Source organism: Lissotriton vulgaris, unplaced genomic scaffold, assembly GCF_964263255.1.
Source record: "Lissotriton vulgaris unplaced genomic scaffold, aLisVul1.2 SCAFFOLD_211, whole genome shotgun sequence".
Taxonomy (NCBI): Eukaryota; Metazoa; Chordata; class Amphibia; order Caudata; family Salamandridae; genus Lissotriton; species Lissotriton vulgaris.
Window position 1 is genome coordinate 2,301,421 of NW_028251874.1, and position 63,334 is coordinate 2,364,754.

A 63,334-nucleotide genomic window follows, 5' to 3' on the forward strand; every position below is an offset into this window, starting at 1 on the left:
TGCACCTGCTGCACCAATGGTAAAGTGCACAGAAGCATGAGGAGTCAGCAAGCACCAGCAGGAGTGTGTGATGAATGGATCAAGAACAGCAGGAGCTTCTGCCGTCCGCCGGGAAAACACGAACATGGACTTCAAATAAAATATTATCTCTAAACCTAAGGCTGAAAGAGACATCTTCAATCATGAGGAGCACAAATAAGTGATTAATTTGTTTTTTTTTAAACCCTAAGTGCCGGTGCTCATTCCACCGCTGTTGCTGCACACGTGCAAACCTGACACCGCACCATTAGTTTAGTGCCCTATTGGCTAGTTCTCCGCTTGGGGAGTAAATCATTAGGGGCCTCTTGTACAAAGTATTTTTGCAGAAGGAAACGTCCAACCGCAAAAATGCTTTTACAAATGTACCAAATACAAATTGTGATTTGGCAACACGCTACCTACTCGCAATTAGTGTGTGCGATTGGTATTTAAAAGGGGCGTGTTTACGGCATTTCTTCCAATTTCTGAATCTGAATGCGACTGTATCAAGGTCAAAATTTACTGACTCCTTGAAGGAGGTGGTAACCCATTTGCAAATAGGTACGAGTCCTTTGAAGAATGGATAACAAATATTTTTAAGAGCAGGCGGCTGTCCCACAGATCCTACTGTCTACTCTTAAAAAAAATAAACGAAAAAGCTTATTTTTTTTCTTTTTAAATGCATCCCATTATCCTTTAAAGGAAAATAGGATACATTAAAAAAAAAACAGACTGCTTTATTAAAAACCAATCATAGACATGGTGGTCTGCTGACCTCAGCAGGCTGCCATCTCTGTGATGGCTGTGATTCCTAATGGGCCTCAAATTGCAACCTACCTCACTAATATGAATGAGGTAGGTCTATTTGTCACTCGCTAGTAATCGCTAATGAAACTCAAAAGAGTTTCATACATTAGGAATTCCGACTTCCAAATTGCGACTCATAGAGAATGGCAAATAGGAAAATTGGTATTCCTGATGCTAGTACATCCTGCCCTAAGTCTTGTTGTATTTTGCATTCTTCGAATGAGGAAAGCAAAAAAGGGCTGGGATGAAAAAAAGAAATAAAAAAATCAGCCTGGACACAGTACTTACTCCTTATAAGAGGTGAATCAAGTTATACCTGGCGGCACTCATAGATACAGGGCTGCTCGGTGGGTTCACTGCTTTCCAGTTGGTTGCGGCAGAACTCTTCACTATCGAGCACTGTAGAGCTTACAAAGCGACACAAAAATAAATGTGCGCCCTATAGGAGGGGATCTGAAATGCACAGAATGCTGACTCAAACCCATTGCAATGCAAGATACAGCAGGATTTATTTAGGAAAAGATGTCTACATACATCTGCAATAACCACAGTTCAACTATTAACTCTTAAACATATGTGATGAAAGGTATGATGGGAAGGGAAAAGAGCCCACGTTTTTTTCTGCAGCTCCAACGTTAATCAGGCACAACAAAGAGCGAGCAGCACCTGGGCTAAAGACGGAAGCAAGTCCGTTCCGCGAGGCGAGTACCTCTGTGCGCTGCAGAGGGGCTACGGGCTTCGATTTGTTGGGACTTTGGCATCTGTGAATAGGGGTCTGTGCTGAGAACCCAGCTGTGAGCTAAAAGTTGTTGTGATGTGTAAGTAGTAGTTTAGTGTATGTTTTGTAAGACGGCGTGAGAGCGTTGCGGCTGTGCCCTCATGTAATGGCGTGAGAGAGGTGGTAAATGAATCCTATATTCGGATGGTACAATAGAATCAACTAGCAGTGGGGAACGTTCAGGACATTTATAAAGAAATAACACAAGGATGTGATTGGTTACTGATCATATCCCCTTACATTCCTGTATGGCTGCTCGCAATCATGCTTCACAGGTGACCAAAGCTGCAATTACCGAGCCCAGTTCTAGGCCGAGAAAATGACTCATCTGAATGATACTGCCTCACTGGGGGCATATATGCCTTAGCATGCTTGCGGCAGGGTCAGAAATGACTTCTCTAAATAAGTTTAGCACAGGCATACCATTATGCACCAAGTGCTTGCTTTTTGAACACTTTTAGCTGGGACTTAAACATCAGTATGCCACACATCATGCCCTTCAGTACCGAACAATGCTAATTAGTGCATGGCCTTTTAAAATAAATTAATCTGAAAGGGACGGACCACGCCCGGCATGCAAAGAAGAAAGATGCTGCACAACTTGTGAACCTGGGCACCCGATACCTGCAGTTTAAGAGGCACGCTGCAACGTTCTCCCCTCTTCCACCGAGGTATGTTGCTAGGCCCAAGATCTGCTCTCTGTGCTCCTTCACGCAAGAGATCTTTTTTCCACGCTGCTCACTTTTGAAAAGCAAGAGCTGTAAATGGTGCCTCAGTGATGTGTGAAGTGTATGCGCTTCGCAGCGGAGTTTGCGCACTCGTGGTTATTACACTAAATGCACATAGCCTACAGGGAACACTGGTCATTAGGCATTTTTACTATAAGCCCTCGCTAAGTTACAACATTCCAGTAAAACTTACTTTGGGGTAAGCAGGACATAAGGTTGTTACAGTGAAAATGGATCTATCTTGTTTGTATTAATGGTGTTGTAGAAACGTTCGTTTTGATTGAAGTTCCTGGCATAAACTGTGCAGTGCTAGGGTTCAGTTTAGTATGTATTATTTGGTGCTGTTGCATATGTGACTTTGGCGTGAAGCTCTTCTCACACCCAGTGCAGTGATAAGGCCTCTTTCCTGTGTGTGCACTTTGATGCCATACATGGCCTTTCTTTCTGAGAAAAGCGCTTGGAAGACACTTTGCAGTGATAAGGTTTCCCTCCTGTGTGTTTGTTGTTACGAGACTTGACTTTTGATTTAAGCTCTCATGTGTGTACGCTTTGATGCCGTACAAGCCCTCCGTTCTGGGAAAAGCGCTTTGAACACACAGTGCAATGATAAGGTCTCTCTCCGGTGTGTATTAGTTGGTGCGTTCGTAGATTTGCCTTTTGATTGAAGCTCTTCTCGCACGCAGTGCAGCGAAAAGGCTTTTCTCCTCTGTGTGTTCCTTGATGATGTACAAGGTCTCTCTTATTAGCAAAGTGCTTGGAACACACAGTGCATCGATGAGGTCTCTCTCCGGTGGGTGTTCTTTGATGCAGTACAAGGGTCGACTTACGAGAAAAGCACTTCTCACACACAGTGCAATGATGAAGTCTCTCTCCTGTGTGTACACTTTGATGCCGTACGAGGCCTCCCTTTTGAGAAAAGCGCTTTGAACACACAGTGCAGTGATAAGGTCTCTCTCCGGTGTGTATTAGTTTGTGCTTTAGTAGATTTCCCTTTTGACTGAAGCTCTTCTCACACATGGTGCAGCGAAAAGGCTTTTCTCCTGTGTGTATGCGTTGATGCTGAAGAAGAATTTTCTTTTGAGTGAAGCTCTTGGCACATACAGAGCAGTGATGAGGCCTCTCTCGTGTGTGTACGCTTTGATGAGGTCTCTCTTCTGTGTGTACGCTTTGATGAGGCCTCTCTCCTGTGTGTACGCTTTGATGAGGCCTCTCTCCTGTGTGTACGCTTTGATGGGGCCTCTCTCCTGTGTGTACGCTTTGATGAGGCCTCTCTCCTGTGTGTACATTTTGATGAGGCCTCTCTCCTGTGTGTACGCTTTGATGAGGTCTCTCTCCTGTGTGTATGCTTTGATGAGGCCTCACACAGCCTCTCTCCTGTGTGTACGCTTTGATGAGGTCTCTCTCCTGTGTGTACGCTTTGATGAGGCCTCTCTCCTGTGTGTACGCTTTGATGAGGCCTCTCTCCTGTGTGTACACCTTGATGAGGCCTCTCTCCTGTGTGTACGCTTTGATGAGGCCTCTCTCCTGTGTGTACGCTTTGATGGGGCCTCTCTCCGCTTTGATGAGGCCTCTCTCCTGTGTGTACACTTTGATGAGGCCTCTCTCCTGTGTGTACGCTTTGATGAGGCCTCTCTCCTGTGTGTACGCTTTGATGGGGCCTCTCTCCTGTGTGTACGCTTTGATGAGGCCTCTCTCCTGTGTGTACACTTTGATGAGGTCTCTCTCCTGTGTGTACGCTTTGATGAGGTCTCTCTCCTGTGTGTACGCTTTGATGAGGCCTCTTTCCTGTGTGTACGCTTTGATGAGGCCTCTCTCCTGTGTGTACCCTTTGATGAGGCCTCTCTCCTGTGTGTACGCTTTGATGAGGCCTCTTTCCTGTGTGTACGCTTTGATGAGGCCTCAGTGTACCCTTTGATGAGGCCTCTCTCCTGTGTGTACGCTTTGATGAGGCTTCTCTCCTGTGTGTACGCTTTGATGAGGCCTCTCTCTTGTGTGTACGCTTTGATGAGGCCTCTCTCCTGTGTGTATGCTTTGATGAGGCCTCTCTCCTGTGTGTACGCTGTGATGAGGCCTCTCTCCTGTGTGTACGCTTTGATGAGGCCTCACTCCTGTGTGTACGCTTTGATGAGGCCTCTCTCCTGTGTGTACGCTTTGATGGGGCCTCTCTCCTGTGTGTACGCTTTGATGGGGCCTCTCTCCTGTGTGTACACTTTAATGAGGTCTCTCTCCCGTGTGTACGCTTTGATGAGGCCTCTCTCCCGTGTGTACACTTTGATGAGGCCTCTCTCCTTTGTGTATGCTTTGATGAGGCCTCTCTCCTGTATGTACGCTTTGATGAGGCCTCTCTCCTGTGTGTACGCTTTGATGAGGCCTCTCTCCTGTGTGTACGCTTTAATGAGGCCTCTCCTGTGTGTACGCTTTGATGAGGCCTCTCTCCCGTGTGTACGCTTTGATGAGGCCTCTCTCGTGTGTGTACGCTTTAATGAGGCCTCTCTCCTGTGTGTACGCTTTGATGAGGCCTCTCTCCTGTGTGTACGCTTTGATGAGGCCTCTCTCCTGTGTGTACGCTTTGATGAGGCCTCTCTCCTGTGTGTACGCTTTGATGAGGCCTCTCTCGTGTGTGTACGCTTTAATGAGGCCTCTCTCGTCTGTGTACGCTTTAATGAGGCCTCTCTCCTGTGTGTACGCTTTGATGAGGCCTCTCTCCTGTGTGTACGCTTTGATGAGGCCTCTCTCCTGTGTGTACGCTTTGATGAGGCCTCTCTCCTGTGTGTACGCTTTGATGCTGTACAAGAGATCTCTTATCAACAAAGCGCTTGGAACACAGAGTGCAATGATAAGGCCGCTCTCCTGTGTGAGTTCTGCGATGCAGTACAAGGTTTGCCTTCCAAGAAAAGGTTTTGAAACACACAGTGCAATGATAAGGCCTCTCTCCTGTGTGTACGCTTTGATGCTGTACAAGAGATCTCTTATCAGCAAAGCGCTTGGAACACAGAGTGCAGTGATAAGGCGGCTCTCCTGTGTGAGTTCTTCGATGCAGTACAAGGTTTGCCTTCCAAGAAAAGGATTTGGAACACACAGTGCAATGATAAGGCCTCTCTCCTGTGTGTACGTTTTGATGCTGTACAAGACATCTCTTATCAGCAAAGCGCTTGGGACACACAGTGCAGTGATAAGGTTTCTCCCCTGTGTGTTTTCTTTGGTGCTGTAGTAGATTTCCCTTTTGACTGAAGCTCTTCTCACAGATGGTGCAGTGAAAAGGCTTTTCTCCTGTGTGTATGCGTTGATGCTCATGAAGAATTTTCTTTTGAGTGAAGCTCTTGGCACATACAGAGCAGTGATAAGGCCTCTCTCCACTGTGTGTTCTTTGATGATGTACAAGGCTTCCCTTATAAGCAAAGAACTTTGAACACTCATTGCAGTGATAAAGCTTCTCTCCTGTGTGTACACTTTGATGTCGTACAAGGCTATTCTTATGAGCAAAGGGCTTGGAACACACTGTGCAGTGATACGGCCTCTCTCCAGTGTGTGTTCTTTGATGCTGTAAAAAAGTTGCCTTTTGAGTGAAACACTTTTTACACGTTTCGCAGGGATATGGCCTGAGGCTGGTGTGTCCTTTTTTGTGCCTCACAAGAAGTGTCTCATTGATAAATTCTTTGTCACACACATTACAGGCAAAGCGTCTCTCCTTCATGCGCATTCTGCGCCGTTTCTTTAAGTAGATATTTTGAGTAAAATTCATCTTTCCTCCGGAACCTTTATGGCTTTCTTTCCCATTCATACTTTCTAGATGTGATTGTTGTTCTGCAAAATAGAAAACACATTGAAAATTACATGAAGAAAATATTTCTTGAAAAAGCTGCATTGATATAATATGGAGAAGTAAACAGTTACAATTCAGGGAAAAAAAATGTTTGTTCTAGGAAAAAGAGTCACACTTCCCTTTGAGACACAAATGGTGGCTAGTCCTCCTACATAAAGTGCGTTGACCGAGTCCTGCAGCAGGAGCATGCTGGGAAATCAAGTAATTCTCAAGAACCACTGTTTGACATGGGGTTTCTGCTTGGCTAGGGTAGGCGCCTAAGCCAGGCAGAATCCACCACTCTAGTCGGGGTAAGCCAGATACACACCTGAGATAATCTGCGCTCACCCTCTGGTAGCTTGGCGCAGTTCAGTCAGGCTAGTTTAAAGATGCAATGTGTAGAGCATTTGTGCAACGCACTAGCGCAGCAACTCAGTGAGTAAATCACAAAAATGGAATCCACGGAGGATTAAGTAAAAATAGATTCTATATTACACACTTACTTTTATCTTTGCGTTGAAAGTCGTCACAAAATGATTCGCTTTACCACAGTCTATGCATATCTGTCCAATGGCTGGACATTTACCTTTGTGTGAAAATGACAGTCCGTATCTGTAACACGTTTTGTTTTTCTGTGGAGACAGGACCTTGTGTCCCTCGGCCTTGTACCTTGGCTTACTTTTCGTGCTCATGACCGACGCACTTTGGGCACCTACGGCCTCCATGTCAGTCACTTGGCGATAAGTACGCTTGTCAGCGCAAGCAGCCATGAGGACTTGATACAAGCTCAGTTTCCATCAGCATTCGTCGTTGAAATGCTTACAACAGACATCCATTGATCACTCTGAGGAGGGTAGCCTCCTCATCATAAATTAATTGAATTTACGGTGCTTTACCAAACATCCAGTCTTTTAACAAACTCATCAATGGTCTAACCTGGTCTCTGGATTAATATATATCTTTTATAATTCACATTTAGCACTGGCTTAAACTTGACATTAAAGGCCTTTTCGATTTGATCATATGTCTTTTCACCTTCTTGTAAATTCTTTTTCATGGCTTCTTTCCTCCTTCACCGGCTATGTTTCTCAAGATACTTTATACTCTTTTTCATCTATTGCATCTATGAACTCTTCAAAAGTCTCTATCGATCCATCTATCACCAATATTCTGGTTTTTTGCAATATCAAACACAGTTGACGGTTTTAAGAATGCAGCAGCCGTATATACATTGGAGGACAGTAGTGGTCTCTCAGGCACTTCCTGTAGAACTTGATCAGACAGAGCTTCTCTAGCGCCTCGTTATGTGCTGGCTTCGGGGTCAGCTCTGTATGTTACGGCTGTCTAAGGAGTTGTTCTGGGCCCCTTATGCAGCAGCTTTGGTGGTGGGCCGCTTCGTCTGTGGAAACACGGCAAACCCAACCCGACCCTCTTTCCGGGACTGCTCTCCAGCATGTTGTAAGACGATGATTTGTTGGTGGTTTGGAGGAGGAGATACATCTTTGTACGCTACAAGTACATGAAAGCATGGGCGTCCGCAGGGGAGGGCAAGGGGGGGGCACTTGACCCACCTGGAACACTGGTCCGTCACTATTGACAGCCCCCACAGTGGTGTTTGTCTGCAGGGCCGTCAAAAGCGTGAGAAAGCGCTTGCAATGACGGTCCTGCCAGATGAGCGGGAAAACTGCTGCTGATGGGCAAGAGAGAAGGTCGGGGTCTGGCTGCTCCCACAGCTTGAAGCAGAGGCTCACCTAGAGTCACATTTCGGGGAGGGGGGCACATTTTTCTAGCTAAGGAAGAGTGGAATTGCAACTAGGGGCCCTAGGAAGGGGTTAAAACCATCAAAGCCTCATTAACGCCGGCACCAAATTACACATTTCGCCCAGAGATGCAATGGTTGTGTCTGCCTGTTTTTTGCGAGATCAATTGGAAAGTCCTTCTGTGCACTCGTGATTTATTCGTACTCAAGCTATATTCCTTTCTTTTGTTGGTGCTACTACATCCTGGTACCTACTCTTTAGGTGCCCTTTCGTATACCATATCGTGTGTGGTGCAGACACTTCTGTTCCGATGGATGTGGGCACTTTTCAGAACATTAAAGTTTCATCAATTTCTTTTCCATGGTAATAATCAGTTTTAACTCTTTTTCAGTTGTCAACAAAATATTTTAATTCATATTTTGGTTTCCATTGTTAACTGTTGTTATACGTTTTTTAATATATCCATTATTTCTAAAATAAAATGGATATATTAAAAAACAGTTAACAATGGAAACCAAAATATGAATTAAAATATTTTGTTGACAACTGAAAAAGAGTTAAAACTGAACAGAAGTGTCTGCACCACACACGATATGCCTGTTTTTTGCACCATAAGCACTAGTATTACAGAAGGGTCTGCAGATGAGATGGATTAAAGAGTTTACGCCTTGAGCTCCAAAGGGGCAGTCCCTCATGTTCATTGCAGCATGGAGTGTAGCCCCTGGACCACTGTCTGTACACACTGTCGCCTGACATGATTCCCGAAGGGAAAGCTGCCCCACTGAGACAACTTTTCTTTTCTGAATCATGTACCAACTGCAGCTCAGTGTTGGTATCAGATCAACGGTTTGCGACTGCCATTGCGTTTGAAAACCATTGATATATATCATTGTAAATTGCAATTTGAAGATAGCACCCTTTCCACTGCCCCTCCAAATTCCATTATGGAGTAAGATGCAGAACCCCTTTTGTCAATCATGAAGGTTATACACAACTCTAAAAAGGGGTTTTGCAGTAGCAACCACTGTCATGCTGCAAATTGTAAGCTTTATGACCACAACATCCTTTTGTATTTGAGGGCCCTACTTATTTAGATAAAGCAGGATGTGCAGTGAAAGGAATGACATTACAAATGAGTAGTGCCTTTAATGCTCTGGAAATGCTAGGATCTCCAATCTACCTCTCTACCTCTCTCTCTCTACCTCTCTCTCTCTCTACCTTTCTCTCTACCTCTCTCTCTCTCTACCTCTCTCTCTCTACGTCTCTCTCTCTATGTCTCTCTTTATCTCTACACCTCTCTCTTCACCTCTCTGTTTCCTCTCGCTATCTCTTTCTCTCTACCTCTGTCTCTCTCTACCTCTCTCTCTCTCTACCTCTCTCTCTCTACCTCTCTCTCTCTATCTCTCTCTCTCTCTACTTCTCTCTCTACCTCTCTCTCTACCTCTCTCTCTACCTCTCTCTCTCTACCTCTCTCTCTCTCTACCTCTCTACCACTACCTCTCTACCTCTCTCTCTCCCTCTCTCTACCTATCTCTCTACGTCTCTCTCTCTATGTCTCTCTCTACCTCTACCTCTACCTACCTCTCTACACCTCTCTCTACACCTCTCTACCTCTCGCTATCGCTCTCTCTCTACCTCTGTCTCTCTCTACCTCTCTCTCTCTACCTCTCTCTCTACCTCTCTCTTTACCTCTCTATCTCTCTCTCTCTCTACTTCTCTCTCTACCTCTCTCTCTACCTCTCTCTCTACCTCTCTCTCTACCTCTCTCTCTCTACCTCTCTCTCTCTCTACCTCTCTACCACTACCTCTCTACCTCTACCTCTCTCTCTACCTCTGTCTCTCTACCTCTCTCTCTACGTCTCTCTCTCTCTATGTCTCTCTCTACCTCTACCTCTACCTACCTCTCTACACCTCTCTCTACACCTCTCTACCTCTCGCTATCGCTCTCTCTCTACCTCTGTCTCTCTCTACCTCTCTCTCTCTACCTCTACCTCTCTACCTCTACCTCTCTATCTACCTCTCTCTCTCTACCTACCACTCTCTCTCTCTCTCGCTCTACCTGTATGTCTCTCTCTACACCTCTCTCTCTCTCTACTGCTCTCACTCTCTCTCTCTACCTCTCTCTCTCTCTACCCCTCTCTCTCTCTACCCCTCTTTCTCTCTCTACCTCTCTACCTCTACCTCCCTCTCTACCTCTCTCTCTTTCCCTACCTCTACCTCTCTCTCACTACCTCTCTCTCTCTACCTCTCTCTCTCTACCTCTCACTCTACCCCTCTCTACCCCTCTGTACCTCTCTCTCTACCTCTCTCTCTTCATCTATCTCTCTACCTCGCTCTCTCTACCTCTCTCTCAACCTCTTTATCTTTTTACCTCTCTCACCCTCTCTACCTCTCCCACTCTCTCTCTACCTCTACACCTCTCTCTCACCCTCTCTCCCTCTCTCTCTCCCTCTATCTCTATACCTCTCTCTCTCCACCTTTACACCTCTACCTCTCTCTCTACCTCTCTCTCTCTCCCTACCTCTACTTCTTTCTACCTCTCTACCTCTCTCAATCTACCTCTCTCTCTCTACCTCTCTACTTCTCTCTACCTCTGTCTCTCTACCTCTCTACACCTCTCTCTCTCTACCTTTCTCTACCTCTCTAACCCTGTCTACCTTTCAGCCAGTTGAATTCCGGGAAGCCCAAACCATCAGTATTTCAAATCTGCGCATGAAACGTGGGTAGGATGAGCCGTGCAGCTCAGAAAGGGATGTTCTTTTTACATCATTTGTGTTTAATAGAATTGGGAAACAGGAGAGCAGTCTCACAGTTGAGATAGGGATTAACATACACTGGTGACAGTTTTTGAATTGGCTTTAAAACCATTCAAAGATGGCTGCAGCATCTACGTGGGATGTGGTGGACTAAGTGGCAGCCGGAGCCATATAGCACTGCTTGTCATTTAAAAAAAAAACAGCATTGGCATAGCCAATAGGTCTCCCCTTTGGGACCTTATAAGTGTTTAGTTGTCTAGTACAATATCCTTGGTGCAACAACTTCAAGTGTTGCATGGCTAAACACTTATAAGGTCCCAAAGGCGAGACCTATTGGATATGCCAATGGTTGTTTATTTTTTCCTCTGTTTCATTGTGGTTGCCAGGTAATCTGCTGTGAAGCCTCATATGATTTTTCTCCCACCCCATGGGTTTATTTGTTTATTTAAGCTCTTTGTCTTATTAGATTGTTTTATTTGTTTATTTAATACTTGTGCTCAATCATGTCGGAGGATGGTGATGAAGTAAAAATGTTGCCACCCCCTGGAAAAATTTCTGCGGACGCCCATGCATGAAAGCAGATAACACTGATTGATTTTGAGCTTAAATGTTTCTTCACAAACACCTGGTTAATCTCTGCTTCATAGCATGTGAATTTCAGTGTAATGTGTACTGAACTATTTCTGTGTGCTTTCCTTGTCCACCTTTAGCTTTCTTACTCAACATAGCGTAATCGTATTAATTTGCGTAATGGCGCCATATATTCTATTAGAAGCTGTTTCGTTCAGTTCCTGCCCAGCGACATGTAGACTTTCAGTGTCGCTGTCTTTATCTTTAAGCATTTTATGCAGGCTGGCACTGTGCTGAGACTCCACCAGTGCCAGCATCGATTCTGCACTTCAACTGAGGCACACGTGGCACACACGAGCAGTGCGCTTGACCACGGCAAACTCTCCGGAAGAACGCTTTCAGTGTGCGGACTTCATATCCCCGATCTTGTCACCAGTTATAGCTTCCTTCCAGCCCAGGTACTCACCAATAACCAAGCCACACGTGGAGAGTTGTTGAACACATCTTCATTGCACTGCGTGTACGTCAGAACTCAATGTTCTACACCGGCCTTTAACTCATCTCTCCAGCACTTCCGTCCTTACCGATGATATACCTTGGAAGTCACTCATGAAGGATCGATGCTACTACTGCAAGAATAAGCTTGTCAGTTGCACTGAAGAAAACAGCTATTGAATTTGGTAGACATGGCCCTCTCTACAGGGTCACCACCAAACTGGTGCCTTCACCCTTCCTATTATTGCTGAATTTGTTTCTGTTGGCCTTAGGACACCCTCCTGTTCTACGCCACTGTGAACCCATGTGGTACCCTTTGTAAAAGCTCTCAGGACCAACTAGGCTACCCCACTGGTACTTACTAGCTGCCCGAGGCCAGGACCAGGCCCTAGGCCACACAGATGCCACTGGTCCTTGCCCATCCACAGAGTGGGTGTAGTTATCCCTGGTACATAGTAGCTATACTCCACTCTTCCCCTCATAAGGGCAGTTTTAGACAGCCACTGATCCTCCAGCCTAGGGTCCGCACCCTCAGGCTGACCAGAAGTCACGGGCGAGGCTTTCCTCCCCCTACCTCTCCTCCTAGGGTTCTGCACTCTCCTCCTTTGAGAGGCCCCCAGAACACAACTCTCCCACCAGTTCAGGACCTCTCTCCAGCAACTGGTCTCCAAACCTAGGGGCTAAACCCTCAGGTTGCACCGGGTCAGAGGCAAGGGCTCCCTCTCTCTGCACCCCCTTCCAGAGTTCTGCACCCTCCCAACTGGAGCAGTACCCCTGGAAGCCAAACTGGTCAGGACACTGGTTACAGATGTCCCTCTCTCCAGGTCAGGCAGATCCTGAACCTGTCCTCCCAACCCAGGGACCAACCCCAGCGGTTGAACACTTGCCTGGTACGCCAGGACTTCTAGGGGTGCACATAGCCTCAACCCCATGAGGGTAACACATGACTCATGTGTCGTGTGAAAGTCTGCCTGGCGCAGATCTCCGACCCCTGTTCATCTGACAGCATGCGAAGATCCCCCAGGACAGAAGTGGTGTCACCTTTGCCATTCAATGGTGACTCAGTCCTTCTGACTGGCCCCTGACCCACTGGTTCTTTCACTGGGAAACACATCCCCCTCTCACCCCTCAATCCGGACTTCTGCACCCTCCCAACTGGAGTGGGACTGCCAGACACCAGAACAAATGGCGCTTCGTTTACAGATGCTCCAGGGTCTCCTAACACTAGGCGATCCCCCTCAAATGGCTTCCTAGTAAGGCCTAGGCCCTCAACCTGGTGTTCCCTTAGGGAACCCTCCAGGCCCTGAGACTGGGTTTCGTGCACCTGGGAACACACAGCCCCACACTCATTCCTACTCCACTGAGACAGGACGTGAGCCCCTACACCCCTCCCACTACACTGGGACCTAGATGGGCTACACTGTACCTCTTCCCCCACACAGGACGGGAAGATACCCAAGCCGCTACTTTTGGAATCACTCTCCAATGCCTTGGCAGAACTTCGGGCACTTACCCAGAAGTCTGCCTCCTGTGCAAGTTCCCAAGGATTAAAGGACTGACACTCCAACAGGTTTTGGGACAACCCCGGCAAACAACGACTAAGCATGTGCTCTTTGATAACCATATTTATCAGTCCCTCAAAAACCTGTACTCCTCTTCTTGGGAACAAGGTACCATACTTTGGGAACTGGGAATGGGACTTCCTGCACTGGACTCCATATTTCTGCCACCACTGGACCCCACCCTCACTGGTGAATCCTGAAAACCACAACTGCACTCAGGGGATAATCTACCCACCAGAGTCAATTTCTCCCTGGCGAAGGCCCTCTCAGCCTCCGCCATCTTCTCCTGCGCTAAGACCCTTTCGGTCTCTAGCTTTTTCTCCTCCACCCTCAGCTGCGCTATCTCCTTGGCATGCTCTAACCTGAGCTTCTCCAATGCCAGCTGATGCTCCCATTCTTCCCTCTTATCTAGCCATTCCTCTGGGGAAAGGGAAAGGGAAAGGGAAAGGGATGGGGCACTGCCCCTGACACTGGACCCAGCTAGAGACTCCCTATCTATGGGGTCTTCACTATCTACTAGCGTCCCGGTCCTGTCATTTTCTTCCTCCCCTCAAACTCCACAGGCCCCCCCCCCTCAGACCCACCATCCTCTTGGCAGGCGGCCGGGGCCCTCATCTCCTCATTGTGCTCAGGTTCCCATTCATCCTTTTGCCATTGGATCAGGTTTTTCCGAAGTTTTGACGTGGTGTCTGACCCACTCACTACTATAGCTCTCTCCTCACAGAACCCCACCAACTCCCACATACTGTATCTAAACAGACCATAGAAATTAAAGGCAGACTCCATTTTGGCAGGACGCTCAGAGACACGAGCAACACAGGACACCTAGGTGCAAGAGCTGTAACAAGGGTACATAATTAAAAAATGACACTTTTAGGAGACAAAAATAAAATAAAATAAAACTCGGAAACAATAATCCCCAAACACGTGATTATCTAAATGCAGGGTTTGTAGTGCAACCAGTTGTTGCTGTGGTACAGTGCAAACGCAAGTCCTATCCTCACCGCTGACCACCAATGTTAGAAATGGGATCTCTGGTTGGCTAAGGCTTGCGCCAAAGCCAGGCAGAGCCCACCACTCTATTCAGGGCAAGGGAGTTACACGCCAAAGATAACCCCTGCTCACTCCCTTGGTAGCTTGGCACGAGCAGTCAGGCTTATCCCGGAGGCTAGCTGTAAAGCGTTTGCGCAACACACACATACACAGCAGCAACACCCTAGGCACACCACAAAAGGAACTTGAAACAAGGTTATATAAAAAATAGCCTTTGTATTGTCATAAATACATTAGAAACATAATCACATAATATACACTGTGCCAACTGGCACTAGGCAATATTCACAGGGGATTATATACAGGACCAGGCCAATCGCGCCCTGGTCATAACCATCAGAACAGGTAAGTAAAACAACCAGTAACTACTGGTACCATAATGACCTCAGCATTATCACCTGTAATAAACACATTATGTCTGCATCACTTTGGGCGAACACACATTACACTATATCCTTAGGTATAAACACATTAGGATAGACCTCGTCCTCATAAATCACCTTAGGGCCTGGCGCCCTACAAACCTATTAGTCCCCCTGGCCAACTGGCCTTCTCAGGGGCTCTAATGCCCTATGTTCCAAATGTCAGGGCTGCTGCCAATGAAGCAGAATTTGAAGTGCGCAATTGCGCTGGGCAGAGGAGTGCATCTCACTCCTGCTTCATTCAGAGATGCCCTCAAAGAAGTGCTGGCCTAAACGTGGCAGCTGCCCTCTACTTGCTGGGCAGCTGTGAATCCAAAAAGATGGGCACTGGCACCCTCTGTCTGTGGTATTGGGTTCTCCAGGCCTACATATTCCGCAAAACCCGCTACACCATAAAATAGACGTTGGCACAGAAACTGGAAAATGCAAAAGACAAGTTTATTAAGACCCCATGGGGTGGTGGTACATTCCTACAGCACCCTTCGGCAATGCAAGAAGTATCACACCGAACATCGGTGCGAGGCCTCTTTTATACAGTTTTACAGTAATAAAAAAGAGTAGGCGGAACACATTTGCTCAGTTTAGTACATATAAGGTCATTTTTGGAACACAGCCAACTCATGGGAGGGGTTACAACACCACTGGTCAGTTTGAAGAACATTCCTAAGCGATGACTGTCCACTAGTACAGAGGGTTTAACTGCGCATGTGCAAGCTTGACCGGTACCAAAAATAGCCTGTTGCTGGGCAAGTTTGAGTGGTCAGTGGTACAGAGGAAGGACAAAGGACATGCTGACCACGAGGCAGCGCGTTCATATAAAATGGAAGCCAGTGTTTTCAAAATGGCTTCTGAATACCATAGTCAAGTTAAGGGAAAATTCGTGTAGCAAAGCTTAACGCTAACCCGATCACCGTCAAATTACGACAGACGACCCTTTTAGCGTTTAGCTGAAGCTACCTCACAGTGGACATAATCAGGGTATTCATCCTCAATATCAATAGACATAATATTTGCTACTTCTTTATGAATCATTTGTTCATTCTTGACAATAGCTCGCTTGGACGGAATACAAGCAGAAAGGCACATGGAACATAACATAGGGCCACATTGAATGCAGAGACATAGGAAAAACAGTATCCCAATTATTACACATAGGATTGTCAGCAACTTCCAACCCCAAGTACTAAGTAACGTCCAAAACCACCCCGAAAGTGTCCACGTACCATTATCAGGATGTATCTCAGCAGCTATCTTATGTAACTTAGAAATTGCATCATATACAGAGGGCGAATTATCTGGCACGTATATACAGTAACTACTTCCGATAATGCAGCTAATACTACATCTAGAACCATTCTGTTCTGGAGCGTTACAATTCTAGTAATTTGAAATTCCTCAGTCAAATTCCCAAAAGCAAAAACTGTCTCATTAGCAACAGCTTCTACAACACGTGTCAGTCGTCTTATTTTTCTGCTATTTAAAGCAGCCCCAACAAATGAGAAGAGACCTAAATTAAAATCAACATACTGCTGCAGAGAAGTGTCAGTTTGGTCTATTTCATCGAGAGGTAATGCTTTCTTCACTCTATTCAGTATAAAATCGTGGTACAGGACAAAGTCATTATGGTACATAGGTGGGGCAATAAACACGGGGGGTAATACAAAGGATATATAGCATGTTCCTAACCACCCTATAGAGAGACGGTGATAACCTTTATTTCCACAGATAAAGTAAGTGTTTCGTGAAGCCACAAAGGTGATACCATTTGGAGTGCCAAAGGTGAGAGTAGTGTTACATTCACTTCTTCCTACTGGGATTGTACCTTTATTTCGGACACACAGATCGGCTTTCGTATCAATGACTGTGATTACATGCAGACTAGACATATTTACGTTTCGTTGGTTACTATAAATTCGTGGCGAGGATACATTATCGGGTCGATATTCTTCCCATTCAAATTTAGTTCCTTCAGCTTGTGGATAATCATCTCGGTCATTAAAGCAGACCTTGTTGAGTCGGAAAAGTAGTCCACCTTTTGTCGGCCATCGCAAAGTGAATAAAAGAGTATACCAAGCATTACAAGAACCATTGTGAGAGAATGGGAGTGGGATAAGCGGAGTGCCTCCTTTCTTTTGATGTCCAGGCAACATCCCACATACCCAACAGTTCGAAGTGTTCGTCATATTATGAGTGTGATGCAAAATCTGGATGAAACTATTATTCAGATAAGTCTGTCTGTGTCGTTCTTCATGATAAGGCAAAGTAAAATGAAAATGTTCGGATGGAATAGGGGCAGTTGGCAATAAATGTTCTCTTGCCGGCACCAGTAGTTCTACCACCCAAGCTATAACTGCTATCACCACAATTGTCATAACAAAGAGTACTGCACCAAGAATTCTCTTATTGCGCATTGTAGAAGATGCCATAGTTCAAAGTTCAAAATGTCTCAAAAAGAAAGCAATTAAAAAATTAAAATATGAGTGCTGAGCTCCAAGGTAGCCGTTGGTTTCTTCTCCGAGATTCAAGAAGGGTGTCGCTACACTTGGCAGAACTGATCCCCCCCCTTGATATTCCCGGCGTCAGTTTCACAAACCTGGAGCGGTAACTCAACCAGTCTCGCACAAAACAACTGCTTCTCTTGGTCGTAGATTGTATCTCTCTCTTCCAGAGACGGTGTGGTCCGGGAAGGCTCCCTCCGACTCAGTAGACGCAACAGCTGGGCTCTTCTCCTCGTCCAAGATGTCTCGATAGTCAGACAGCACAGTTGGGTTCACCAGATCCGGAGAGACTCAGAGTGGAATGCACCCACCGCTTCTTGTTCGTGACTCGCACAGCCGTACGAGTCGCCAATAGCACTTGCTCAGGTCCACGCCACCTCGGCTCCAAGCTGCTTGTTCTCTCAAAGGATCTGACCATCACATAATCGCCAGGACGAAGATTGTGAGCCTCTCCAATGGAATTGTCTGGGAGCGCTTCTCGAACCTGTTGATGAATGGAAAGTAAATCATTTGTTAATCGTGCCAAATAATCGTTCATCATTACACAAGGCACATCATGTAACAATCGAGGCTTAGGAACTCCCCATATATTCATAGGCCTTCCAAACACCACTTCATAAGGTGTGAGGCCAGTTCGGGAATGGGGCGATGATCTAATAGATAGCAATGCCAGAGGCAAAGCATCCGGCCATTTCAAAGACGTGGATGCCACAATCTTTGCTAGCTTCAATTTCAAAGTAGCGTTGTACCTTTCCACAAGACCTGCTGACTGCGTATGGAATACAGCATGGAATTTTTGCTGAATTCCCAATCCTTTCATGACGTATTCCACAATTTTCCCAACAAAATGAGGACCATTATCGCCCCACAAAAATTTACAAACACCATAGCGTGGGAAGTACTCCTTGAGCAAAACCTTAGCTGTTGTCAACGCTGTATTATCCTTCGTGGTGAAGGCATCAATCCATTTACTGAAAGCACACACCACCACTAAGACATACTTAAGGTTATTGCAACGCTCAAGCTGGATGTAATCCATTTGTAACACTTAGAATGGTGCAGTAGGTGGAACAAACCCTCCTTTCGGAGTATACGTCCCTTTAGCAGGATTGTGCTGCAAGCATATCAGACAGGTCTGCACTACTCTTTTGGCCGTATTGGCAATCTCAGGATGCTCCCAGACTCGCGTAAGCAATTTAGTAATTGCGAGAGCTCCAACATGTGCCAATCCATGTGTCATTTGGACCATTGCTTGCAAGTAAGCTGCAGGCAATTTCCATCTTTCCATATCTTTGCTTCTCCAACAACCCTCATCATCCAGCACTCCCTCCGCTGCCCAGGTTGCGAGTTCTGCTTCAGACGCTGATTTCTGAATGTCTAGTATCTCCTCTCTAGCATCATGCCATCACTCAGCCTGCGATTTCACTACATACATTGGCGAGGCATTTCGTCACATAGCAGTTTCCCTCGCTATGCAATCTGCAAAGGCGTTTCCTTGTCCTACTTTGTCTGTCACTTTCTTATGTGCACTGCATTTAATTATTGCCACTTTCTTTGGACAAAGTAACGCATTCAGGAGATCACGCACTAGTTCTCCGTGCATGATGTGCACTCCGTGTGAAGTCAAAAACCCTCCCTTTCTCCAGAGTAGGCCAAAATCAGGCGCTACTCCAAAGGCGTACCGGCTATCAGTGTAGATGTTCACACACAAGCCAGCACTCAATTCACATGCTCTTGTTAAGGCTATCAGTTCCGCTGCTTGGGCCGATTTCTGTGGTATTCGTGCTGCTTCTACCACTGTCTTAAGTGTCGTGATCGCATATGCTGGGGAAGTTGTACCATCTGGCAGCCTCAAACACGATCCATCAACCCACAGTTCCCCATCCACATCTGGAAGTGGCGTATCCTGTAAGTCGACACGACCCTTTGTTTGTTCTTCAGTCAGGAAAACACAATCATGGTGTTCTTCCTCCTGGCCCTCAGCAACTGGATACGGCAATAAAGTAGCAGGGTTCAGAGTAGCACATCTTTTTAATGTGATATGCGGCGCCAACAGTGAGAGCTCATATCCTGTTAAACGTGCACTCGTGAGGTACTGAGTTTTTGTTTGGTTTAACAGAGCGTCTACTGCATGGGGAACTAACACCAACAATTTGTGTGACAAAACTATTCCCTCACTCTGTCGTATGGCCACTGCTGTTGCTGCAACTGCTCGAAAACACCCAGGTAATCCTCGTGCTACGGGGTCAAGTATTGCCAAAAAATACGCGCAAGGTCTCTGTTTATCCCTGTGTGTCTGCACTAGATCTGACAATGCACACCCATCCTTCTCGTGTACATATAATGTGAAAATCTTCGTGTAATCTGGTGTACCTAACACTGGTGCAGAACAAAGGGCTTGTCTCAATTGTTCAAAAGCATTCTGGCATTCATCTGTCCATTCAAGGGGCATTGGTGTGGTCTTGGACAATAGTGCTAACAAAGGCTTTATAATATGTGAAAATCCCATTACGTTAAGCCTATAAAAGCGCGCACATCTCTCTGAGTACGGGGGACTGGTGTATCTAAAATCGCTTGGATTCGATCAGATGTTAATGCACGTCCCTCCTTAGACAAAAGATGACCGAGGTAGGTCACCTTTGGTTTACAATATTGAAGCTTTTTCCTAGAAACCTTGAGATTGTTCTGAGCAAGAAAGGAAAGCAAAGCAAGACTACTCTCCTGACATTGTTCTTGCGTGTCTGCTGCAAGTAGAATGTCGTCAACATACTGAATGAGAGCCACTCCAGACTGCAAATCGAAAGAATCAAGCTGTCTTTATAAAGCCTGGCTATAAATGCTAGGACTTTCTGTATAGCCTTGAGGAACTCGACAAAATCTATACGACTTATTATTTAATGTGAAGCCAAATAGATATCTGCTGTCAGGATGGATGGGAATGGAAAAGAAGGCATTTTTCAGATCAATCACGGTAAACGTGGTGGCAGTGGGCGGAATCAGAGTAAGTAAGGTGGTAATATCAGACACCACCGGGTACTGGGGCACTACTATCTTGTTAATTTCTCTCGAATCAATAATAAATAGATAGATTTTGTCATCAGTATCTTTCTTTAAGATCGGAAGAATAGGGCTGTTACAGACATTATAGGGAACTTCCTCCACAACGCCTGCAATAATCAAGTCGTGCACAATATGAGTTTAGGCAACTTCACCTTCCCTGGAGATTTTGTACTGTGGCACACGTGGCAGAGACACACCCTCCTTAACAGTTATTCGAGTAGGGGGAATAAGCATCTGTCCCACATCCGTGTCTGAAGTAGCCCATAACGTTTGCGGGAGAGAGGCCAACACTTCAATTTCTTGCATGGTGCACAATCTCTCTACATCTGGGTAATTGTCATTCAAAATAACCCGCACTCCTTCAGGAGCGCAGCGTATGGTTGCTCGAAAGTATTTGAGCAAATCTATTCCCATAATATTGTCTGGAGTATTTGGTGACAATAAAAACGGGCACGGACCAAAGAATCTGTCAATGTAAAATGTAAGGGGTTGTGACAATGGGCTAAGAGAAGGTGTTCCATCGAACCCTATGGATGTAATTGTTTCGCCAGACAGGGGAGCCCTTGGAACCAAGTTTTTAGACAGAGCACTACGAGTAGCTCCCGTATCAACCAGGAACTGATCAGTAGAACCCAAAACGCCCGCTGATACGTATGGACCTCTTTGATCTACTGGTACTTCAACCGATTCCACACCCCATCCTACGCAATCCTATGCATGTACATAGTCCTGAGACTCCACATTCTCACCCTCCGATATCTGATACTGATTCCGTCGATCAAAAGTATTATTATCAGCCTGACCATGACCCCTCGCTTCAAACCTGCCACGATCACTTGCTCCTCCCCTCGCTCCTGAATAACTATTCTGTGTCCTTCCACCTCCTCGACCACGCTGATTGCGTTGTTCACGAAGCACCGGACAATCTGAGGCCCAATGTCCAAACTCTTTACAGTATGCATACTGATCCTCAGCAATGTCGGTATGACCAGAAGACGTACCACACGAACCACGCCTACCTCTATCATTCCCTCTCGGCTGTGTAGCATAAACCTGAGCCAAGATCACTTTCGTCTTCAATTCCTTCGCTTTCTTATCAGTACTTTCTTTACCCTCTAATTCCAGTCGTTCATAATACTGAGCCATAGTCAATAAAGAAGCAGGGGTCGCCGTGGTCCAAACACTTTCACTAGTCTTTAAGCATTTCGAAATCTCCGGTAAGAGATTCACTACATACTTATCAACGAACAAATGTCTACCCGTGTCTTCTGTTAGTAACTGCCCGCTATAGTCATGAAATGCTTCTTCAAAACGTGAGAAGAAATCAGACACCGACTCATCCGCCTTCTGCTTACAAGAGGCTAACATGGTCCAATCAATCTTTTTAGGGGGAACGAGCGTTTTTAATTTATTCAAAATAGCCGTCGGGAGATCTAAAATTAATTGACATGGCTTACATGCAGGCTCCCTGTCTAAATCAGCTTGGGATAAAGTTTTCCAATCCGCCCCCAGGATCGCTCCAACGTCGAACTTACGAATTGCTCTCCACATATCAGGAGGCAATATTAACCCAAAGAAAAGGTCAATATCAACTAACGTCATAACACACGAAGAAATAGCCCCTTCCACCCCTTCATAGAAAGCTGCCGGATTCTTACGGGGGTCAGGCAAAGCATTTTTCAGTGCCATAACATTTGCTCTATTCCATGGTGTATAAACCCAATTATATATAAAGTAACCCTTTGCATCCCCAGACAATTTTTCATCGCTTGTACCTTGCCCTTTAGGAGGGACATAGGCATAAAATGAATCGTAGAACTCTTATCTGCTCCAAAGATAGGACACTCTTTGGATATCTCCGACGATCCCGGCGCCGTCGCATCTGATGCTTTTCTCGACTCCCGTAAGCTTGACGCCTCATCCCGTAGCTGGACCAACCGTTGGAAAAACCGATCCGCATCTGTAATAACAAAAAGACCTTTACGCATGTTCTCACGACCAACTGATATATCCTTAGGCTCTAAATCATTTGAATTTTTCCTAAATCGTTCTACAACTTCGTCTCCAAACTGACTCAAGAAATACAACCGTTCTCGCTTGGACCACTTACTCATTTCATCATTAATCTCTGACATAGTTATTTTGCTCAAATTGAGTTTACGGGCAAAGCTGCGCAATTCCGCAGCTTCACTAGCATTTAACCTAACACGGCTATTCCCTCGATCATCTCCGTCCGAATCCTCATCTGGGGCCGTAGGTAGAACATACGGAGGCGGGCAACGATCTAATAATGAAAAATCATCAATTTCATTAGTAAGGACAGGATAAAGAGGACATCGAAAAGGAAATTGACCATTCGTTTGCAAATTACGTTCCCGTGCCTCCCTCTCTTTCTTCTCCTGCAACTCTTTCTCCTCCAGCTGTAAAGCCTCATCCCGAGCAGCCTTCCGCTGCTCTTTGTCCGCCAAGGCTAATTCACGCTTCATTCGCTCATGTACCGCTTTCTCCCACATACGTACACAATGAAACATATCTTGTCTAGACCTGCGCTGAAACAAACATTGCTCCACATACTGAACCTTTCGTAAATCAAACGACCCATGTAGTGGCCATTGCAATTCGGGATCAGATTTTGTATATCTGTGCCACAATGTACTGTATAGAATAGGGGGAATGCCAAATTTTACGTACATTTCACGATTAGGTGTCCCCTCTGGGGGAGCCGGCTGAGATTCATTTAATCGATAATTGGTACCTTTTCCAAGACAACATATTCCTCGGAGTGTGCTTAAAACAGGCATGTCAAAATATCACGGAAACGCGATATCACAAAATGGCACTTAATATACTTCACACAAGGTGTGCCGTTCAAACAAAGACAAATTTAGAGAAATATCTCTACATGCCCGCCTATGTGAAGTGCACTGCACATATAATTCAAATCATAGAACCAAATGTTAGCTAACTCAAAACATATTCAAAGAGCCACAGTAAGCGTCCGTAGACTATCTTACCAATCACAAGCTTACCAAATTCTCAGATATCCAGGTTCCAACTGCCAAGTCCTTTAATCGAATCAGCCAAACCGGCACTGTACGACAACTCGAACGAGCAGGATCTCAGTCGAGGACCGGCGCCACCTGGAAGGTCAGATCAGAAGGAAAGGAAGAAAACACCGTGGGTGCCAAGACTCGGGTCACTCAGTGGCAGCGTACGCGTCCATGGTGAGTTTCCAATCCTTCGTCATGACCTCTCCTTCGGGCATCCGAGTCGCCGATGAGTCCCTTCGTGGTCGCCAATTTGTGGTATTGGGTTCTCCAGGCCTACATATTCCGCAAAACCCGCTACACCATAAAATAGACGTTGGCACGGAAACTGGAAATTGCAAAAGACAAGTTTATTAAGACCCATGGGGTGGTGGTACATTCCTACAGCACCCTTCAGCAATGCAAGAAGTATAACACCGAACATAGGTGCGAGGCCTCTTTTATACAGTTTTACAGTAATAAAAAAGAGTAGGCGGAACACAGTTTAGGTACATATAAGGTCATTTTTGGAACACAGCCAACCATGGGAGGGGTTACAACACCACTGGTCAGTTTGAAGAACATTCCTAAGCGATGACTGTCCACTAGTACAGAGGGTTTAACTGCGCATGTGCAAGCTTGACCGGTACTAAAAATAGCCTGTTGCTGGGCAAGTTTGAGTGGTCAGTGGTACAGAGGAAGGACAAAGGACATGCTGACCACGAGGCAGCGCGTTCATATAAAATGGACGCCAGTGTTTTCAAAATGGCCTCCGAATACCATAGTCAAGTTAAGGGAAAATTTGTGTAGCAAAGCTTAATGCTAACCCGATCACCGTCAAATTACAACATGTCCTTCACTGGGACTCTAACAAAATAAATGGGCCCAAACGATGCAGCTGCCTGCGCTTCGCAGGGCAGCTGTGGGAATGCATCTGTGTTCTCGGCGGCAGCCTCATGCGGGGGGGCCAAAACGGGCAGCGTGGGCTCCCGCTTCGTTTTTTGAAAAAGTACTAATCCGTGGAAACAGCGGCAGTGCGAGGTGGGCACCCCACCCACTCTTTCAATAAAAATGATTGCGGGGTGGGCACCTGCCGGCAGCACACACAAATGCAAGGTGAGCTCCTGCTTCAATAAGGAGCTCAGGGGGGAATCCCACACACCGGGATTCCCTCACAGCCTCGCACTGCAGCAGGACCTGCTCCTCTTCCCTTAGGCAACTCAAATACAGCACTCACGAGGCGCTAGGCCTCAAATGTCCTCAAAAAGGCAGAAATAAGAGAGTCCTTGGTGCTGGGGAGACCCCAGCAAATTGCAGCGAGGCAGGCCAGCACGCAGCGGCGGTTCCTCCTGGCAGAGCGTCCTCCCAGAACAAGCGTAACACTTCATGGGGTCACAGCCCCTACATTTATTGGACAATTTCCTTTGTGTTACAGCATTGGGCTTGGGAAACCAGATGCAACTGGTTTTGGAGCACTCTGTTTACCAGGCTCTTCTTCCCTATTGTTAGGTGGGGGCTCAGTGATCAGACACACCACAGGAGGCAGAGCCAGCATTGTGGAGGGAAGGCACAGCACTATTCAGGTCCTAGGTACAACTCCTCCCTCCCATCTGCATGCAGATCTCTCTATTCATCACTGGGCTGACTCACCCTGTCTCCTGGAGCCACCCACACCATCCAGCCCATGTCACTCACAAGCCAGACATGCAATTCACATCAAGCAGGCAGACACACAGCAAAGCCAACTTCTAAAAGTGGCATTTCTCCACTACTCACCATAAATCTGTGCACACCATTGCGCAGCATTTATTCTCACGAGTTCATACATACTAAACTCGACCCTGCACTCCTCTCATACCAGGAATTACCATGGACACACATATCTCCCATGCATTCCTGTGGGAGGGTAGGCCAATCTTACCACATGCACTCGGAGAGCGCACGCACTCTACACTGGACCACAGTGCTAAAGTGCATAAAGGTCTAAAATCACTACCAGCATGTCAGAGCTTAAGGCAAAAAGTTCAGGGGTGAACCTGCCAAAAGGGCCAAGTCCAACACAGATGAAAAGTGGGTGGAGTCTAGGGAAGAGCGAGCGCTGCACTCAGCTTTAAAGTTACAAAATAAACCTTAAACGGCACGGCTGAAGCGGCGAAAGGGAGGGGTTTGTTTGTAGTGTTGCTTCTGGTGTATGCGGAAGAAGGGGGGTGTAGGGTTGATGAAGCAATAAGAAAAAAATGTGAGTAGACTGACAGCAACATACTGGTTACCTTGGACTTCTGTGCATTATATATAGGGCTCCCAGTTTAATGGTATTTATTTTTTTGCCATTCGCGTCTGTATTTATTCATATTTATGTTTGGGGCATTTTTTCTGTATTTATCCACATTTATTTTTGCCACAAGCAAAAGACGACGCTACAGCTAGTATTTTTCCACATTTATTTAAATTGACAATGCACACATGCGCTCACTTAAACTAGCGATTTGTTGTGGCTTTAGTAGTGCTTTAAATGGTCCGGTACTGAGTAATATGAGAAGGAGAGTACCTGTGCTTCTCATTTCTGATATAAAAACACTTTAGCATTATGAATGGGTCAAAATATGTGTAGAATGACGTGTTGAGAACACAAAGCAACATTAATACCAACGTGTGTAGATTGACGTGGCAAGGGGAGGTTGGGATTAAGAAGGAGATCTGTGGTTTCTAAATATTCCATCCCTGAAGATCATCCTTTGGTAAACTAATACCTGCTGCTCGATATTCAGTGGATGAGTCAGTCTGGGATAGGATGGCTGTGGCCATGAGAGTGGCCGTAGCCACTTATGCAGGAGATATAACCCAGTTGGGTGGTCTGTGTCTGAAAGTGTAAAGGAACCCGATGAGGCTGGCCCTCTGATGGCTGTTAAGAATAAAGTCAGTCAGAGTATCCATTTTTTTAATATCCCCATTTTAGGATGTGAGCCGGATAGAGTGGAATAATTTGTATAAACAACGCGAAAAAGAAAGTGACAGGCTCGTAAATCCAGAACAGTGTCTGTCCCAGAGTAGCGCACCTGTGCAATAAAACAAAGAGCTCAGCATTTGTTCGAAATAAAATCAGCCAGAGTTGTCACATTCCCGTTTTATAATATGGCACAAATAGGAGTCTAATAATCTGCACTGACAGCTCGAGGAAGACGGCGGCAAATCCATAAATACTGAACTGCGCCTCGACCTCCCAGAATATGCACACCTGTGCTATAACCTCAGGACCTCAATTCTGCTTCCCAGTTTTACCGCCGTAAAACTCGTTTACAGTCTGTTAAGTTTACAAATTCTCACCTCGGCAAAAGCCATTAAACCCACATTGAAATTTTGTCGGAAGTAATGCGCCACCGGCAACAGAGGGGGCGCTCTACACAAAAGACCCCGTGGCAGCCCTACACAAGCTATTGGTGACCTGCGAGCAGCATGAGCCTGTGACTTATTGCTCTGTGTTTGAAAACGACCCTTCTGCCTTCCTTGCTCCAGCAGGAATCTCTCAGACTGCGTCACTGCTCCGTCACACCCCTGCAATCAGATTTGAATGCTCTCAAGTGGCTTTCGAAGGCAGAGCTTTGTGTGTGCCTCACGCAGCTGTCTTGTTAATTTCTATGTGAAAATTGGCTTTTGATGAAAGTCCTTACTGGAAATAACCTATCATTCAGTGGCGGCTGGTGATATTTCAAAGTGGCGAGGCACAGGACTTGGGGATTCATTTGTGTGTAGCGAGCGAGTCCGGGAAACATAAGGGAGTTCAACGCAAGCATCATTCACTGAATCATTCCCCCAGTAATTCATCCATGTTTCCATCATCTACTGACTGCATACATCTGTTCATGCATACATACATACATACATCCTTCTAGACTCCCATTCAGGCATCCACTCTTCTACCATTTATGTATCCATTCACTGGAAAATCATTGATATGGGGCATTCATCCATTCATGTATACATCCACTCATTCTTTCGGACTTACTCTCCTGTAACTCTTTGCCCACCCATCCATTTATGTCTCCTTTCACCACTGGTGAATCACCAGAACATCCAACCATCCATCCATCTTGATAAAAATGCATTTGCTTGACTGTATTTGAATCACGTTTTCTGTTCGCATAATGTTTTGGAGGTGAGTCATTAACAGTAATTCCGTCTCTGTCTACATCAAGGCTGGATGGACATGCTTTTCTTAACAAAGTAATTCAGGTTACAAGGGGCATATTAAATTGTTTTCTATTCTTACACACAGAATAGGTTCAACTTTGCAGGAGAAAGATTGACTGTGACTGAGAGCAGACTGCAAATGGTGAGCCTAATGCTGCCCTGTTATTAATTCCGATTTACAATTAACTGAAGACAGATATTTCCTGATCTGCTCCAAAAAAAGTTTGCCCATCCAATTTCTGAGACACAAGCTAACTCGAGCATTCTTAATATTTAACATATAAAGGGGCCTATTTCGAGTTTTATTTTTCAGGTGCTTAGCACCTGAATCAAACAGCTCATTACAACCCTGCTCCCTCTCGCCCCCTTCCCCTGTATTTCCGAACGATCACACTTGCCTCCTGAGATATTTGCTGCCAGCCATCCTTCTAATCACGTCTGCTTCGCCTTGGCATGGAGGAGAGGTCAGGTGGATTTTGAGACTGTGGCTTGGTCTGTGCTCTGTGGCCTCCGCACCCCTGCTCCACACCCTGGACTCCGCAGCCGCCATTTCACATTTAATAACAGTATGTCAGCACATATGGAGGCCACGCAAGGCATCTTATAGGAGGAGGTTTTTCAGCATAAAAAAGGGCATTTTTTCCTAACGGAGCTTCTCTTTCATTCCAACAAAGAAAGACAAATGTACGTTTATTTTACGTGACATTGACAAATCCACGAGTCCAAATGCATGAGTGCTAAGCACTTCATTTCCCTCTTTGCTCAGTAGAAATACAATGCAACGTTTCTATTTTTTTATACAGACTAAATATTATGAATGGAAACACAACGCTATCTGACATTAAAACACCCCTAAAGGCATCAGAGGGCAGAGCTGAGCAACTGTATGGGACCTGGGACAGGAGGTGTCAGGGGCGCTGGAGGAGGCTATGTCACGGGATGAAAGAACAATTAAGCCTCTTTAACAAGTAAATGGTCTTTTAAAAGACCTGTGAAGTACTCGGGTGCGGCTGTGTGTGTGCCCGGGAAGGAATTTCTAGCAGCAGGAAGGGGGCGTGGGGAGATAACTCTGTATTCGAGACGGCAGAGCTGCAACATTTGCTAGTATTTTGCAGTTTTTACATATAAATACAGACAAAGGAAAAATTGGTTTCCGTCTGAATTTATATGTAAAAATCTGTTTAAACGGAAAACCGGGAGCCCACAAAGGCTATGCTTGAGCACTCTCTCAAAGGAGTTATCACTGGTCTTTTGTGACTCCAGACAAGCTGGATCCAGGGCAAGGAGGAAGCGGATGCCTGACACGTCATGGTGGTGGAAGCCTCTGGAAACTCCTACTAGTGGGCGCCGGGTATAAATATTGGACTCCAGACCGCAAAAGAATAAACGAGGTCCCAGTGCCACCCACTGTCCCTCCTAATACTTCATGCCAGTAAAAACAACTCTCAACAAAGTCCCACAAAACTATAGTGTCAGAGACAATTTACATCAATGACACCTAGTGACCCCTCCTAATATATCTCACCATTAAAATGAACTCTCAACCAAGTTACACAATGCTAAAGTTCAAGATGTTCTCTTGCGAGTATACTGTGTTTTTATATCTACACTGTTATTCTAAGCCTACATGGGGATTGTTTTGCCCATCTTATTCCAATATTATCTCGTGCATATACTGTTATCTCAAGTTGATGCTGCTTCCTATCCTACCATGTGCCTATAGCAGTGACCCATCCTTTGTGATATCTACTAGTCTATGCTGATAGTGATATACTACCTCTGATGTGGGAGTCTAACTTGTATATATGCCCTCGAATATAAAGGAAGTTTCTGCAGACTGACCAATAAACTCCATCACAAACTCCAGCTCCAAGATACCATGACCACTAAGAACCCATGGACATCAACAGTACCACCGGCGCTTTTCGGCATTCAAGGCCCCCTTATCCTCAAAGGGATCCTACCAGATCGCCTTGGTGACCTTTTTCACACGCCTCTGACACTCGCATCCCACTCTTCCAAAGAAGTGCCCACCAACCATCCATTGCAAGGGCCCAATGTTACAATCAGGCGGCCATCTTAGCTGTTGGAGGCTGCCTCTTGACCACTAGGCACACCTCTGAATGCTTCTCCCGAAGTCTAACTTTGATTATCCTCAGAAATAACTTCTGAGTATCACTTCAACTTCGGGAGCGTGGAAAGATACGCCCCCAACTCGTTTCTGCAAAACCTCTCCAAACATGCTGCTAAAAAGTACAAACACAAAATCCTGAAAGAACACCCAGAGACACGAATAACAGACATCTTCTACAATCATACACACAGAAGTCTTAAAATGGACTTCATCTGCTACACTACGAAACCCGCCAAAAGGAGAGAACTAATGCTACCAATGTCCCTTATGGATCTAAACAAACTATATCCCTATCCCAGAAATTTAGCAGAGATCGGTCCATAACTATATACAGAAATGGGAACATCCTAATCCAAGCCACTGAACAAAATTATCTATTTTCCACTTTCCGGCTCTCTGCGCCGCCATGCCATTCGCTACCACTACCCCATCACCCTCTCCCATGCACGCCCTCATCTACTAGCTGAACCTTCTACTCCCAAACCCCCTCGCACTGCCCCCACCTCTACCCCCCCCTACAGCCTCTCTGCTCCCCAGACGCACTGAAGCTTCTGTTTCGATACCAAAACTACTTGCCCCCTCTGCATGGCTCACCTCCACTGCCCAGCTTGACTTATCTATTCCACAGGAATCCTCTCAGTCCTCCAACCACAGCAGGCTGGATACTACATTAGCCCAGGAGCGGCCTGTGCAGGTAAGAGCGGTGGGGGGCCGGGGGAATGCGACAGACGATGACAAGGGAAAATTAAATAAATCATTTCCCCCTCCTTGTCGTCTATTGAATCCCCCCACCCGGCCCACCGCTCTTATCTGCATGGGCCGCTCCTGCATTAGCCTCCGCACCAAACTCTGCTGAGCTCCATCGCACTCCACTTCCTACCACTGACCCAAACGCCACTCAACTGATCCCTACAACAGCCCAGCTTGAACTCACAATCAACACTATTCTGGATGAAATCTCATCACTACGTAAGAACGTAAAGATTACCTACTTCCTGCCCCAGCTTCACGCATCTATAGAGCACACTGATCCTGCCACAAATATACACTCTGATCCCCTGTCATTTACACCTAGACAAACAATCCCCTGTATCCATCACCAACTCAATCATAGATGCACCACGACTGAAATCACCCAACAGGAAGCTGAAATGCTGAGCAACACGTATGACAATGCCCCGAGCAAGCCTTGTCACCGCCAGATCCCAGTCATCCTTGGCACGAGTAGAACCCTGAACACCACTCATCTTCCCAGGCGGCCTACAAAAATAACAACCATCCAACCTTGTCAGCCTGGTCCAAGATCACTACCTACGCATTGCTGCATGCTACTGAATTGTCAGTCAGCAGTCCAGCATGCCACTCAAATAGCCGAAACCATCCTAGGACACAGAATCGACTTCTGCTTTCCAACTGTACCCCGGCTGAACGACCACTCATCCTCTTTTATCAATTTCCTCAACCAACAGGGCTTCTCAATCATCCGTACGACCGCTAGGATCGTATTGGCGGTGGATTAACCATTATACACAAAAACTATCTGTGCTTAACTCCATTCCTCAACACGAAATACCCTACCTTTGAATATATAGGAGTTCAACTCACGTTCAAAGGCCCCAACTCTAACAAAATTCATGTAATCTATAACCCTCCCGGTGAAAAATGACAAATCTTTGAGGACTAAACAAACCTCTTCAGGCAAAACTATCTTAAAGGCAGCGCAGACGTTCTACTAGGAGACCTGAACCTGCACTTGAACAATGCAAATGATCCAACAGTACAAGCCCTAGCCACCCTCCTCGAAGCGAACGATCTCACCCAACACTCAATAAACAAACTCATACCAAGGGCTCTACCCTTGATGCAATCATCTCTAAGCAGAACATCTTATCCCTCCGCTCTATCCTACCCACCGACTAGACTCACCTCCACCTAATTCTTTTCAATCTCAAAGCCATCCAACCAAAGGCCCACCCCCAAAATATCCGGCACAAGCACTGGGCGAGGAACATACATTGAATCGCCCAGGCAGAATTAGAAGCATTAGTCAGATCCCAAATTCCAAGGTGATGATCTCACCGCCCACTACAACAGAAAAATGAGAGAACTTTTTGACATAGACGCCCCTTTGAAACTCAAGAAATCATATGTATTCCTTTCGGATCTTGGTTTAACAACGACGTTAACAGAGAGGTATCAACTCCGATTGGCTGAAAGAAACTGGAGACAACAACCCTTGTTAACACATCTAGCGATACCAGGAGCTAAACGCATAAAATACAAAAAATATTTCTTCAGAGAAAAATCCCCCTTCTTCTGAGCCCAACTTGACCGTTCTAGGAACAGACCTAAAGACCTTCTCAACATCATCAAACAGCAAACCTCATCTTTCCCTCAACACTCAATAAATGACTCTACCATGAGCCGCGAAGAGTTTGCAACATTCTTCTTTGAAAAAATATCTAACATTGAAATCTCTCTTGACCCACCCATCTCTCCGTCCTATACCAAAGATGTCCCCCTAGCAAAGAGGGTCTACCCAAGGCCCGAACTCCAACTAATGGTCGTCTCACCAAACTCATCTTATCCTGGTTGGACTGAATTAGACTATGTCCCTTCAGAAGAAGTGCTCAAATTACTCGCTTGCATGAAACCAACACACATTTCCGATCCCCTCCCTCCTGAGCGTGTTAAGAATCTCAGTCACATCATATCTCGCCTGCATGGACCAAAATCATCAACTCCTCCTTTTCGAGAAGCTCCATGCTGACCTCCCTCGAACTTGGCCAAGTCACCCCCCTCATCAAACAACACAGATGCCGACTAGAACAACCTTAACAATTACAGACCTATATTTATTCACATTTACCTTCAGAAGCAAGTCTCATCAAAGCACAAGAGTGCCTGACGAACTTAGAAGTCCATACGCTGGTACTTTCCTGTCTGGCCTTCCCAGAGAAAATTAGCATCACCGAGAGAAATGCTTCATACAGTTATCCACTTTGTGACAGGTCACAACATTTTAAGTCACATTTCTTCTATACTTCGCATCCTACAATGGCTTCCAATTGAAGCAACAGACCAATGTATCACTGAATGCATCACCCACAAAGCCCTCCACAACTCCACACCCTCCTACTTGGTTGAAAAACTCAAAATCTCTGGATCTGAACAAGGATCGAGAATTTGTAAAGTCCTCCTGCTGGAACAAGCAACATTCAGGCAAGAACGCTTTATAAAGCTCGCCTTCTCTGCCAGCGCTACAAGGATCTGGAACTCCCCAACCACCTTGAACAACCACAAGTCTTGCCACAATTATAAACTCATAATCCTCCTACTTGAGAGACGCTCTGAATAATAAATCTGTGGTCACCTTTCTGCATCCACTTTTCCAATGTATCCAGATATTAACTGTTTGAACTTTCTCCCCCGACGTGATCTGTGGGATTCCTCTATTGCTTATCTGTTATTTAATGGCACATCTAATCTGCATTTTGGTCTTTCCTCTTTAGAAAAGTGCTTCAATGCCCTTTAGCCAAGATTGTACTATATAAAACCACAAAAAGAAACGCATTTGGTATAATAAAGAGACACCAGAAAAAACCTCTTTTTGAAAAGTTTGAGCACATTTGTCAAAAGATTCCAAAATTATTAGCAAAGAAATAATTGCTTTTCAAAAGAAACTCTTATAACCACAAACTACGTGGGAGGGAAAGAAGGAAGAGCAGAAGAGAGAGAGAGAGTGAGAGAGAAAGAAAGATAGAAAGAAAGAGAAAGAGAAATCGAGAAACAGAGAAAGAGTGACAGAGAGAAAGAAGGAGGGAGAGAGAGAGAGAGAGAGAGCTACTACTATAATGCATTATCTGTACACTTGAAGTGTGTCTCCTAAATTGCAAGACTCCACGAACTATCACAAAGTAAGCCAAATACTTTGATAGTTACAATGTACAGATAATGCATTATAGTAGTAGCTGGACTATAAATTCAAAATGATTATTATTTTATATTTTATATATAGATCCTTTGACGACAAAGCTGAGGCGTATAACATTATAAAAGGCTACTCCACTCCAGGATCAAGACTGGTACCGCAAATTGAAAAATGCTATAAATGTAAGACATAATGATCACTTGTAGGTTTGACCCTGTATGATCCTAGAAAAAACTCTTTTTGTAAAAAGACTTAAAAAATCTCATATACTGTATACTAATGAATGTTCCATATACCTTTTTAGATTGAAGAAGTTTTTAATTATAGTCCTGAGGAAGGTGTTCCAACCATCTAAGCACCGAAACGGGTCGACAATACTGGCTTTTTAAATTGATTTCTACATGTTGATACATTGAATTTTCGTGTATGATCTATAATGAAATATGTATGTAATTTTATGTGCAAAAAATTGTTTATGTCAAATTATTTGATACAAGAAACTTTTCTTTTTTAATAAATATGGTTTTTGATACAATTTATGTTATGGTTCACTTGGTATATATGTTATTGAGGATAGAAGAGTTTTCTAGATAGGTGTCTAGCTTTACAAGTTACATTCGAAAAAAACTTTATTTAAAAACCACAGAAAGGAACCTTCTTTTTTGTCATGGTTCAAGATGAAGCCAGCCAACCAGGGAGCTTCAGGTCTGCAGGCCCAACTTTGGGTTTAGGTATCCGAAATGGATGGGCGAAAAAGCTCCCTCAACCAATCAGATCCAATATATTTTTACATTTGGGTCCACGAGTCCAGATGCACGGACCATTCATTGGCTAAAGGTCCAGCTAGCTCTACCTTAAATGACTAGTGGCTTAATTTGAGGACCACAAAAAAACACTGCATGAAACTAGCCAGGCCAATCCCAAATAGTTTTGTGCAGATTCATTGAACTGTGCCAAAGTTATTATATGTGTATATATATATATAATTATATTACATGGGATTCTGTAATCCCTGTATAGATGGCAGTCTCTAATTTCTTTATAAACAGGAATTTGTGATGCACAAAGTCAGTGATTATGAAGAAGAGACGTCAGAGCGCCGCTTTTATAAGTTATTACAGTCAAGTCCTGAGGGCACAATGCCTGCTGCCAGCGCCAGCAGCTGATGTGAAAGGAAGGTCAAGTCACGAAGCATAATTGAAGCAGCTGTTTAAAGCAACAAACAGAACTTTGCTTTTATAACTTCTGCTGTATGAGACCTCAGCAAAGCTTACTGAGTGCCCAATTGGTATGACAGTACAGAGACATTTTATAGTTACAAGCCCCCACAGGATGGGCATCATTGCATACGTAACCTGGATCAGACTATGTCCTGCTGGGCCAATCAATGAAGGGCAACTGTGGCATGATACCCTTTCAAGGCTCGAAGTATGTCTATACCCTGGTGTTGCTGCCCACATGCCATCTACAAGAGCAGATTTGGGTTTTCCCCTAAACGTGAAATCTGTGCCTCTGGTATACGTGGACTTGGCACGTACTTGACCGGCCAGGTCATGTCGACATGCTTTTACTGAAATGTGAGGTTTTGCAATAGCTAGCTGGAAGCTAGCATGTTTGTTCTCGGAAAGCCTTGTGTTGCTTGCACGTTGCAGCTGACTGACAAACAAAATGAAGCGTGCAACCATTTTGTGAATTCCTGCCGGTGTCAATTCTTTAGTAGCTCAAAAAAGACTATAGGCCTGAAAACATATGTAATTGGTATCATAGAAATGTCCGCTTTGTCACTAGTTTACTATGAGAAGCAGAGGGAATATGTTTATTAGCTTCCTTAGATAAAGGAAGGGTGGAATCTTTCTGCATGTTTCTACACGTTTCGAGCTACTGCAGCTTTTTCTTTTTAATGGACTTTTATTGAACAGTTTCTAACATCTTTTTGCAACAAATATCTAACAGTTTTTATTTTTACTTTTGCACATGCGTTTTTAAGTTCATTCTTCATGTTTGCAAATATGTTAGCTGATGCATATGTAGGAGCTACACACCAAAGTTTGTGGGAAAGTGGATGTGTGACCATCTATTATACGGGATAAAGTACCACCTGGTGCATATCATAGGATTATTGCAAGCCACCTCAGAGTTCCATAACCTTTGTGTATCTGTCTATCATGAGGTGGTGTGCACTCCTGGAGAACCCTGCAGTGACAACAACATCCCTGGTCGGCCTTGCTGTTGAGGCTGAATACAGACTAGGATTTTTAAATCAGGAACTGGAGACGACTGCATCTTACCCAATGTAACTGTGCAACTAGAAACACAGTTCCCTCTCTAGACTGCACATGTCTGCTATTCTCAATGAACACCACATCACTTGCATCCGATTATTACGTGCGATTCTGGCCAGTAATTCCTCCCATGAATAGCGCTATTTTCAGTTCTTCAGCCTGGAATAGGGACGGACTAGGAAGAATGAGAGCTGCTGGCCTATTTGTCTCATGCAGAGTCCCATAACCAGGCCTGTTTCTGCACAGGAAGGATGCAGTCCTGTGTGGAACCAGAGGAGGAGAATGCAGGGAAACATCTGCACCCTGTGTACTCGTACTCTGGGGGTCAGTATCGCTCAGTGGGTTCCATCCAAACCATAATCCTCCCCTCAGAGACTTTCTAAAATCTGCCCATACGCATTTTGAAGAGGTTACATGTGGTAGTATGCACTCCAAGAGTCTATTTATAGTGAAACACATACCTGGGGTAGTTTCGAACAGCAATAAATGTGATTTTGTATTTCCTCTCTCCATTGAGTCTTCATCTGCAGTATGTGTATCCAGTCCTAGGAATGATGGAGGCACACACTGACCCCGCTCATCAGGACAGAGCAGTTCTGCCTTGCAGTTCTGATGTTGATGCTGCGATTCAGGGTGCAGTGGTTCGAGTATGTAGTTCTGATCTGAACCCTCTGCATCTGTACAGGCCGGTTCTAGATTGTACTTTTGATCTGAACCATGTGCATCTGCACAGGTCTGTTCGAGCTCATCGTTCTGATCTGGTTTCTGTGCTTCAGGAAGCGCTGACTCTAGCTCTTGGTCCTGGTCCGCAGTGTGCAGTGGTTCTTGCTTGTACTTTTGATCTGAACCATGTGCATCACTACAGGCCGGTTCTAGATTGTCATGTTTGTCTGGTTCCTGTGCTTCAGTGCGCATAGATTCTAGCTCGTAGTTCACGTTTGGATCCTGCGCATAAGGAAGTTCCTGCTCCAAGCATAGGTGTTCCTGTAGGCACTGGGTTTGTTGTGACCCCAACTCATCAAAGGACAACAGCCCAGACTCTAAGTGTTCATCTGATGACATCCCATCAGGTGACAAGGGTTGAAGGCTGCGGTTCTCCTGGGGATCTTGGAAATCAAAACACATCAATTCTTCCTTCAAGGGATCATCAGGTCCATTCCCATCTGGTAGCGTGGGTTGTATACGGTGGTTTTGCTGTAGTTTGTGTCCTTCAGGAAATAGCGGGTGTGGGCAGAGGTTCTGTTGCTGGTCCCAGTTATTAGTAGACATTGGGGATGGTTCTTGCTTCAGGGGCTCATCTGGCTCCCACTCTTCTGCGAACGTCGATTGTATGCTCTGGTCTTGCTGTGGTGTCTGCCCATCAACAAATTCTGAGTGAAGACACAGCTTTGCCTCCTGTGATCCTTCTGGAGGATCTGTCTGAGGGCACCGGGATAGAGGACAATCTTGCTGTACTCCATTTCTATCTGGAAACCCAGGTTGCACGCACTGGTCCTCCTGTGGGTCACGTCGATCTGGAAACGATGGCTGTAGACAAAGGTTTGGCTCCTCTGGACGCCCTTGAACATCAGTTGGCGAGGAGAGCGTACAGTCCTGCTTTGGTGCATGCCCATCAGAGAACACCGGCTGAAGACACAAGCTCGGTTCCGCTGGCCTGTCCAGTTGAGGCGTTGCAGGAGACCGGCTAACAGCACAATCTCTAATGCTCGCCGGACAGATAAGCTCCAAAGACACTGCACCATTATCTAGGGAACCTTGATCCTTTTCGATCCAGATTTTCTTAATCAGCCCAGCGACTCTAGAAGGTACGTCCTTCACAGTATTCATCAAGTTATCCAGTTTGGCTTCCAACTCCTCCAGCATGGATAGAAGGATAATATGGGGCAGGTTCTCCGAAAGCGATTCCAGGTCCTCGTCCCTCTGAGCATCATTTCGGGATCTTGAAGCTGAGACGTCATGGAGAGGTAAAGATGGGACTGTGGCTCTTACGGGTTCACGTGAACCCTGCGCATTCGCTTTCTTTCCCGGAGCCCGTCTTCTCCCCATTCTGGTACTCTGATTTTCAAGTCTCTGCAGAGGAGAGGAAAAGAGAAAAGACAACACGTTATCACAGGACAACTAGGTCAAAATACTCCTTCCTGTCTCACCAACCCCAGTGTGATCAGAGGAAATTACGAATATCTAACACCAGAAAAAAATTCAATCATTAAAATTTAACAATATCCATAACATAGTTCATATATTAGGAAAGGCACTGATTTGAAATGCGTTTCCAACACTATGTGTGTTCCTTGCTCTGCTCAAATTGCACACTTTTATGGAAAAAACTGAATACTGTAACAGCCTTGCAGCAATGAAAGGTTTATAAAACCCTAGCACACAAGACTGCGCTATCATTCTCACTTGCACTGTACAGCTCTCTTTTGCAGTATTCGGTTCTGTTACTGAAGCACGTTCCAACATACCAAACCTCTACAGGATCTACAAAACGCTTCTTATGTCATTGCATATATAGAGAGCATGTTCAACCTGGGGTTTCTTGGAACTGAATAAGAAATGCATAAAAGAGGAGACAACCAATCAGACCAGGGAAGAATCGAGCATGAATAGGCTTGTGGGCTGTCAGATTTCTGGGACAACACTTGAAGTTAGATTCAAATAGATTTCGCCAGAAGCGAGATCCAAATGGAAGAAACTTATACCAAAGCCGCGTCCACCTGATCTGTTCCTCTGTAATTTTAGAATAGCAAGTAAATTCAAGTGAGGCGATCTCTGGTTTTGTACGGGTGTATGCATTTCCGCCTGGTTTGCAATGAAATGAGGGGCTAGACATCACAACCCTTTAGGGCTGAGGCAGTGGGTCTGATAGTGGATTTGTTATTTCAATATAGGTGTGACGCGTGCCCACCTGTGAAGATGATGCAGTAAACAAGCTGCGTCGCTGTGAATTACTTGTAGTCTATGAATGGTGATACTGGGCATTCTTACATATACTTGGTTGGCATGATGAGATCTAGATAGGACTGCGGCCACCGCTATTGCTTTTCTTGTCTAAAGTGGGAGGAGTGGGGTTATTTTCTCAAGTAGTTTCAGCACAAATCTGCATTTTGATCCTACTGCTCCAGCAGCTGGGACTTGCTAAGATTACTATTGATTATCACTCAGAGGCTTTTAGCTGTGGGTTTAGGCTCCGGTAACAATCGCATTTTTGTTGGAGAGTAAAGTTGGCTCCAAACGTTGGTCTTATTCTTTCAAATTACAATCTCAGTTTTGTCCACACACGGTTTTAGCTGATTCAACCTCATCAAGTAATAATTAAATTGCATCATATTTTAAAACTGGAGTGGTGAGGCGGACATTCTGCCCGTACAAATTAACAACTGAGAGTAGGTATAGTTATAAAGCCTGGAACCTCTTGAAGATAGTTCTCTGACCAATGGTTTTTGCAGGTTAAGGGAGCAGAGATATTGGCCTATAATTCTTGGTTATACCCGGGACTTCTCCGTGGTTTTTCAGTATCGGGAGCTCTTCAGCATTTTGAAACACGCTTGGAGCGACAGCTTTAGCGGCTTAATTGATGAAAACGCTCCGAAGGGGACTGCTCAAGACCTGAGTTTTCGAAGGAGATGCAGCACCCTCAGCGCCCAGATATCCTTGGGGTACGCTTTATAAATGCTGATTGATTGATTGATGAGGTCAGAGATTCCCTGACTGCTGAAGGGCAAGGGTCAGTTGGTGACCTGGATTTGACCTTGATCACAAATTCATGGAACTTGTTTATTTCTTCAAACGAGGATAAGGAGAGCAGAGTTTGTTTCGGACTCAACTTCAGAATTACTGCTGCTGTAATTGTTTATACTATCTTTACATCATTTTATTAAAAAGTATTTTAATTGTCAAAGAATGCCTCAATAGGAGTCAGGGAAGTTTTCATTTCACCTGGGGGCGAAAAATCATTCAGGATATCAAAAAAATATTTTTATTATTTGCCTATTAATAGGACTTTGCATGTTCGTTTTGCCTTTATATTCCTCAAGCTCAATTTTAAATTTGATTTTGCTCTCTTCATCATCCCTTTCCTACCAATGTCGACGCAATGCAGGTTTCACCTCCTTTAACTCTGGCTTGTACCAGGGTACTGTTCTGGTGCGGTTTGCGGGGGTGTGGGTCACTAGCATGTCTGAGCCACAGAGTGTATTATTTTTCTTTGGAGAGAATGTCTTCAATTGATGGTAAGAGGGAGAGGGGGAGGGGTTTGAAAGTTTTGATAACACTGGCTCTGTATTTATTTTTTGCCATTTGCATATGGTTTTAATTTCCTGCTTGTGGATTAAGTTTGAAAAATCTACTGGAATACAAAACTGTATCAAATAATGATTGGACCATATGCAAGGAAGGACGATTATATTGGGTTGATTCAAATTATACAGCCAGATCAGATCTAAGGGATTTTGTTTTATGTGACATGAGCATTTAATGTGTTGGTGTAAATCCAACGTCATTAAATCAGCAAATTCATTATCTTTAGGGTCTGCGTTGTCGTCATCAACTCGAAACTTGAGAAAGGAAAGCAGATCTACCCCATCAGTTTGAGTAATTTGTTTCAGAGATGTGTGGATCCACTCGTGAATAAGTGCTGCTATCTCACTCCTTTCTCTGAGCTCGTTCTCTTTTGGTCATCTTCGAATATGGCTTCTGGAGATCTGGAGTAGATTCCTCTGACAACCAGGTTTCAGTTAAGAACAGGATATCCGTCTTAGGAGATTGTAATAATTTGAGTATTTCCACCTTATCTTTGCCTAGGGAGGGTGGGTTTAGTAAAGCCACTTTTTACAACTCCTCAATCTGAGGATGTAGACGAGTCTTATTGTTTGTTGGTCCACAGTGAGGGCTGTTGAGTGCCAGATTACCCTATATGTGTGGCTAGCATACACGCCATTTGCTTCTAAAGTTGAGACAAGCATGGGGGGATACTAAAATCTGTGTATCTGAAAGACAATAGATCTTATGCTGAATATGCAAAATATTTAGGATACTACCTGACTCCTGGTCCCAGCGGATGTGGCCAGGCATGCCTGGGAGCAGACAGGCTTGTCATTGGCAACATTTTTGCAACACACACAAAGAAATTGCTTTTAAAAAACTCCATTCAACTGTATACTCACAGATGTGACACAAACTCCAACTCTCACTTGTACAGCCTCAGACCTCATTTATAAATGGATTAATGCGACAAACCAGATATCTCTTAACCATATCTTCAATGCTGCACAATTACACAGGCATTGTGCTCTCCAGTGCACACACACACGTGAAACACAATTCATCCACAGGCACAAAGACCTACACACTGGAAATAAGTATTCAGACTGATCAGTCCCTCACACGCTCATATAACAGCTAACACGGAGCTCTTCATTACGGGTTTTTTAATACTTTTAATTACTCTTAACGATTGTATTTTGTTGCTCACCTACAGAGGGGACTTTTGAGAAGCTGCTTGACACATTGCTACAGCTATAGGGCTTTTAAACTGTGTTTGCATACATCGCGTCCGCTTACCTAGTCCTCTGCCGCGTTCCGGTCACTTCTTCCAGGTCCACCGCAGCTCGAAGTGCTGTTTGTGTGGAGGGAGTGTAGGGTGACGGTTGCGGTTGCGCACCTACTTCCGGTGGCACAGTCCACGCTGCCATCTTGGTTAGCAGTCTAGTTTCTGCCAGGGCTGCCATAAAAATAGCTGATGGAGCCGACGCGCAGCTTAGAGAAGAGCAGCTAACACGGAGCGCCTCATTACGGGTTTTTTAATACTTTCAATTACTCTTAACTATTGTATTTTGTTGATTCAGAAAAGGGGGTGGTGATGAACAGAGTGTCTGAATTAAGCAGACCACTCTTACCCAGTCCAAAGATCAGGGGTTTGATCCTTCACCATTATTTATCTCACTGCACCATCCCAGCTCAGAACATGGCTATATGCAAATCAGTCTGTCCCTGGCCCAGTGCATCATGGGAACAGGGCAGACTAAACTATCAAGCCAATTCTTCACCAGAAAGGAGACAAGCTACCGGGGACCGGTTTCTGGCATTTCAGCCGTCTTCGGCCTGGCTTGCTTGAATCCTGATGGTGCCGTGAGAAAGGGACTCATGTCTGACTATACCCTGCCACACCTATAGTGGCCAAAAACGATTCAGAAAAGGGGGTGGTGATGAACAGAGTGTCTGAATTAAGCAGACCACTCTTACCTAGTCCAAAGATCAGGGCTTGATCCATCACTGTTATTTATCTCACTGCACCATCCCAGCTCAGAACCTGGCTATGTGCAAATCAGTCTGTCCCTGGCCCAGTCCATCATGGGAACAGGGCAGACTAAACTACCAAGCCAATTTTTCACCAGAAAGGAGACAAGCTACCGGGGACCAGTTTCTGGCATTTCAGCCGTCTTCGACCCGGCTTGCTTGAATCCTGATGGTGCAGTGAGAAAGGGACTCATGTCTGAGTATACCCTGCCACACCTATAGTGGCCAAAAACGATTCAGAAAAGGGGGTGGTGATGAACAGAGTGTCTGAATTAAGCAGACCACTCTTACCCAGTCCAAAGATCAGGGCTTGATCCATCACCGTTATTTATCTCACTGCACCATCCCAGCTCAGAACCTGGCTATATGCAAATCAGTCTGTCCCTGGCCCAGTGCATCATGGGAACAGGGCAGACTAAACTACCAAGCCAATTCTTCACCAGAAAGGAGACAAGCTACCGGGGACCGGTTTCTGGCATTTCAGCCGTCTTAGGCCCGGCTTGCTTGAATCCTGATGGTGCAGTGAGAAAGGGACTCATGTCTGAGTATACCCTGCCACACCTATAGTGGCCAAAAACGATTCAGAAAAGGGGGTGGTGATGAACAGAGTGTCTGAATTAAGCAGACCACTCTTACCCAGTCCAAAGATCAGGGCTTGATCCATCACCGTTATTTATCTCACTGCACCATCCCAGCTCAGAACCTGGCTATATGCAAATCAGTCTGTCCCTGGCCCAGTGCATCATGGGAACAGGGCAGACTAAACTACCAAGCCAATTCTTCACCAGAAAGGAGACAGGCTACCGGGGACCGGTTTCTGGCATTTCAGCCGTCTTCGGCCCGGCTTGCTTGAATCCTGATGGTGCAGTGAGAAAGGGACTCATGTCTGAGTATACCCTGCCACACCTATAGTGGCCAAAAACGATTCAGAAAAGGGGGTGGTGATGAACAGAGTGTCTGAATTAAGCAGACCACTCTTACCCAGTCCAAAGATCAGGGCTTCATCCATCACCGTTATTTATCTCACTGCACCATCCCAGCTCAGAACCTGGCTATATGCAAATCAGTCTGTCCCTGGCCCAGTGCATCATGGGAACAGGGCAGACTAAACTACCAAGCCAATTCTTCACCAGAAAGGAGACAAGCTACCGGGGACCGGTTTCTGGCATTTCAGCCGTCTTCGGCCCGGCTTGCTTGAATCCTGATGGTGCAGTGAGAAAAGGACTCATGTCTGAGTATACCCTGCCACACCTATAGTGGCCAAAAACGATTCAGAAAAGGGGGTGGTGATAAACAGAGTGTCTGAATTAAGCAGACCACTCTTACCCAGTCCAAAGATCAGGGCTTGATCCATCACCGTTATTTATCTCACTGCACCATCCCAGCTCAGAACCTGGCTATATGCAAATCAGTCTGTCCCTGGCCCAGTGCATCATGGGAACAGGGCAGACTAAACTACCAAGCCAATTCTTCACCAGAAAGGAGACAAGCTACCGGGGACCGGTTTCTGGCATTTCAGCCGTCTTCGGCCCGGCTTGCTTGAATCCTGATGGTGCAGTGAGAAAGGGACTCATGTCTGAGTATACCCTGCCACACCAATAGTGGCCAAAAACGATTCAGAAAAGGGGGTGGTGATGAACAGAGTGTCTGAATTAAGCAGACCACTCTTACCCAGTCCAAAGATCAGGGCTTGATCCATCACCGTTATTTATCTCACTGCACCATCCCAGCTCAGAACCTAGCTATATGCAAATCAGTCTGTCCCTGGCCCAGTGCATCATGGGAACAGGGAAGACTAAACTACCAAGCCAATTCTTCACCAGAAAGGAGACAAGCTACCGGAGACCGGTTTCTGGCATTTCAGCTGTCTTCGGCCCGGCTTGCTTGAATCCTGATGGTGCAGTGAGAAAGGGACTCATGTCTGAGTATACCCTGCCACACCTATAGTGGCCAAAAACGATTCAGAAAAGGGGGTGGTGATGAACAGAGTGTCTCAATTAAGCAGACCACTCTTACCCAGTCCAAAGATCAGGGCTTGATCCATCACCGTTATTTATCTCACTGCACCATCCCAGCTCAGAACCTGGCTATATGCAAATCAGTCTGTCCCTGGCCCAGTGGATCATGGGAACAGGGCAGACTAAACTACCAAGCCAATTCTTCACCAGAAAGGAGACAAGCTACCGGAGACCGGTTTCCTATAGTGGCCAAAAACGATTCAGAAAAGGGGGTGGTGATGAACAGAGTGTCTGAATTAAGCTGACCACTCTTACCCAGTCCAAAGATCAGGGCTTCATCCATCACCGTTATTTATCTCACTGCACCATCCCAGCTCAGAACCTGGCTATATGCAAATCAGTCTGTCCCTGGCCCAGTGCATCATGGGAACAGGGCAGACTAAACTACCAAGCCAATTCTTTACCAGAAAGGAGACAAGCTACCGGGGACCGGTTTCTGGCATTTCAGCTGTCTTCGGCCCGTCTTGCTTGAATCCTGATGGTGCAGTGAGAAAGGGACTCATGTCTGAGTATACCCTGCCACACCTATAGTGGCCAAAAACGATTCAGAAAAGGGGGTGGTGATGAACAGAGTGTCTGAATTAAGCAGACCACTCTTACCCAGTCCAAAGATCAGGGCTTGATCCATCACCGTTATTTATCTCACTGCACCATCCCAGCTCAGAACCTGGCTATATGCAAATCAGTCTGTCCCTGGCCCAGTGCATCATGGGAACAGGGCAGACTAAACTACCAAGCCAATTCTTCACCAGAAAGGAGACAAGCTACCGGGGACCGGTTTCTGGCATTTCAGCCGTCTTCGGCCCGGCTTGCTTGAATCCTGATGGTGCAGTGAGAAAGGGACTCATGTCTGAGTATACCCTGCCACACCTATAGTGGCCAAAAACGATTCAGAAAAGGGGATGGTGATGAACAGAGTGTCTGAATTAAGCAGACCACTCTTACCCAGTCCAAAGATCAGGGCTTGATCCATCACCGTTATTTATCTCACTGCACTATCCCAGCTCAGAACCTGGCTATATGCAAATCAGTCTGTCCCTGGCCCAATGCATCATGGGAACAGGGCAGACTAAACTACCAAGCCAATTCTTCACCAGAAAGGAGACAAGCTACCGGGGGACCGGTTTCTGGCATTTCAGCCGTCTTCGGCCCGGCTTGCTTGAATCCTGATGGTGCAGTGAGAAAGGGACTCATGTCTGAGTATACCCTGCCACACCTATAGTGGCCAAAAACGATTCAGAAAAGGGGCTGGTGATGAACAGAGTGTCTGAATTAAGCAGACCACTCTTACCCAGTCCAAAGATCAGGCTTGATCCATCACCGTTATTTATCTCACTGCACCATCCCAGCTCAGAACCTGGCTATATGCAAATCAGTCTGTCCCTGGCCCAGTGCATCATGGGAACAGGAAAGACTAAACTACCAAGCCAATTCTTCACCAGAAAGGAGACAAGCTACCGGGGACCGGTTTCTGGCATTTCAGCCGTCTTCGGCCCGGCTTGCTTGAATCCTGATGGTGCAGTGAGAAAGGGACTCATGTCTGAGTATACCCTGTCACACCTATAGTGGCCAAAAACGATTTAGAAAAGGGGGTGGTGATGAACAGAGTGTCTGAATTAAGCAGACCACTCTTACCCAGTCCAAAGATCAGGGCTTGATCCATCACCGTTATTTATCTCACTGCACTATCCCAGCTCAGAACCTGGCTATATGCAAATCAGTCTGTCCCTGGCCCAGTGCATCATGGGAAGAGGGCAGACTAAACTACCAAGACAATTCTTAACCAGAAAGGAGACAAGCTACTGGGGACCGGTTTCTGGTATTTCAGCCGTCTTCGGCCCGGCTTGCTTGAATCCTGATGGTGCAGTGAGAAAGGGACTCATGTCTGAGTATACCCTGCCACACCTATAGTGGCCAAAAACGATTCAGAAAAGGGGGTGGTGATGAACAGAGTGTCTGAATTAAGCAGACCACTCTTACCCAGTCCAAAGATCAGGGCTTCATCCATCACCGTTATTTATCTCACTGCACCATCCCAGCTCAGAACCTGGCTATATGCAAATCAGTCTGTCCCTGGCCCAGTGCATCATGGGAACAGGGCAGACTAAACTACCAAGCCAATTCTTCACCAGAAAGGAGACAAGCTACCGGGGACCGGTTTCTGGCATTTCAGCCGTCTTCGGCCCGGCTTGCTTGAATCCTGATGGTGCAGTGAGAAAGGGACTCATGTCTGAGTAGACCCTGCCACACCTATAGTGGCCAAAAACGATTCAGAAAAGGGGGTGGTGATAAACAGAGTGTCTGAATTAAGCAGACCACTCTTACCCAGTCCAAAGATCAGGGCTTGATCCATCACCGTTATTTATCTCACTGCACCATCCCAGCTCAGAACCTGGCTATATGCAAATCAGTCTGTCCCTGGCCCAGTGCATCATGGGAACAGGGCAGACTAAACTACCAAGCCAATTCTTCACCAGAAAGGAGACAAGCTACCGGGGACCGGTTTCTGGCATTTCAGCCGTCTTCGGCCCGGCTTGCTTGAATCCTGATGGTGCAGTGAGAAAGGGACTCATGTCTGAGTATACCCTGCCACACCAATAGTGGCCAAAAACGATTCAGAAAAGGGGGTGGTGATGAACAGAGTGTCTGAATTAAGCAGACCACTCTTACCCAGTCCAAAGATCAGGGCTTGATCCATCACCGTTATTTATCTCACTGCACCATCCCAGCTCAGAACCTAGCTATATGCAAATCAGTCTGTCCCTGGCCCAGTGCATCATGGGAACAGGGAAGACTAAACTACCAAGCCAATTCTTCACCAGAAAGGAGACAAGCTACCGGGGACCGGTTTCTGGCATTTCAGCCGTCTTCGGCCCGGCTTGCTTGAATCCTGATGGTGCAGTGAGAAAGGGACTCATGTCTGAGTATACCCTGCCACACCTATAGTGGCCAAAAACGATTCAGAAAAGGGGGTGGTGATGAACAGAGTGTCTGAATTAAGCAGACCACTCTTACCCAGTCCAAAGATCAGGGCTTGATCCATCACCGTTATTTATCTCACTGCACCATCCCAGCTCAGAACCTGGCTATATGCAAATCAGTCTGTCCCTGGCCCAGTGCATCATGGGAACAGGGCAGACTAAACTACCAAGCCAATTCTTCACCAGAAAGGAGACAAGCTACCGGAGACTGGTTTCTGGCATTTCAGCCGTCTTCGGCCCGGCTTGCTTGAATCCTGATGGTGCAGTGAGAAAGGGACTCATGTCTGAGTATACCCTGCCACACCTATAGTGGCCAAAAACGATTCAGAAAAGGGGGTGGTGATGAACAGAGTGTCTGAATTAAGCTGACCACTCTTACCCAGTCCAAAGATCAGGGCTTGATCCATCACCGTTATTTATCTCACTGCACCATCCCAGCTCAGAACCTGGCTATATGCAAATCAGTCTGTCCCTGGCCCAGTGCATCATGGGAACAGGGCAGACTAAACTACCAAGCCAATTCTTTACCAGAAAGGAGACAAGCTACCGGGGACCGGTTTCTGGCATTTCAGCTGTCTTCGGCCCGTCTTGCTTGAATCCTGATGGTGCAGTGAGAAAGGAACTCATGTCTGAGTATACCCTGCCACACCTATAGTGGCCAAAAACGATTCAGAAAAGGGGGTGGTGATAAACAGAGTGTCTGAATTAAGCAGACCACTCTTACCCAGTCCAAAGATCAGGGCTTGATCCTTCACCGTTATTTATCTCACTGCACCATCCCAGCTCAGAACCTGGCTATATGCAAATCAGTCTGTCCCTGGCCCTGTGCATCATGGGAACAGGGCAGACTAAACTACCCAGCCAATTCTTCACCAGAAAGGAGACAAGCTACCGGGGACCGGTTTCTGGCATTTCAGCCGTCTTCGGCCCGGCTTGCTTGAATCCTGATGGTGCAGTGAGAAAGGGACTCATGTCTGAGTATACCCTGCCACACCTATAGTGGCCAAAAACGATTCAGAAAAGGGGGTGGTGATGAACAGAGTGTCTGAATTAAGCAGACCACTCTTACCCAGTCCAAGGATCAGGGCTTGATCCATCACCGTTATTTATCTCACTGCACCATCCCAGCTCAGAACCTGGCTATATGCAAATCAGTCTGTCCCTGGCCCAGTGCATCATGGGAACAGGGCAGACTAAACTATCAAGCCAATTCTTCACCAGAAAGGAGACAAGCTACCGGGGACCGGTTTCTGGCATTTCAGCTGTCTTCGGCCCGGCTTGCTTGAATCCTGATGGTGCAGTGAGGAAGGGACTCATGTCTGAGTATACCCTGCCACACCTATAGTGGTCAAAAACGATTCAGAAAAGGGGGTGGTGATGAACAGAGTGTCTGAATTAAGCAGACCACTCTTACCCAGTCCAAAGATCAGGGCTTGATCCATCACCGTTATTTATCTCACTGCACCATCCCAGCTCAGAACCTAGCTATATGCAAATCAGTCTGTCCCTTACCCAGTGCATCATGGGAACAGGGCAGACTAAACTACCAAGCCAATTCTTCACCAGAAAGGAGACAAGCTACCGGGGACCGGTTTCTGGCATTTCAGCCGTCTTCGGCCCGGCTTGCTTGAATCCTGTTGGTGCAGTGAGAAAGGGACTCATGTCTGAGTATACCCTGCCACACCTATAGTGGCCAAAAACGATTCAGAAAAGGGGGTGGTGATAAACAGAGTGTCTGAATTAAGCAGACCACTCTTACCCAGTCCAAAGATCAGGGCTTGATCCATCACCGTTATTTATCTCACTGCACCATCCCAGCTCAGAACCTGGCTATATGCAAATCAGTCTGTCCCTGGCCCAGTGCATCATGGGAACAGGGCAGACTAAACTACCGAGCCAATTCTTCACCAGAAAGGAGACAAGCTACCGGGGACCGGTTTCTGGCATTTTAGCCGTCTTCGGCCCGGCTTGCTTGAATCCTGATGGTGCAGTGAGAAAGGGACTCATGTCTGAGTATACCCTGCCACACCTATAGTGGCCAAAAACGATTCAGAAAAGGGGGTGGTGATGAACAGAGTGTCTGAATTAAGCAGACCACTCTTACCCAGTCCAAAGATCAGGGCTTGATCCATCACCGTTATTTATCTCACTGCACCATCCCAGCTCAGAACCTGGCTATATGCAAATCAGTCTGTCCCTGGCCCAGTGCATCATGGGAATAGGGCAGACTAAACTACCAAGCCAATTCTTCACCAGAAAGGAGACAAGCTACCGGGGACCGGTTTCTGGCATTTCAGCCGTCTTCGGCCCGACTTGCTTGAATCCTGATGGTGCAGTGAGAAAGGGACTCATGTCAGAGTATACCCTGCCACACCTATAGTGGCCAAAAACGATTCAGAAAAGGGGGTGGTGATGAACAGAGTGTCTGAATTAAGCAGACCACTGGGCCAGGGTCAGACTAATTTGCATATAGCCAAGTTCTGAGCTGGGATGGTGCAGTGAGCTAAAAAACGGTGATGGATCAAGCCCTGATCTTTGGACTGGGTAAGAGTGGTCTGCTTAATTCAGACACTCTGTTCATCACCACCCCCCTTTTCTGAATCATTATTGTATTTTGTTGCTCACCTACAGAGGGGACTTTTGAGAAGCTGCTTGACACATTGCTACAGCTATAGGGCTTTTAGACTGTGTTTGCATACATCGGGTCCGCTTACCTAGTCCTCCGCCGCATTCCGGTCACTTCTCCCCGGTCCACCGCAGCTCAAAGTGCTGTTTGTGTGAAGGGAGTGTAGGGTGACGGTTGTGGTTGCACTCCTACTTCCGGTGGCACAGGTGAAGCCGCCATCTTGGTTAGCACTCTAGTTTCTGCCGCGGCTGCCATAAAAACAGCTGATGGAGCCAACGCGCAGCCAGAACCCCTGCTCGAGTACTTACCTATGCACCTGAGACACTATGGGCACTCAAGGCGGGTAGGTGTGTGCTAGAGAAAAGTGTGCAAGCAAAGTTTATTTATTTAGTTATTTATTTATAGCACTTGTAGAGCGCGAACGAAGGCCCTTGGGCATCTCGGCGCTAAAATATCTGCTATGTACAGCCAAAGAGGGGAAGGGGATCACTGATTAAAAAGCCAGGTTTTAAGTTGCTTTCGAAAAGACCGAAGAGATGAGCTGGTTTTAATGGCCAATGGTAGAGTATTCCAGAGTTTGGGTGCTGCCACGAGGAATCTTCTGTCACCCCATGACACCAGTTTGGTACGGGGTATCACTAACTCATGTAAGTTAGAAGATCGCAAGGATCTAAGGGGACGGTAAGGAATAAGATTTTAAGTAAGAAAGGCTGGTCCCTGGTTATGCAAAGCTTTGTAAACAAAGCAAAGAGTTTTGAATTTTATTCTATTCCTGATAGAAAGCCAATGGAGTTCTTTGATGGTTCCTGACACTGAGTGAAATTTGGGGACACCTCCCAAAAGCCTGGCAGCTGCATTTTGGATGGCTTGCATTTTATTGAGAACTCTTTCTTGTGTGTCCAGGAATAGGGCATTGCAATAGTCCAAGGTGGACAGAACCAGGGACGTAATCAAAGTTTTGCCTGCTGAGGTCGGAAGGAAAGGGAGAATTTTTTTATAAGTCGTAGCTTATAAAAAGCAGAGGAGGTAATCTGATTAGCATGTGGGAGGAAGGTAAGACGGTCATCAAAAATGACTCCCAGATTCCTCACCCTACTTACAGGTGTGGGGGGAGGACCTAAAGACAGTGGCCACCAGCGGGAGGACCATTCCGGAGTCATGTTTCTAAAGATAACTACTTCGGACTTATCAGAATTCAATTTCAGGCAATTGGAGGCCATCCAATTCCCTATGGCTTGCTTGCCCAGATTGAATTTGTCAGCAATTTTTTGGCCATCATTCCTGATGGCAAGGACCAGCTGGGTGTCGACAGCGTAGGATGTAAGGCTCATCCCATGAGTTCGAATGATATTAGCAAGGTTCGACACGTATATATTAAAAAGTGTCGGACTCAGGGATGATCCTTGGGGTACTCCACATGGCAGTGATAAGGTGGCAGACTGGAAGGGTCCTATGGTAACCACCTGGGTTCTTTCTGCCAAAAAGGAGGCCAGGAGAGTCTTGGCCTTTTGCTGAACGCCCATGCCTTCGACACGGTTGATCAAGATGGTATGATCGACCGTGTCAAATGCTGCTGACAGGTCCAGCAGTATAAGAACTACTGTTCCCCTAGCATCCCGGATGGCTCTAATATCCTCCGCAGCCTTGATCAGGGCCGTCTCCGTCCCATGATATTGACGAAAGCCAAACTGGGAATCATCCAATAAGTGATGTTCCTCTATAAAGGCTGAAAGTTGAAAATTCAAAGCCTTTTCAGCAATCTTTGCCAAGACTGGGAGGTTAGCAATGGGCTGATAGCTCTTAAGTTCATCCATGTCGAGATTTGACTTTTTGAGCAAAGGTCTTATTAGGGTTTTTTTCAAAGTAAGTGGATAAATACCTGTGGTAATCACGGTGTTACAAATGGTGGTAATAACAGGAAGAACCACTTCAGTAACTGAAGATAATACTTTGAAAGGACATGGGTCAAGGGTGGAGCCTGCTTTAATGGAGGACATAATGTCCCTAATCTGAGTTGTGGAGACCTCTGCAAACTGGAGGAGCGATGGGCTGGTCCTGGGGATACAAACCAGCTCAGAGATGGGTTTAGGAGTGGATTTAACACCATTAGCGAAGGCTGCATAGATATCATTACCTTTATTAAAAAAGAATTCTGCCAGCGCATCGCAGAGTGGTTGGGAGAGGGGAGGGTGTAAGTCGGGCGAGTCACCTGCTAACTGTTTAGTGGTCTCATACAAGGCCTTGTTGGAATTTTTAGAGAATTCTATTCTTTCGCAGTAAAACTTGTTCTTGGCCTCACTTATCATTATTTTATATTTAGTCACCATTTCTTTGTATTTGGTTTTGGCCTCTTCAGAATAGTCTCTACGCCAACACCTTTCGTACCTTCTACACAATTGTTTTTGTGTTCTTAAGGTCTCGGAATACCAGGGGGCTGACGGGGAGGATCTGTTGCGAGAGCGTTGTTTGGTCTGGACCAAAGCGGAGGTCGCGGATCCCACCCACTCATTAAATTGAGTAATGGCAATATTTGGGTCATGTGAGAGGATTGGTTTGGAGGTGGTCAGGAGTGATTCTAGACTGTCTCTGTCGATGTCGTTCCAGGCCAGATATGTCTGGCGGGGACTGACACTTGCCATAAGTGCTCCAGTGTCATGGGTGATAAATGAAGCCATTACGACATAGTGATCTGACCAGGTGGTGGGGAGTATTTCGGTAACATGTAGGTCCTCCAAATTAGTAAAAATCCCATCAAGGATATGACCTCCTTCATGAGTAGGGAACTTTACCAACGAGGAAAGGCCAAAGGTTGTCAGGTCTGCCAGGAGGGTAGCTGTATCGTTATCTTCAATTTTATCAAAATGAAAGTTGAAGTCACCTAAGATGGTGAATGAGCTATAAAGGGCAGACACTTCCAGAACAGACCCAATGTCGGAATTGAATCCAGACCTATGCCCTGGTGGGCGATAGAGGAGAATGCCTTTAAAATTCACCGAAGGAGTCAGTTTAATGGAGAATTGAAGAGCCTCACAGGAGAGGAGCGGTATCACATTGGTTCTTACCGCATATGAATCACGAGCAATGATTGCTATCCCACCCCCTTTCTTGCGTTGTCTATCCAGTCTATAAATAGAGAAGCCGTGAGGAACAGCAATGACTACGTCCGGATCGGACGCGCTGTCCATCCAGGTCTCTGTCAAAAATAATAGATCTAGTTTGTTGTCCTCTATAAGTTCGAATATTTCCTGTCGGTGTTTGCCGAGCGATCGAACATTGATAAGGGCAATGGAATGAGAGCTCCGTGTATTGTTAGGATTACACCGAGGGTGTTTCAGATATAAGGGTATTGATGCGGAGCAATTCGAACAACAGTGAGGTGAATTTCCAGTAAGGAGGCTAGGATCGAGTATAGTGCAAGATTGGTCTTGGGGGAGGCACCAGTGTCGAAGCTGATTAGCAGTGTAAGTTCTTCCTGGGGGCAAGGGATGAGAACCAGGAGGACTGGCCCTAGGCCCGGTCCAGGCGCGGACGGGCGCAGACGGGCCCGCCTTTGGTGCGCCGCCGGCATGCCCGCTGCGCCCGCCCGCTGCGCGGACGGGCGGTATGGTGGTTTAAATACATCTAAAGGAGTGGGAGGAGGGTGGGAGGGACGGAGATCTGCAGCGCGAGCCTTCCCCAGCCCAAGATGGCGGCTCAAGTTGCTAGGGGAAGTGACCAGCGCCTAGCAACAGCGGCGCTGTGTCATGCAGTGAAAACAACCTTGGCGAAGTAATTCTCGCTCCTAGGTGGGGGCTACAGATAAAAGTTAGATATTTAAAATATGTACAGTTGCAAGCTGAATCCTTATTGAAGACCAGCAACACTGAGGGGGAGGGGGCCCGGAGGACTGAGGGGCAGCCCCGAGCCCGTAGAGGAAATGGTCTGAAAGTAGCGGTCCTTAATACTCGCTCCTTGCATAAACATCATCTTGAAGTGTTTTCCCTGCAACAAGAGGGTAACATTGATGTTTTGGCACTGACAGAAACCTGGCTGGGGGATACTTCCACCCCAGACATTGTGGCAGCCCTGCCAATGGACGTTGACGCGGTCTGGCACAATAGGCCAGGGGATTCCAGAGGAGGGGGAGTAGTGGTCCTGTTCAAAAAGAGCCTCATGGTCACTCAAATACTTGCTGAAAATTGTGATAGTGCTGACGTTTTGGCGATAAAAAATTCCTTGAAATCCTCCTGCCTTATACTGATGGTAGCGTATCGCCCCCCTAGATCCACCCCTGACTTCAATGATGGTTTTCTGGAGCTTATGACTGACCTATGTTCCAGATATAAACACCTCTTAGTAGTGGGGGATTTCAACTATCATTGGGACAAGACGCAAAGAGAGCCTGCGGAATCTCTATTTGAGTCAAACATGAGCTCTATGGAAATGTTGCAATTGTGAATAGCCCTACCCACAACAAAGGGCATATCTTAGACCTGATTTGGTCTTCTCAACCGCGGGCACAGATAACCAATGTCAGTCCCTGTGCCTGGTCGGACCACGTGCTGTTAAGATGTTGGGTCCCTATTGACAGCCCACTCCTGCGGCCTCCACCTCTGTGGAGGAAGATTAGACTGTGGAAAAACATGGAGGCAGACCCCTTAGTTACTCAGCTCCACTCTATCCCTGTCCCTGTGGTGAGTGAAGATAACCTGGACCATAAAAGCGCAGCCCTTTTCTCCCGGTAACAAAAGGCCATTGACTCACTGGCACCTGAACGGAAAGAAAGGGTTAGAGACAAAGAGAAAGGAGCGCCATGGTTTGACGAGACGTTAAGGGGAAAAAAAGCAACTCCTCTGCCAAGCTGAGAGGAGATGGAGACTTAAGTATGATCCAACAGAATTAAAAATCTATAAAGCCCTCCTTGCTACATATAAATCAGCTATCCTAGGTAAGAAGGCGGCTTTCTATGAAGCAAGGATTATTTCATCAGGGAACAAACAAAAAGAGATCTTAAATCTGTGTCAACTGACAATAAAGAAACCCCTGTTCGTCAATATATTCAGCCTCCGCGTCTGTATATCCGCCCTGCCCTCCCACAGCCATGTACGTGGATGCACCAAAATACATAAAAGATAGAGTGCAAAAGTACGTTCCCGGCCGGGCTCTCCGCTCTTCTGAGGCCTGCAGGCTAGCCTCCTCCAGGTACAAACTCTAGACTAAAGGGGGCAGAGCGTTCTCGGTCCTCCTTCCATGGATTTGGAATGATCTACCGGAGAACCTGCGCAAGGAATCGGCCCTTCTCCCCTTTAGACCCACCTGTTTAGAGAGACATTGACATCAGTCTAAGCTCCGCCCTTGCAGCTACGCAGTGACCTGCTCTTTCTCTGAAGCGCTTAGAGATCAGTGGTGATTTGCGCTATATAAAATTAAAATAACAAAGCACATAATGTATCCACCCAAGACGACCAATCACAAACAAGCACATACACACTGTCTCGCACACACACATTCCTTCCATACATTTTCTATTGAAAGGTTAGGTTTCGTCCAAGCCATTCACGGGCATCAACTACTCCAAGAGACCTACCGACAGGGGGAGCACAGGGTGGGCACAGATCTGCACAATCACATGTAACACCCCAAATAATCACAGCTCACTCTTCACACAAAGTTCTTGCAGTCTCTTCAACAGAGCTGTGACATCCCAGAGTCTCTGAGGCAACACCGCATGTGGAATGCTTTTGAGGGAGTTGGAAGGTATCAGTATCTGAGGATGAAGCAGATCTGTGGGTGGAGCATTCTGTACGAAATAAACTCCTCCTTTCTATCACCGCCATGGACACGCGATACCTTCATATATTAGCGACGGGCGGAAATATGGAAAAATGTACAAGGCTTCAATATCGCATTGTGAGAGTACTGAGGGTATGTTAATTTTATGTTAAAAAAGCCATGGAGGCAGGTGATAACACGGAGAAACGTTGTCACTTCTTCAAACACTCCACACATTGCATGTGCTCTGCACTTTCCAGCACAAACACAACCTGCCCTGCACTTCACAGCACAAACACAACCTGCCCTGCACTTCACAGCTCAAACACAATCTGTCCAGCACTTTACAGCACAAACACCACCTGCCCTGCACTTCATAGCACAAACACAACCTGTGGAGTGTAGAAGGATTACTCTATGTATAGGATATTGTACTGTGAGTGTGTTTCCAGTACTAATCATGGCTCAACTCGACTAATACACCAGCCATTACCATAGCGATTCCAACAGACTACAAATTTATACAACTTGACAGAAAGGGAAAGTCAGGAGGGGGCATAGGAATTGCACATAAAAAAGACCTTCAGATAAACTGGACATCATCTATAAATAACGAAATGATGGAACTAGGCATTTAAGTGCTAGTATCCCCAACAGTCTCTTGGGATGGAGCCCTCCTTTATCGACCGCCCGGCTCTAAATCCAAATCTAACTTTCCCACAGCTGTGACAGAACCTATTGCTATGCAAGTCATGAACTCCAAGAATTTATGTATTGCTAGGAGACTTTAATTATTTGAATTTTGAATTTGAATTTAAAAACATTTATATAGCGCGCTTCTACCCCGCGGTTTCTTGGCGCTTTTTGGATTGCGAGGAGACAACAGGAGCAGAGGGAGTTAAACAGAGTGAGCTCGGGAGAAGAGAAGGGTTTTAAGACCTTTCCGGAACTTAATGTAAGAAGGTGTCATGCGGAGTTCCACGGGAAGGGAGTTCCAAAACACAGGAGCGAGAACCGCAAATCTTGTTCCGCCAGCCTTTTTCTTTCTGAATCGGTGAGTGGTTAAGAGTGCCTGATGGGTGGAACGTAGCTCTCTGCCAGGTGTGTAAGGCTTAATAGCGGAGCAAATGAACTCCGGGGCGGTGCCCATTTTGGCCTGAAAAGTAAGGCAGCCAAGCTTGAACAAGGCTCGCTCTTTCACTGGCAGCCTGCAGTAGAGGAGTGGCACAATGGAATTTAGGCAGGCCGTGGATCAGGCGGGCGGCCTGGTTCTGCACTAGCTGTAGGCGTTGAATGGCGTAGGCCGGAGCGCCGTTATAGATGATGTTGCCATAATCGAGGCGCGAGAGCACCATGGCCATCACTATGATCTTCAGGGCAGGTAGGGAGAAAAAGAGAGAGATCTTCCTAATGGTTCTGAGGGAGAAAAAACAAGAGGAAACAACCGAATTAACCTGTGAGTGGACAGAAAGTGAGGGATTAAGGAGGATACCAAGGGTTTTGACCTTGGGAACAGGGAGCGGGGGGACACCAAGTGAAAGAGGCCAGTGAGAAGGGGACCAAGGACTGCAACCACCTCCGGTCAAGACTAGCTACGTCCTGTCCGGATTGAGTTTGAGGTGGTTGCAGTTCATCCAATCTTGGATGAACAACATGACAGATTGGACGTTCTGGGAGGATGAGGGGGAGTGAGAAAGGTTAAAAATTAGCTGGAGGTCATCGGCGTAATTAAACACCGTGACCTCGAGCTGCTGTAAAATAAAAATGAGGGGGTAGATGTATAAATTGAACAGAAGAGGGGAAAGTGAAGAACCTTGGGGAACCCCGCACACGACCTTACGGGAGGCAGCAGTGAAACCAGCTAGGTGGACCGCCTGGGCCCTGTCACTCAGGAAGGACTCAAGCCAAGCGAAGGCTAGGCCCTCTATGCCTGCCGCCCTGACACGGGTGAGAAGGATGGAGTGGTCCACCGTGTCAAAAGCGGCGGACAGGTCTAAAAGAATGAGGGCCTGCGGAAGGTTGGTGTCAATACCCTCGCGTAGGTTGTCCATCACTGAGATCACCACCTTCTCCGTGGAGTGGAGGGGGCGGAAGCCCGCCTGCCGAGAGGAGAGGCAGTGATTGGTTTCCACGTAGGTGCTCAGGGTGCTGGTTACATGAGTTTCTAAGACCTTACCCAGGTAAGGCAGGAGGGAGATGGGACGGTAGTTGGAGGGGGATGAAGGGTCGGCACCGGCCTTTTTTAGGATGGGGATGACAGCCGCGAATTTGTGGGCAGTGGGAACCACTCCATTACTGAGTGAGTCGTTCAGAAGTGTGAGGGGTGGGGTTGGGCAGGCAAGGAAGATTTCTCTCAGGATGTGAGCAGGGGCGAAGTCCAGGGGGGAACCTGACTTCACCTTTTGAAGCAGAGGGAGAAGCGTGGCTTTGGTTAGGGGGGGAATGGAGGTGAGTTTGGAGATGGCAGCTGGTGGGGAGGGGTTGATGAATGTGGAGGATGGGAGGGGGATATTGGCCTTGATCTTTGCGACCTTGACAACGAAGAATTCGTTGAGCGAGTCGCAGAGAGGTTGGGAGGGGGGGATCGAGGCCGTGGCTCTGTTGGATGAGGCAAGCTCGTGCACCGTGGCGAAGATTTCTTTGGATTGTGACTCCGCTAACAGTATCCTATTGGAGTAGAACATGGTCTTAGCATCCAGGATGCGTTGCTTACATGCCTTAAGCACGGAGAGATAGGTAATTTTTTGGGCGGGGCAGTATGCTCTTCTCCATGCGCGCTCTGCTCTGCGTGCGGCCAGCTTCTTGTCCTTGAGGTCAGGGGTGAACCAGCGGTTAGCAGCATGAGCTCGCTTGACCGCGATCCGCCTCAATTATCACGGGGAAATCAAAGACAACCCAGAGGTGAAGGGTCTCCTCTCAAATTTAGGTGATCTGGGTCTTAATCAGATGGTGTAAGGCCCTACACACACTGCAGGCCACACTTTAGACCTTATTTTCACGAACTCAGAACAGCTGAAAGTTATGCAACCACTCCCACTAACTTGGTCAGATCACTATCTTATCCCATTTTCTCTTGATCTCCAATCAGGGCCAAACTATAGGATAAACCCCACATACAATAAGGGCAAATATTAAAGATCATGGCAAAAACTGACAACGGACAGCTTCGCCAAACCCTATATTGAACAGGTCATAAAAATTAATATGACGGATCTGGATCCCTCTGCCATGTTGGCGAGTTTTAATGGAGCACTAACGAAAACACTGGACGCAGTGATCCCCCCCAAAAAAGCGACTTTAGCACAAAGAGGCCCATCAACCCCTGGTACTCGAGTGAACTAAAAGACTTGAAATGCACTTGTAAAGTACTGGAGAGGAAATGGAGGAAGAGAAAGCTCATGGAAGACAGGGAAACATATAAACTATCCCACTATCATCACCAAATTAAGAATGCCCGGTGTTGCTATATCCAAACTCAAATAGAAAACTCAAAAAATTCTACTAAAGCCCAGTTTGATATTGTTAGAGACTTCGCCTCCCCTCCAGTATGCAAGCAACTGCCATCAGAATCCCAGGAACTATGTGACTCTATTACCTACTTTTTCCATGAAAAAATCGCTAAAATCTATGCAAACTTCCCAGTTGTGGATATAAATAATATCCAATCAAACAATGAAACGCAAACCCCCCTTAAAACGAATAGTGTGATGCTCAGTCAATTCAATCATGTCTCACTGGCAGAGACAAGTAAACTCTTATCAGCTGCCAAATCCGGGTCTCCTCAGGATATATGCCCACCTAGTACGATGGCCCTTGTTTCCCCATTATGTGCCCCAATAATCCAACGTATTTTTAATGCCTCAATTGAGACTGGTCTCATCCAGGGGGCCTGGAAAGAAGCCGTCGTGCGGCCGATCCTGAAGAAACCAGCCGCAGACCCACTGGAATTAAGTAATTATAGGCCGATTTCCCTGCTTCCCTTACTGGGCAAACTTCTGGAAGCAAATATAAACACTCAATTCAGCCAATACCTGGAAGCAAATAACATACTTGACCCGTCCCAATCAGGGTTTCGACTGGGTTTCAGCACAGAAACAGCTACGCTGGTGGTTACCGACTCACTAAGACGCACCCTCGATGCCGGGGGCTCTTCCATTCTGATTCTTTTAGATCTCTCCGCAGCCTTTGATACGATATCTCATTGGAGGCTAGCGGAGAGACTAAGTGAGTGTGGTATTGGGGGCACTGCCCTACAGTGGCTGAAAAAACTTCCTAGAGGATAGATGGCAAACCATCATGCTTGGTCCTTATGTTTCCCCAAAAAATTCCTACAGGATAAGAGGGTACCACAGGGATCTTGTCTCAGCCCCACCCTATTTAATATTTACTTAGCTCCCCTCGCCAAGGTAATTCATTCAATCCTTCGGCTTTGAGATTATCTCTTACGCCGACGATACGCAGCTACTATTCCCAATCGGTAATAACATCACTGAAGAAAACCAACGCTTTATGGATGGTATGCTGGCGATCGCAAACTGGATGGAGGAGCAATGTTTACAACTCTACCCGGGGAAACAGAGCTAATGCTGCTAGGGAAGTCTGCAGCCCTTTGGACCCCAGACTGGTGGCCCCCCCAACTGGGATCAGCACCAACACCGTCTACCTCAGTAAAAAGCCTGGCAATCCAACTGGATGCCAAACTAGATATGAAGGAAAATGTGACAAACATTGCAGGCTCATGCTACTACAATCTACGCCTACTACGCAGAATTATTACCTATCTACCCCTGGAACACCGCAGAACTGTAGTACAGGCAATGATAGGAAGCAGGCTTGATTATGAAAATGCCCTACTGGCAGAGGTAGGAATCACCACCCTAACAAAGCTACAAGTAATACAGAACACTGCGGCCAGAATGGTTCTGAATTGCCCCCCTGGAACCTCATCCCTCCCCTTGCTCAGACAACTGCACTGGTTGCCAATCCAAAAACGCGCCATGTTTAAAATCTGCTGTCTGTCGTTCAAGGTTTTAAGAGGTGAAGGTCCAGCATATCTTAGGGACAAACTGGTCAAGCACGTAAGTGAGTGCAACCTAAGATCAAACGCTCTTGCCCTCCTAAATATTCCCCGGATACGTCTAACCCGCACAGGCGGAGAGCATTCTCATTTGTAGCACCAAAATACTGGAACTCCCTTCCAGTGATGCTACAAAAATCTCCAACGTCCCTGATCTTCAGGAAACAATTAAAAACCAGGTTGTTCTGAACCTTCTAATCACAGGCTATTTCCCCTCTCTGGTAAGCGCTGAGATGCCCCTGGGTGAGTCATGCGCGATAAAAGAGTCATTAACATAACATAACATAACAATCATATACTAGACAGCACACAATCCTCTGCCCTACGGTGTAAAGGTTTTGAGTGGCACTAGGTAGACTGTGTACTTGTGCCGGGGCAGTGAGGTGCAGCATGCTGAATTTAATCAATCTGGCTCAGCGCTGGTTTCTCCCCCTCGCACATCACAGCGCTGCACCAGACTGCTGCACTGAGTTGCACTAAAAATAATAAATATGCTCCTTACTGTGCATGTGTGGTCTGCCCAGCCTCATCCCTCACAATCTCTTGTGCACGCTTGGTGTACCCAGTCTAAACCCTCACATTCTCTTGTGCACGCTTGGTCAGCCCAGCCTCAACCCTCACTTTCTCTTGTGCACGCTTGGTCAGCCCAGTCTCAACCCTCACGTTCTCTAGTGCATGCGTGGTCTGCCCAGTCTCAACCCTCACATTCTCTTGTGCATGTGTGGTCTGCCCAACCTCAACCCTCACATTCTTTTGTGCATGCTTGGTGCACCCAGAGGAACCGAAAGAGAAGCACCCGGGAAACCGAAAGAGAAACACCCGGAAAACCGAAAGAGAAGCACCCAGGGGAACTGAAAGAGAAGCACCTGGGGGAACCGAAACCCTCACATTCTCTTGTGCACGCTTGGTTAGCCCAGCCTCAACCCTCTCATTCTTTTGTGCATGCTTGGTGTGCCCAGCCTCAACCCTCACATTCTCTTGTGCATGCTTGGTCTGCCCAGCCTCAACCCTCTCATTTTTTTGTGCATGCTTGGTGTGCCCAGCCTCAACTCTCATATTCTCTTGTGTATGCTTGGTCTCCCCAGCCTCAACCCTCTCATTCTATTGTGCATGCTTGATCTGCCCAGCCTCAACCCTCACATTCTCCTGTCCATGCTTGATTTGCCTAGTCATAACCCTCACATTCTCTTGTGCATGTGTGGTCTGCCTAGGCCTAACCCTCCCATTCTCCGTCAGCTGGTGGCAATTACAGTGAAATGAGTGTGTTTCATCACTCTCTCCGTACTTCACCTCACCGTCCCGCTTAACCTATCTCTACTTCTCTTTGTTACTCCACCCTCACTCTATCTCTGGTCTCTTTACCTCAGCTTCATCTACCTATGAGGGAATATCATCTATTGCCAAAGATCTGCACAAGCAAGGGGGAGAACTGACAGACCAGCCTTTGGAGTACTGGAATAATTTTGTCACATCGCTTGGGGAAACATTTTTAAACAGGCAAGTCTCGAAACAGCGGAATACTTCACAAATTCCTACCAAAATGGTAAAAAGCCTAGAGTCTAAAAAATGGATGCAACTCATAAATCATACATTAAAACAACTCCGCAAATTCCCAAACAATTCGAGCCCCCAAAGTGTCTTCCGCGAAGGTAAGAAATCATTAAAACAGAGGAGTTGGGCAATTAAAAGAACAAAAGATAATGAAATATGGGTGAAACTTTTCCACGACGCAAAACTGAAAAACAGCGCCAAATTTTGGCAATCAGTTAATAAAATACAGAGGCCAAACCATCCTGGTATTGATTCTAATATCACAGGAGCGGTTTGGAATGAACATCTATTTAATCACTTCAATGACGCGAATCAAAAAATAAACACCTCCATTTATCAGAGCAACACTAGTAACACCAGTCCAAACAAGCATTAGAAATGCAATAGGTCTCGCAGCATTAGAGTTAGTGCTTTTAGAATTGTTTATGGGTTTTTTTGTAAATCTTTAGCATGAGGTTGAGGGTGAGTGAGGGTGAGTGAGGGTGAGGGGTTGAGGGTGAGTGAGGGTGAGGCTGAGGGGTTGAGGGTGAGGGTGAGTGAGGGTGAGTGAGGGGTTGAGGGTGAGGGGTTGAGGGTGAGTGAGGGTGAGGGGTTGAGGGTGGGTGAGGGGTTGAGGGTGAGTGAGGGTGAGGGGTTGAGGGTGAGTGAGGGTGAGGGTGAGGGTGAGTGAGGGTGAGTGAGGGTGAGGGGTTGAGGGTGAGTGAGGGTGAGGGTGAGTGAGGGTGAGGGTGAGGGTGAGTGAGGGTGAGGGTGAGTGAGGGTGGGTGAGTGTGAGTGAGGGTGAGTGTGAGTGAGGGTGGGTGAGTGTGGGTGAGGGTGAGGGATTGAGGGTGAGGGGTTGAGGGTGAGTGAGGGTGAGGGGTTGAGGGTGAGTGAGGGTGAGGGGTTGAGGGTGAATGAGGGTGAGGGAGGGTGAGGGGGAGTGGGGGTGAGTGAGGGTGAGGGGTTGAGGGTGAGTGAGGGTGAAGGTGAGTGAGGGTGAGTGAGGGTGGGTGAGTGAGGGTGAGTGTGGGTGGGTGAGGGATTGAGGGTGAGGGGTTGAGGGTGGGTGAGGGGTTGAGGGTGAGTGAGGGTGAGGGTGAGGGGTTGAGGGTGAGTGGGGGTGAGTGAGGGTGAGGGGTTGAGGGTGAGTGAGGGTGAGGGGTTGAGGGTGAGTGAGGATG

The 63,334-nt window shown here is 46.4% G+C and overlaps 1 protein-coding gene across 1 annotated transcript; it reads right to left on the minus strand.

Annotated features, from left to right (window-relative positions):
* Nucleotides 1-2,865: 2,865 nt before the first annotated feature.
* LOC147662737 (uncharacterized) lies at nucleotides 2,866-37,916 on the minus strand. The gene is made up of 4 exons (XM_086950950.1): nucleotides 36,332-37,916; nucleotides 5,495-6,135; nucleotides 3,079-3,363; nucleotides 2,866-3,000 (listed from the first exon to the last, which is right to left on the minus strand). Exons 1-4 carry the CDS (start codon nucleotides 37,914-37,916, stop codon nucleotides 2,866-2,868), a joined length of 2,646 nt encoding a protein of 881 aa, XP_086807076.1.
* Nucleotides 37,917-63,334: the final 25,418 nt, after the last annotated feature.

Coding starts and splice junctions, on each gene's coding strand:
- LOC147662737 (XM_086950950.1), bottom strand. CDS start 37,916: ATGGGGAGAAGACGGGCTCCGGGAAAGAAAGCGAATGCGCAGGGTTCA. Junction 3,364..5,494: donor AGAAACCTTATCACTGCACT/GTGTGTCCCAAG, acceptor ACAGGAGAAAAG/CCTTTTCGCTGCACCATGTG. Junction 3,001..3,078: donor CTGTGTGTTCCAAGCACTTT/GCTAATAAGAGA, acceptor GCGTGCGAGAAG/AGCTTCAATCAAAAGGCAAA.